Below are 72089 nucleotides of genomic sequence, written 5' to 3'. Positions count from 1 at the left end.
TTGAGTCTATTTTTGTGTGTGGTGTAAGCAAATGGTCCAGTTTCATTCTTCTGCATGTGGCTGTCCAATTTTCCCAACACCATTTGTTGAAGAGACTGTCTTTTTTCCATTGGACATTCTTTCCTGCTTTGTCAAAGATTAGTTGACCATAGAGTTGAGGGTCCATTTCTGGGCTCTCTATTCTGTTCCATTGATCTATGTCTCTCTTTTTGTGCCAGTACCACACTGTCTTGATGATGACAGCTTTGTAATAGAGCTTGAAGTCTGGAATTGTGATGCCGCCAGCTTTGCTTTTCTTTTTCAACATTCCTCTGGCTATTTGGGGTCTTTTCTGGTTCCACACAAATTTTAGGATTATTTGTTCCATTTCTTTGAAAAAAGTGGATGGTATTTTGATGGGGATTGCATTGAATGTGTAGATTGCTCTAGGTAGCATTGATATCTTCACAATATTTGTTCTTCCAATCCATGAGCATGGAACGTTTTTCCATTTCTTTGTGTCTTCCTCAATTTCTTTCATGAGTATTTTATAGTTTTCTGAGTACAGATCCTTTGCCTCTTTGGTTAGATTTATTCCTAGGTATCTTATGGTTTTGGGTGCAATTGTAAATGGGATCAACTCCTTAATTTCTCTTTCTTCTGTCTTGTTGTTGGTGTAGAGGAATGCCACTGATTTCTGTGCATTGATGTTATATCCTGACACTTTACTAAATTCCTATATGAGTTCTAGCAGTTTTGGGATGGAGTCTTTTGGGTTTTCCACATAAAGTATCATGTCCTCTGCGAAGAGTGAGAGTTTGACTTCTTCTTTGCTGATTTGGATGCCTTTTATTTCTTTTTGTTGTCTGATTGCTGTGGCTAGGACTTCTAATACTATGTTGAAAAGCAGTGGTGATAGTGGACATCCCTGCCGTGTTCCTGACCTTAGGAGGAAAGCTCTCAGTTTTTCCCCATTGAGAATGATATTTGCTGTGGGTTTTTCATAGATGTCTTTTACGATACTGAGGTATATACCCTCTATCCCTATGCTCTGAAGAGTTGTGATCAAGAAAGGATGCTGTACTTTGTCAAATGCTTTTTCTGCATCTATTGAGAGGATCCTATGGTTCTTGTTCTTTCTTTTATTAATGTGTTGTATCACACTGATTGATTTGCGGATGTTGAACCAACTTTGCAGCCCAGGATAAATCCCACTTGGTTGTGGTGAATAATCCTTTTAAAGTACTGTTGGATCCTGTTGGCTAGTATTTTGGTGAGAATTTTTGCATCCATGTTCATCAGGGATATTGGTCTGTAATTCTCCTTTTGGATGGGGTCTTTGTCTGGTTTGGGGATCAAGGTAATGGTGTCCTCATAAAATGAGTTTGGAAGTTTTCCTTCCATTTCTATTTTTTGGAACAGTTTCAGAGGAATAGGTATTAATTCTTTAAATATTTGGTAGAATTCCCCTGGGAAGCCATCTGGCCCTGGGCTTTGGTTTGTTGGGAGATTTTTGATGACTGCTTCAATTTCCTTAGTGGTTATAGGTCTGTTCAGGTTTTCTATTTCTTCCTGGTTCAGTTTTGGTAGTTTATACATCTCTAGGAATGCATCCATTTCTTCCAGATTATCTAATTTGCTGGCATATCATTGCTCATAATATGTTCTTATAATTGTTTGCATTTCTTTGGTGTTGGTTGTGATCTCTCCTCTTTCATTCATGAGTTTGTTGATTTGTCTTTTCTCTTTTGATAAGTCTGGCCAGACATTATCAATCTTATTAATTCTTTCAAAGAACCAGCTCCTAGTTTCGTTGATCTGTTCTACTGTTCTTTTGGTTTCTATTTCATTGATTTCACTCGGATCTTTATTATTTCTCTTCTCCTGCTGGGTTTAGGCTTTCTTTGCTGTTCTTTCTCCAGCTCCTTTAGGTGTAGGGTTAGGTTGTGTATTTGAGACCTTTCTTGTTTCTTGAGAATGGCTTGTATTGCTATATACTTTCCTCTTAGGACTGCCTTTGCTGTATCCCAAAGATTTTGAACAGTTGTGTTTTCATTTTCATTGGTTTCCATGAATTTTTTAAATTCTTCTTTAATTTCCTGGTTAACCCATTCATTCTTTAGTAGGATGCACTTTAGCCTCCATGTATTTGAGTTCTTTCTGACTTTCCTCTTGTGATTGAGTTCTAGTTTCAAAGCACTGTGGTCTGAAAATATGCAGGGAATGATCCCAATCTTTTGGTACCAGTTGAGACCTGATTTGTGACCTAGGATGTGATCTATTCTGGAGAATGTTCCATGGGCACTAGAGAAGAATGTATTCTGTTGCTTTGGGATGGAATGTTCTGAATATATCTGTGAAGTCCATTTGGTCCAGTGTGTCACCTAAAGTCTTTATTTCCTTGTTGATCTTTTGCTTAGATGATCTGTCCATTTCAGTGAGGGGGATGTTAAAGTCCCCCACTGTCATTGTATTGTTGTCGATGTGTTTCTTTGCTTTTGTTATTAATTGCCTTATATAATTGGCTGCTCCTATGTGAGGGGCATAGATATTTACAATTGTTAGATCTTCTTGGTGCATAGACTCTTTAAGTAGGATATAGTGTCCTTCCTCATCTCTTATTACAGTCTTTGCGTTTAAAATCTAATTTATCTGATATAAGGATTGCCACCCCAGCTTTCTTTTGGTGTCCATTAGCATGGTAAATGGTTTTCCACCCCCTCACTTACAATCTGGGGTGTCTTTGGGTCTAAATGAGTCTCTTGCAGACAGCATATCGATGGGTCTTATTTTTTATCCAATCTGATAGCCTGTGTCTTTTGATTGGGGCATTTAGCCCATTTACATTCAGGGTAACTATTGAAAGATGAATTTAGTGCCATTAAATTGCCTGTAAGGTGACTGTTGCTGTATATTGTCTGTGTTCCTTTCTGGTCTATGTTGATTTTAGGCTCTCTCTTTGCCTAGAGGACCCCTTTCAATATTTCTTGTAGGGCTGGTTTTGTGTTTCCAAATACCTTTAGTTTTTGTTTGTCCTGGAAGCTTTTTATCTCTCCTTCTATTTTCAATGACAGCCTAGCTGGATATAGTATTCTTGGCTGCATATTTTTCTCATTTAGTGCTCTGAATAGATCATGCCAGTCCTTTTTGGCCCCCAGGTCTCTGTGGATAAGTCTGTTGCAAATCTAATGTTTCTACCATTGTTGGTTACAGTTCTCTTGTCCCAAGCTCCTTTCAGGTTTTTCTCTTTGTCTCTGAGACTCATAAGTTTTACTATTAGATGTCAGTGTGTTGACCTATTTTTATTGATTTGAGGGGGGTTCTCTGTGCCTCCTGGATTTTGATGCCTGTTTCCTTCCCCAAATTAGGGAAGTTCTCTGGTATAATTTGCTCCAGTATACCTTCTGCCCCTCTCTCTCTTTGTTCTTCTTCTGGGATCCCAATTATTCTAATGTTGTTTTGTCTTATGGTATCGCTTATCTCTTGAATTCTGCCCTCGTGATCCAGTAGTTGTTTATCTCTCTTTTTCTCAGCTTCTTTATTTTCCATCATTTGGTCTTCTATATCACTCATTCTCTCTTCTGCCTCATTTATCCTAGCAGTTAGAGCCTCCATTTTTGATTGCACCTCATCAATAGCCTTTTTGATTTTGACTTGGTTAGATTTTAGTTCTTTTATTTCTCCAGAAAGGGTTTCTCTAATAACTTCCATGCTTTTTTCAAGCCCAGCTAGTATCTTTAAAATCATCATTCTGAACTCTAGTTCTGACATCTTACTAATGTCTGTATTGCTTAGGTCCCTGGCAGTTGGTACTACCTCTTGTTCTTTTTTTTGAAGTGATTTTTTCCTTCTTGTCATTTTGTCCAGAGGAGAATAGATGAACGAGAGAACAACATGCTAACAGGGTAACAATGTCCCCAGAAAATATGCAGTAAACAAATCAGAAGAGACCTGAAACCGGGGGAAAAGAAAAGGAAAGAAAGAAAAAATAAAAAGAAAAAAAAAGAAAAAGAAAAAGATAAAACAAACAAAAACAAAACAAAGCAAAACAAAAAACCAGAATATGATCAAATATGATTAGGCTGGTGCATAGATCAGTGCCACACACTAGATTTTGGGTGTATTTTGGTCTGTTAGAAGAAAGTGCCTCCCAAAATTTTAAAGAAAGAAAAACGTATATGTGTACAAAAATACGGGTTAATACGCTGAAGGGATGGAATATGACTGTAAAGATGAAAATTATAAAAGATTTTATAAAAGGAATTGATAAGAAAAGAAGTTGTTTGAAAAAAGAAAGAAGAGGATTTAAAAAAAAAAAAAACAACGGGAGAGAATGTGATCAGGCAGGAGACTAGAACAAAGTCACACACTAGAGATTTATGTTGTATTTTGATCTGTTAGAAGAAACTCTATCTCAAAATTTTAAAGAGAGAACAAGTTATATATATATACCAAAAATAAGGGTAACTACTCTGAAGGGATAGAATATGACTCTAAAAATGAAAGATAGAAATATTTTTTAAAAAAGGGATTGATAAGTTGTTGGTTGAAAAAGGGAAAAAGAAAAACTCAAAAAAAAAAAAAAAAGACAGTTAAAAAAATTAACTTTGAAAGACTAAGGAATCATGGGAAAAAAGCCATGAATTCTATGTGCAGTATTCCCCTAGCACTGGAGTTTTGCTGTTCTCATTGACTGGTAAACTTGGTCTTGCTGGCTGTTCTTGCTGATCTTCTGGGGGAGGGGCCTGTTGCCATGGTTCCCAAATGTTTCGCCGGAACCGGAATTGCCTAGCCCTTGCCAGGTCTGGGCTAAGTAATCTGCTTGGGTTTGCTCCCTGGAGCTTTGTTCCCTGCAAGCTTTCCGTACAGCTTTGGAGGATGAGAGTGAAAATGGTGGCCTCCCAAACTCTGCCTTGGAGGAACCGAGAACTTGGGGCCCCACTCCTCATTTACCCCCCCAGAAAAGCAGTCAATCACTCCCATCTCCCCAGTCTCCAGCCGCACTCCGTGCTCACCCGGCCTGTGACCAAGCATTTCTATCTCTGGCACATGACCCCATGTGGAGTCTCCATACCCAGCAGATCCCTGTGGTGTGCTCCTGTGCCACTCCTCCCAGGGGAGGAAGGGGAGGCTCCCTGGGTCTGTCACTTGTTGGGTTCCAGCTGGAGGAGCAGTGGCCCAACTGTGCCACGGATCAGGGTTTATGGCAACCCCGAGCTGAGAGCCCACTCCTCGGCTTCGTCTCTGCAGCCGGCTTCCCTGCTCTGATACCTTGGAGCTCTCCCGCACTCAGGCACCCCTGGTCTTCCTGTGACCTCTTGGGTCCTGAGACCACACTGTCATAGAGAGGGTTCCACCCCCCGCTTAGCCACTGGAGCAATGTCCCTCAGCAGAGCCAACTTCTAAATGTTCCGATTTTGTGCTCAGCTGCTCTATCACTTGCCAGAAGCGGCCGATGGAGGCCCCCTCCCCCGCCATCTATCGTCCCGAATATCGCCTCGGATTCCCTTCTCCCCACGTCCTACCTTCCAGAAAGTGGTCGCTTTTCTGTTCAGAGTTGTTGCTATTCCTTTCTTCGATCTCCTGTTGAGTTCGTAGGTGTTCAGAATGGTTTGATCCCTATCCAGCTGAACTCCTGGGACCAGACGAAAACCAGGTCTCCTACTCCTCTGCCATCTTGCTCCAGCCCCCAAAATAAAGACTTTAAATGACACACTGGACCAAATGGACTTCACAGATATATTCAGGACATTCCATCCAAAGTAACAGAATACACATTCTTCTCTAGTGCCCATGGAACATTCTCCAGAATAGATCACATCCTAGGTCACAAATCAGGTCTCAACCAGTACCAAAAGATTGGGATCATTCCCTGCATATTTTCAGAGCACAATGCTTTGAAACTAGAACTCAATCACAAGAGGAAAGTCAGAAAGAACTCAAATACATGGAGGCCAGAGTGCATCCTACTAAAGAATGCATGGGTCAACCAGGAAATTAAAGAAGAATTTAAAAAATTCATGGAAACAAATGAAAATGAAAACACAACTGTTCCAAATCTTTGGGATGCAGCAAAGGCAGTCCTAAGAGGAAAGTATATAGCAATACAAGCCATTCTCAAGAAACAAGAAAGGTCTCAAATACACAACCTAACCCTACACCTAAAGGAGCTGGAGAAAGAACAGCAAAGAAAGCCTAAATCTAGCAGGGGAAGAGAAATAATAAAGATCAGAGCAAAATCAATGAAATAGAAACCAAAAGAACAGTAGAACAGATCAACGAAACTGGGAGCTGGTTCATTGAAAGAATTAATAAGATTGATAACCCCTGGCCAGACTTATCAAAAAGAAAAGAGAAAGGACCCAAATAAATAAAATCATGAATGGAAGAGGAGAGATCACAACCAACACCAAAGAAATGCAAACAATTATAAGAACATATTATGAGCAACGATATGCCAGCAAATTAGATAACCTGGAAGAAATGGATGCATTCCTAGAGATGTATAAACTACCAAAACTGAACCAGGAAGAAATAGAAAACCTGAACAGACCTATAACCACTAAGGAAATTGAAGCAGTCATCAAAAATCTCCCAACAAACCAAAGCCCAGGGCCAGATGGCTTCCCAGGGGAATTCTACCAAACATTTAAAGAAGAATTAATACCTATTCTTCTGAAACTGTTCTAAAAATTAGAAATGGAAGGAAAACTTCCAAACTCATTTTATGAGGCCACCATTACCTTGATCCCCAAACCAGACAAAGACCCCATCCAAAAGGAGAATTACAGACCAATATCCCTGATGAACATGGATGCAAAAATTCTCACCAAAATACTAGCCAACAGGATCCAACAGTACTTTAAAAGGATTACTCACCACAACCAAGTGGGATTTATCCTGGGCTGCAGTTGGTTCAACATCCGCAAATCAATCAGTGTGATACAATACATTAATAAAAGAAAGAACAAGAACCATAGGATCCTCTCAATAGATGCAGAAAAAGCATTTGACAAAGTACAGCATCCTTTCTTGATCACAACTCTTCAGAGTATAGGGATAGAGGGTACCTACCTCAGTATCATAAAAGCCATCTATGAAAAACCCACAGCGAATATCATTCTCAATGGAGAAAAACTGAGAGCTTTCCCCCTGAGGTCAGGAACACGGCAGGGATGTCCACTATCACCACTGCTTTTCAACATAGTATTAGAAGTCCTAGCCACAGCAATCAGACAACAAAAAGAAATAAAAGGCATCTGAATTGGCAAAGAAGAAGTCAAACTCTGACTCTTTGCAGATGATATGATACTTTATGTGGAAAACCCAAAACACTCCACCCCAAAACTGCTAGAACTCATACAGGAATTCAGTAAAGTGGCAGGATATATAATCAGTGCACAGAAATCAGTGGCATTCCTATACACCAACAACAAGACAGAAGAAAGAGAAATTAAGGAGTTGATCCCATTTACAACTGCACCCAAAACCATAAGATACCTAGGAATAAATCTAACCAAAGAGGCAAAGGATATGTACTCAGAAAACTATAAAATACTCATGAAAGAAATTGAGGAAGACACAAAGAAATGGAAAAACGTTCCACGCTCATGGATTGGAAGAACAAATATTGTGAAGATGTCAATTGTACCTAGAGCAATCTACACATTCAATGCAATCCCTATCAAAATACCATCCACTTTTTTCAAAGAAATGGAACAAATAATCCTAAAATTAGTATGGAACCAGAAAAGACCCCAAATAGCCAGAGGAATGTTGAAAAAGAAAAGCAAAGCTGACGGCATCACAATTCCGGACTTCAAGCTCTATTACAAAGCTGTCATCATCAAGACAGTGTGGTACTGGCACAAAAAGAGAGACATAGATCAATGGAACAGAATAGAGAGCCCAGAAATGGTCCCTCAACTCTATGGTCAACTAATCTTTGACAAAGCAGGAAAGAATGTCCAATGGCAAAAAGACAGTCTCTTCAACAAATGGTGTTGGGAAAATTGGACAGCCACATGCAGAAGAATGAAACTGGACCATTTCCTTACACCACACAGAAAAATAGACTCAAAATGGATGAAAGACCTAAATATGATACAAGAGTCCATCAAAATCCTAAAGGAGAATATAGGCAGCAACCTCTTTGACCTCAGGCATGCAACTTCTTCTTAGAAACATCACCAAAGGCAAGGGAAGCAAGGGCAAAAATGAACTATTGGGGCTTCATACAGATAAAGAGCTTTTGCACAGGAAAAGAAACAGTCAACAAAACCAAAAGACAACTGAAAGAATGGGAGAAGATATTTGCAATAACATATGAGATAAAGGGCTAGTATCCAAAATCTATAAAGAACTTATCAAACTCGGGCGCCTGGGTGGCTCAGTTGGTTAAGCGACTGCCTTCGGCTCAGGTCATGATCCTGGAGTCCCGGGATCGAGTCCCGCATCGGGCTCCCTGCTCAGCGGGGAGTCTGCTTCTCCCTCTGACCCTCCCCCCTCTCATGTGCTCTCTCTCTCCTCTCATCCTCTCTCAAATAAATAAATAAAATCTTTAAAAAAAAAAAAAAAGAACTTATCAAACTCAACACCCAAAGAACAGATGATCCAATCAAGAAATGGGCGGAAGACATGAACAGACATTTTTCCAAAGAGGACATCCAAATGGCCAACAGACACATGAAAAAGTGCTCAACTTCGTTCGGCATCAGGGAAATCTAAATCAAAATCTCAAAGAGATACCACCTTAGACTAGTCAGAATGGCTAAAATTAAGAAGTCATGAAATGACAGATGTTGGAGGGGATGCGGAGAAATGGGAACCCTCCTACACTGTTGATGGGAATACAAGCCACTCTGGAAAACAGTACGGAGGTTCCTCAAAAAGTTGAAAATAGAGCTACCCTACGACAGAGCAATTGCACTACTGGGTATTTACCCCAAAGATACAAATCTAGGGATCCGAAGGGGTACGTGCACCCCAATGTTTATAGCAGCAATGTCCACAACAGCCAAACTATGGAAAGAGCCATGATGTCCATTGACAGATGAATGGTAAAAGAAGATGTGCTATATATATACAATGGAATATTATGCAGCCATCAGAAGGAATGAAATCTTGCCATTTGCAACGATGTGGATGGAACTGGAGGGTATTATGCTAAGCGAAGTAAGTCAATCAGAGAAAGACATGTATCATATGACCTCACTGATATGAGGAATTCTTAATCTCAGGAAACAAACTGAGGGTTGCTGGAATGGTGGGGGGTGGGAGGGATGGGGCGGCTGGGTGATAGACATTGGGGAGGGTATGTGCTACAGTGAGCACTGTGAGTTGTGTAAAAACGCTGAATCACAGACCTGTACCTCTGAAACAAATAATACATTATTTGTTAAAAAAAAAAAAAAAAAAGAAAGAAAGAAAGAAGAAGATAGCAGGAAGGGAAAAATGAAGGGTGGGAAATTGGAGGGGGAGACGAACCATGAGAGACTATGGACTCTGAGAAGCAAACTGAGAGTTCTAGAGGGGAGGGGGTTGTGGGGATGGTTAGCCTGGTGATGGGTATTAAAGAGGGCACATACTGAATGGAGCACTGGGTGTTATATGCAGACAATGAATCATGGAACACTACATCAAAAACTAATGATGTAATGTATGGTGATTAATATAACATAATAAAAGAAAAAATAAAAAGAAAAATACCTCTGACTAAGAGAAGTTAGTAATTACCAGCACCCCTAAAGTTGTTGGCAGGATTAAATGAGTCAATACAAAGAAAACAGTAGATCTAGAATGTAGGAATTGCTGAAAAATTTTATGTTTTCTTCTACCCCCTTCTACTTTCCTTCTCTTCCTCCTCATTAGCATCATAATTACTATAAATAGTACAAATATTGTTAATATGTCTGAGTTTCTAATATTTAAAAATATTTAAGAGATATTTATATTTTATTCCCAGCCCCTTGGTGATTATATTTATTTGATTTCATGGAAATGACAAATAGAATCAAAATTTTCTAACATTCATTTCTATTACTGGATAAGAATGAAAAGTTCAGAAATCCGCACCTATCCTGACACTCTTTCCATCAAACTAAATGCCCAGTGTCTCTTCAAAGGCAAACCACTACCATTCAAAATCATAATCATTAACCCAATTGTATTACTTCATCCAAATACATTTGAATAAAACACTTGAATTTACAGAAAATTCTGAAACAATATTCAGTTGATCAAATTTATTGAGTTCAATGATTGGGAAACTTTAATATGGGAATGGAAAGAAAGGGCAAAATATAACTCTAGTAAAGGAAAGGGAGGTTTAAGAAAGTGTGAATAATAGTATTTACAAGAACTTCATTCTCTTAATGCTACTCATACTTTCATTTACTGGAGAAAAATATAAGCTTTTGGATGGTATTCTTAAAGGCTTGCTTTACTTGCTGGTTCCTCAGGGTATATATAAATGGATTCATCATAGGAGCAACAGAAGTATTTAAAATAGCCACTCCTTTGGTCAATGATGCCTTTTCTTTTGCAGATGGGTTGGCATACATGAATATGCAGCTTCCGTAAGAGATGGAAATGACAATCATGTGTGAGGAACATGTAGAAAATGCCTTTTTTCTCTGACTGGCAGAGGGCAGTTTCAGAATTGTTCTAATGATGAACATGTAGGACAGAATTATTAATGCCAAAGTGAAAAGCAGAATCACTATTGCAGAGTAAAAACCAATCACTTCTAGGAGCCGTGTGTCTGAGCAAGATAATTGCAAGAGGGGAAAATAGTCACAAGTAAAGTGATCAATGATATTGGAGCCACAGTAATCTAACTGGAGAAAAAGAATAACTGGTGGGAAGATATTTAAGAATCCTGCCAGCCAAGCACAAAAGACAAGTAAAATGCAGACTCTTTTGTTCATGATGGTTGTATAATGCAAGGGTTTACAGATGGCCACGTAGCGGTCATAGGACATGGCAGTTAGAAGATAAAATTCAGTTATTCCCATGAAGATTAAGAAAAACAACTGAGCTGTACAATTATTGTATGAAATCGTTTTGTCTCTGGTGATAATTGTGACCAGAAATCTAGGAATACCGACAGTTGTAAAAGATATTTCTAATACAGAGAAGTTCCTGAGGAAGAAATACATAGGGGTCTGTAGATGGGAGTCAACCAAGGTGAGAGTGATGATGGTCAAATTACCAGTGACACTTAATATATATGTGATGATTAAAAAGAGAAAAATCAGAATCTGAAGCTCTGGGTCATCTGATAGCCCTAGAAGAATGAATTCTGTGGGTACTGTGTGGTTTTTCATTGCCGATCCTTTCTTCCCCCCTTTAGAATGGAAAATGTATGCTCCCCTATAGGACATAAAAAAGTTAAAACAGGATTGAGGTTAGAGTATAGAATCTTAAGAATATCTATGATGATGAATAATCTATGAAATCCAAAAACGAATGTTTTCCTTCAGCAACTCTGTCCAATTTCTACTGGACCTCACATTCAAGTAATACATATTATTTGAAGTTAAATCCTGATTTCTTTTTTTAAATTAAATATTTTATTTTTTATTTTAATTTTTGTATTATGTTCAGTTAGCCAGCATATAGTACATCATAAGTTTTTGTGTAGTGTTCAACGATTCATTAGTTGTGTATAACACCCAGTGCTCATCCCAACATGTGCCCTCCTTATTACCCATCACCTGGTCACCCCATTCCCCCACCCCCCTCCCCTCTGTAACCCTCGTTTGTTTCCTGGAGTTCAGAGCCTCTCATGGTTTGTCTCCCTCTCTGATTTCTTCCCATTCAGTTTTCCCTCTCTTCCCCTGTGGTCCTCTGCTCTATTCTTTATGTTCCGTATATGAGTGAAACTATATGATAATTTATTTCTTTTTGTTGATAATACACTATCATTGGCCGTGGATAAAAAAAAAAATATCTCGTGCTAACATTTAAGCAGAAGCTATTTATTCTAATTTTTTAAAAAATTAATATTCTAATTATTCTTTAAAATATTTAGCTCCTTTTATAAAAACATGAAAATATTCTAATTGTATTTTTCTTTTCCTCAATATTATAAAAACTGGTCTGGATTTTGGATAATCTAAATATAGCATTTGAAATCTCACGGGGGTCATTTACTTTTACCTCCACATTTTATATTTTGAGGCCCACATAGTTAAGAAAACTTTCACAAGATTAAACAATTAGTCAACACAGTAATCATCTCGGTGTAGAACGTGCATGTTTATCCACGGGAATATTTTGTTAGCATTCTCTCATAAATTACTTTCTCAAGGTTTGGTTGATGCTATCACCCTCTTATCATTTTTTTCCCCTTTCTGATGAAAAGACAGAAGGACAAGAAGGTAACCTTCTATTACTAAATTAAATAATTGTCTAGAAATAGTTTAATTCATACAATGCATAATCCTTTTCTTTTCCTTTGTTTTTTACAATACAGCTATGGAAAATGAAAAAGTAGATGGTCAAAATAATATTAACTGGGAAGCAGATATTCTTTCCAATAGGGAATTTTCAAAATAATCCTGTTTCTATAACAGAATACAATTTCAAATTAGAAAAAAATGAACAATCCAAGATTTATTTCTGTGTTCCTGCTTTAGGATTTCATTAATAGTTTCTTGGTAGTAAGCAATTATTTAATTTTTAGTATTGAAAGGGTTGTAAATCCATAAACATATATACAAACACTTCTTTTTAAAACATTTAAGTAAAATGAGGAATATATATTGAAGAATAAAAAATTTACTTACTTCCTGATTCTTCTTGATTTAGTCTCAAATTTCATCATCTGATTTGCTTAAACATTTACACAATTTCAGAGCTGGTAAATCGAGTTAGCAAAATATTTGGTTTCCATTGTGCTTTCAAAACAAGTGTGTTGATTTAACTTTTTCATGGTTCTTAGGAAGCATAATTCTCTTTGACTCTCAATGCCCTTCATTCCTGATACTATAAAATGCTGAGAGCATTTTATTATAATACAACTCTTTCTTGCTTTTCATCTCTCACTCAAACTCCATGTACAAATTCAGTTACACCTGGGTTGACTGGTACTCTTCCATTAGCCTCTTTTCATGTAATACAAAACACTTATTTATTAAATCATTTTTCTTTCTATTCATGCAATCATTTAAAATCAGTATTTTGTAATTCTATGATTATACATCTATAAAACCTAAGTAGTATTTTCACTAGGTTCCGGGACTGCTATATTTTCCTGCAAATGCTGTTGTGAAAATCAGTATTTTGTAATTCTATGATTATACATTAATAAAATCTAAGTAGTATTTTCCTTAGGTTCAGGGACTGCTATATTTTCCTGCAAACGCTGTTTTGAAAAATAGAAAATACAGGATGTTCTTCTCTATATATGCATAGAAATGGAACTGGACTTATTTTACCTGTGCCTTTTTGTTGGCCCAGGGGAACTCATTAAGTAAATAGGGTGCCAAGGAGAAGAATCATTAAAGATACAGGTGAATCATTTTTATAAATATTGATTAAAAATTATAAAAAGTAAAATGATTGAGGTAAGTAGGCAAATATACAAACAACGTGATTCTGGATGTGTGAAAGCTTGATTTAGAATTTCACTCTTCCATGATTGTATAAGGAATTCACATTTTTCTCCCAGAAACTGGACTAGTCATCAGTAGAATTAGTATGCTTATATCCTTTGAATTTTGGCAACTTAGAGAAGAATTCTTTACCAGAATGAAATGGTGGAAAACACTGCTATGGATTTCTAGTATGACTTGACTGTCTTCTGAGATGGACAATCTATTAAAGACTGATGAGAAGGTTTATACCTACATTGGCCCTTTGAATTTAGGGAAACCCTTCTGATAGCCCCTCCCTAATGTGGCTTTTATTGTCTTTTGACTATTTTCTTCACTATGTTATTTACTTGCATTAAACAGTTGTTTATATTTGTGCATATGACATCTTCTCATATTGAGAATATTTATGAATCAATAAAATAAATATCTGGAAACCTGGCATTGGGTATTTTGAATTTGTTTATTTCCACATTTCCTTCAATGAGAGATGTCATTTTTATTACTAGAAGAATAGTATGGTATAGAAATATATAAGAATACCATATGTACACATATATGTAATATAATTTTATATTTAACAATTTACCTTTATTTTCTTCACAGTTATAAATGTGGACATAAAACATGCATGCATTTTATGCCAGCAGTGCAGATTATTATTATTATTATTTCTTACATTTATTTTTATTTTATTATGTTAAGTTAATCACCATACATTACATCATTAGTTTTTTTAATTGTATCTTTTTTTATTATTATGTTATGTTAATCACCATACATTACATCATTTGTTTTTTTTGTTTTTTTTTTTTTAATTTTTTTATTGTTATGTTAATCCCCATACATTACATCATTAGTTTTAGATATAGTGTTCCATGATTCATTGTTTGCGTATAACACCCAGTGCTCCATTCAGTACATGCCCTCTTTAATACCCATCACCAGGCTAACCCATCCCCCCACCCCCTCCCCTCTAGAACTCTCAGTTTGTTTCTCAGAGTCCATAGTCACTCATGGTTCATCTCCCCCTCCGATTTCCTCCCCTTAATTTTCCCCTTCCTACTATCTTCTGCATTTTTTAAAACATATAATGTATTATTTGTTTCAGAGGTACAGGTCTGTGATTCAACAGTCTTACACAATTCACAGCGCTCACCATAGCACATACCCTCCCCAATGTCTATCACCCAGCCGCCCCATCCCTCCCACCCCCACCACTCCAGGAACCCTCAGTTTGTTTCCTGAGATTAAGAATTCCTCATATCAGTGAGGTCATATGATACATGTCTTTCTCTGATTGACTAATTTCGCTTAGCATAATACCCTCCAGTTCCATCCACATCGATGCAAATGGCAAGATTTCATTCCTTTTGATGGCTGCATGATATTCCATTGTATATATACACCACATCTTCTTTATCCATTCATCTGTTGATGGAAATCTTGGCTCTTCCCACAGTTTGGCTATTGTGGACATTGCTGCTATAGACATCAGGGTGCACGTACCCCTTTGGAACCTTACATTTGTATCTTTGGGGTAAATACCCAGTACTGCAATTGCTGGATCGTATGGTAGCTCTATTTTCAACCTTTTTTTTTTTTTTTAATATTTTATTTATTTATTTATTTATTTGACAGAGAGAGAGACAGCAAGAGATGGGAAAACAAGCAGGGGGGCTGGAGGGGGAGAAGGAGGCTCCCCGCTGAGCAGGGAGCCTGATGCGGGGCTCAATCCCAGGACCCTGAGATCATGACCTGAGCTGAAGGCAGACGCTTAATGACTGAGCCACCCAGGCGCCCCTATTTTCAACTTTTTGAGGAACCTCCATACTGTTTTCCAGAGTGGCTGCACCAGCTTGCATTCCCACCAACAGTGTAAGAGGGTTCCCCTTTCCCCGCATCCCCGCCAACATCTGTCCTTTCCTGACTTGTTAATTTTAGTCCTTCTGACTGGTGTGAGGTGGTATCTCATTGAGGTTTTGATTTGGATTTCCCTGATGCCGAGCGATGTTGAGCACTTTTTCATGTGTCTGTTGGCCATTTGGATGTCTTCTTTGGAAAAATGTCTGTTCATGTCTTCTGTTCATTTCTCGATTGGATCATTTGTTCTTTGGATGTTGAGTTTGGTAAGTTCTTTATAGATTTTGTATACTAGCCCTTTATCTCATATGTCATTGCAAATATCTTCTCCCATCTTGTTGGTTGTCTTTTGGTTTTGTTGACTGTTTCTTTTGCTGTGCAAAAGCTTTTTATCTTGATGAAGTCCAAATAGTTCATTTTTGCCCTTGCTTCCCTTGCCTTTGGAGATGTTTCTAGGAAGAAGTTGCTGCAGCTGAAGTAAAAGAGGTTGCTGCCTGTGTTCGCCTCAAGGATTTTGATGGACTCCTGTCTCACATTTAGGTCTTTCATCCATTTTGAGTCTGTTTTTGTGTGTGGTGTAAGGAAATGGTCCAGTTTCATTCTTCTGCATGTGGCTGTCCAATTTTCCCAACACCATTTGTTGAAGAGACTTTCTTTTTTCCATTGGACATTCTTTCCTGCTTTGTCAAAGATTAGTTGACCATAGAGTTGAGGGACCATTTCTGGGCTCTCTATTCTGTTCCATTGATCTATGTGTCTGTTTTTGTGCCAGTACCATACTGTCTTGATGATGACAGCTTTGTAATAGAGCTGGAAGTCCGGAATTGTGATGCCACCAGCTTTGCTTTTCTTTTTCAACATTCCTCTGGCTATTTGGGGTCTTTTCTGGTTCCATACTAATTTTAGGATTATTTGTTCCATTTCTTTGAAAAAAGTGGATGGTATTTTGATAGGGATTGCATTGAATGTGTAGATTGCTCTAGGTACAATTGACATCTTCACAATATTTGTTCTTCCAATCCATGAGCATGGAACGTTTTTCCATTTCTTTGTGTCTTCCTCAATTTCTTTCATGAGTATTTTATAGTTTTCTGAGTACAGATTCTTTACCTCTTTGGTTAGATTTATTCCTAGGTATCTTATGGTTTTGGGTGCAGTTGTAAATGGGATCGACTCCTTAATTTCTCTTTCTTCTGTCTTGTTGTTGGTGTATAGGAATGCCACTGATTTCTGTGCACTGATTTTATATCCTGCCACTTTACTGAATTCCTGTATGAGTTCTAGCAGTTTTGGGATGGAGTCTTTCGGGTTTTCCACATAAAGTATCATATCATCTGCAAAGAGTGAGAGTTTGACTTCTTTGCCAATTCAGATGCCTTTTATTTCTTTTTGTTGTCTGATTGCTGTGGCTAGAACTTCTAATACTATGTTGAATAGCAGTGGTGATAGAGGACATCCCTGCTGTGTTCCTGACCTTAGGGGGAAAGCTCTCAGTTTTTCCCCATTGAGAATAATATTCACTTGGGTTTTTCATAGATGGCTTTTATGATATTGAGGTACGTACCCTCTATCCCTATATTCTGAAGAGTTTTGATCAAGAAAGGATGCTGTACTTTGTCAAATGCTTTTTCTGCATCTATTGAGAGGATCCTATGGTTCTTGTTCTTTCTTTTATTAATGTATTGTATCACATTGATTGATTTGTGGATGTTGAACCAACTTTGCAGCCCAGGATAAATCCCATTTGGTTGTGGTGAATAATCCTTTTAATGTACTGTTGGATCCTATTGGCTAGTATTTTGGTGAGAATTTTTGCATCCATGTTCATCAGGGATATTGGTCTATAATTCTCCTTCTGGTTGGGGTCTTTGTCTGGTTTTGGGATCAAGGTAATGGTGTCCTCATAAAATGAGTTTGGAAGTTTTCCTTCCATTTCTAATTTTTAGAACAGTTTCAGAAGAATAGGTATTAATTCTTCTTTAAATGTTTGGTAGAATTCCCCTGGGAAGCCATCTGGCCCTGGGCTTTGGTTTGTTGGGAGATTTTTGATGACTGCTTCAATTTCCTTAGTGGTTATAGGTCTGTTCAGGTTTTCTATTTCTTCCTGGTTCAGTTTTGGTAGTTTATACATCTCTAGGAATGCATCCATTTCTTCCAGGTTATCTAATTTGTTGGCATATCATTGCTCAAAATATGTTCTTATAATTGTTTGCATTTCTTTGGTGTTGGTTGTGATCTCTCCTCTTCCATTCATGATTTTATTTATTTGGGTCCTTTCTCTTTTCTTTTTGATAAGTCTGGCCAGGCATTATCAATCTTATTAATTCTTTCAATGAACCAGCTCCTAGTTTCGTTGATCTGTTCTACTGTTCTTTTGGTTTCTATTTCATTGATTTCTGCTCTGATCTTTATTATTTCTCTTCTCCTGCTAGGTTTAGGCTTTCTTTGCTGTTCTTTCTCCAGCTCCTTTAGGTGTAGGGTTAGTTTGTGTATTTGAGACCTTTCTTGTTTCTTGTGAAAGGCTTGTATTGCTATATACTTTCCTCTTAAGACTGCTTTTGCTGCATCCCAAAGATTTGGAACAGTTGTGTTTTCATTTTCATTTGTTTCCATGAATTTTTAAATTCTTCTTTAATTTCCTGGTTGACCCATGCATTCTTTAGTAGGATGCACTCTGGCCTCCATGTATTTGAGTTCTTTCTGACTTTCCTCTTGTGATTGAGTTCTAGTTTCAAAGCATTGTGCTCTGAAAATATGCAGGGAATGATCCCAATCTTTTGGTACTGGTTGAGACCTGATTTGTGACCTAGGATGTGATCTATTCTGGAGAATGTTCCATGGGCACTAGAGAAGAATGTGTATTCTGTCCTTTGGGATGGAATGTTCTGAATATATCTGTGAATTCCACCTAGTCCAGTGTGTGATTTGAGGGGGGTTCTCTGTGCCTCCTGGATTTTGATGCTGATTTCCTTCCCCAAATTAGGGAAGTTCTCTGCTACCATTTGCTCCAATATAACTTCTGCCCCTCTCTTTCTTTCTTCTTCTTCTGGGATCCCAATTATTCTAATGTTTCATCTTATGGTATCATTTATCTCTCAAGTTCTGCCCTCGTGATCCAGTAGTTTTTTATTTCTCTTTTTCTCAGCTTCTTTATTTTCCATCATTTGGTCTTCTATATTGCTAATTCTCTCTTCTGCCTCATTTATCCTAGCAGTTAGAGCCTCCATTTTTTATTGCACCTCATTAATAGCCTTTTTGAGTTTGACTTGATTAGATTTTAGTCTTTTTATTTCTCCAGAGAGGGTTTCTTTAATATCTTCCATGCTTTTTTCAAGCCCAGCTAGTATCTTTAAAATCATCATTCTGAACTCTAGTTCTGAGATCTCACTAATGTCCGTATTGATTAGGTCCCTGGCAGTCGGTACTGCCTCTTGTTCTTTTTTTTGAGGTGATTTTTTCCTTCTCGTCATTTTGTCCAGAGGAGAATAGATGAATGAGAGAACAAAATGCTAACAGGGTAACAACAACCCCAGAAAAATATACACTAAACAAATCAGAAGAGACCTCTGAACACTAGGAAGGTCCTTCGTTGTCTCTGGACCTCAGTTCTCTATTATTAATTTTTTTAGTGCAGATTGATTATGATTGAAAGATGAGAGTATTTGAAAGTAAGACAAAAAGAAGAAGTGGGAAAGGATGAATGAACCACTAGCTCACAAAGAGGACAATACATAAACACTAAGATGTATTGAATTTATAACTGATATACATTGAAATAGGCATTGAAAATGTTTATTCAAGATATTTCAGTAAAGATAGTGAAACTCATTTTCTACTTATGAAAATTCTATTCCTTTGCCTTTATTTTTGTATCCAAATAGTGAGTCTTTTCATATTTTATTCAGAGCTTTTATTGATTACCAGGCACTGACCATAAAATTATCTCATTTTTCAAATAAGCAGACAATACAAGCCCTCTGAGGTCAGTGCTATTATTATTCAGGTAAAGAAAGAGTCTGAAGCAGAAAGAAGTTAAAGTGTCTGGTGTCCACCACTTGTGTATTTGTGAGCAACGCAATCTTTAGTGACTTACAGGAAAAGGAAATAAATTTCTATCTCACAAAGCACTGCACTTCATGAAATATCCTATTAGACATGTTTCTTCTTCATATCTTTTCTCAAATTCCTAGATGCTGGATTGTCTCTCTCTTTCCTCCTTGAGCACTCTCTCACTCTCTAACTTTCTACCTTTACTGTTTTATTCCTAGTTCCAAATTGCTCTCTAGCTTTTCTTTAGGCCTCCTAATAATTTACTTTTAATGAACACTGATTACACTTGTTACCTTCCTATCCACAAGCTAGTAGGACATCTGCCTTTTAATAATGTGTCAATTACCTCCATGTATTCTGAGGTTGATGAGTGACTATATTGTAGGTCAATGAAACATCGTTCAAGCTACCAGGTTTTCCTCTCCTCAGAGAGTGGAGGATGGATTTTAATTACAAATAATGGTTTGCTGTAACATGTTCAAAATCAAAAAATAAAAGTTGTTAAATCAAATGGTTAAGGGATCCAAATGTTTTAAGACTTTCTCTAAGACCTGAACTGGCATCAGATTACCGAATAATTCCAGTATGTATTACTAATTATTTTCAGTGATATATTATCATCCTTTATAAGTAAGCCCCTCCACAAGATGTCTGGTTGGCTTCCCATTAACTGACTACCATCATTCAATTGAGCTATTTTTCTCTTAGTTGAATTTTTAATCTCCCAAAGTGTATTGACTGACAGATGATGCTGGACCTCATATTTTACGAGGTGTAACCCAAATAGTTATAAGAATTTTTTTGTGTGAAAAAAAAATAAGGGTTTGCATCATGGGAATTCTCACCATTAGAAAGCTCCATATGCAAACCTTAGTAAGAAGTGTTCTCATTAACTTCACGAAAATCAATACACATCAAATAAATTGAGTTTTACATAGTTGTCAAAAGGCCTAATGTAAAATAAAAGAGGAAAATGAACACCAAATGCCTTAGAAAATATTCAATTAGTTATTTCTTTTTCATACAAAATGTCTAGTTATGATAAAATGCACATTTTATCTGAACACTGTTTTAAAAGCTAACTCAGTGTTATGTACCTTATTATATGTGTTTAAGTTGGGTAAAATATTTAGTCAGTGCTCTGATTGCTAGGACACTGGAACCATTCTAAATTATTCAAGCGTATTTATTTATTCAAAAAATATTTATCGAATACCCACTACATGGCAGATGCAGGTTCTAAATGAGGAGGATAGTGACTTCTGGTCAATGTCTAACAACTGCCTCTCGGGGTGGAGGTGAGGGCTGCTCTGTAGAGTTGATCCTGTTCTAAGATGGGAAGTCCCTCCCATGGCAGGTTGCAAGCTACAGATGTGGGCTTTCTGAATGCAGAATTGAGAAGACACAAGCACAGCTGGCTCTTGGGAAGTGTATAGGCAGGCCCTGTACCCTGCTGCTGGGACCACAGCATTTGTGGGCAGAGGAGACAGAGATCCCTGCTCTCCTGGGGTGAGGGATGCTAGAGAATACAGACAATGAGCAATAAGCATGATTGATTTGTAAACTATAAGGTCTTTTATAAATTAATAACTATTTTGTAAAGGAAGAGAAAACTGAAAAACCTTGGAAGTGTGGAGCTACCATAATTTTATGTAGTGTCATCGGGGGAGGCCTTATTGAGGTGACATGTGGATATCTGGGAGAGGAGTGTATCTGGTTTAAGAACCACCTAGTGTAAATGCACTAAGGCCTTAGCAGGAAAATCACGTTATTTGTAAAGAAAGACTTACTTGTTTCTTCCTTTCCAATGCTCCTAAATGTATTTGTGTTTGTTCTGCTAGTGCCCTGGATAGAACCTCCAGTATAGTAGTGAATAAACGCAATGATGGCGAGCTTGTAACTGATTTTTGTTAAAATGATTTTTCAATGAACAAAGTATATTATGAAACAAATAAGGTTTTGCATCATTTGCACTGAAGTGAATTGTATGTGTAAGCTATTATATCAAAATTGCCGGAAAAAGTAAGAGTGTTATAACTCTTAGCCATGACTATATTTATGGTCTTTGTATAGTAAATTAAAAATGTTAAACATGACTTAATATTTTCTGAATTTCTAGAAAGTGTGTTTCCTGATGAAGTCATAAAACAGTTTCTCTCTTATGCTTTTGTTCTTTTTCTGTCTCTTAATTTTATAAGAATCATTGTGGAAAAATTGGAATTTAAAAATATTTAAAAGAAGGAAATGAGGTCAGTCTCATAGTTACAGAGTGGAAAGACTAGCTAAAGGAAGGGAAATGCATGAGAAAGGGATTGGAATTTAAATGGAAGAAATATATATATATTCAAATATCCTCAGTATACTGCTGGCAATAAAAATATAAGCAATGAAATAAAACTCTAGTGAGACTATGTGGATATTCATAGACTTTCGAGGGGCCCTGGTTTTTGTTTACTTGTTCTTCATTATGCCTCTAATTTATGACAACACTTTTATTTTTTCATTTGCTTGAGAAAAATACAATCTTCCTTGCCCTGTCCATGAAGGCTCGCTTGACTTGCTGGTTCCTTAAGCTGTAGATAAAGGGGTTCAGCATGGGGGCTACTGAGGTGTTTAGCACAGCAACTCCCTTGCTCAGAGACACTCTGTCTTTTGCTGCTGGATTAATGTACATGAAAATGCAGCTGCCATAGGAGATGGAGATGACAATCATGTGGGATGAACAGGTGGAAAAGGCCTTTGTCCTCCGACTAGCAGAAGGAATCCTCAAAATTGTTCTGATGATATATATGTAGGACAGGATTATTAATGCCAAAGTGAACATTAAAGTAAACACAGCACAGGAAAAACCCATTGTCTCTAGGAATTTTGTGTCTGAGCAAGAAAGTTGCAGCAGGGGAAAATAATCACACGTGAAATGGTCTATAACATTGGACTTACAGTAATCAAGCTGTATGAACAGCATGAGTAATGGGAATATGATTAAGAATGAAGCCAACCAAGAAGCAAAGACAAGGAGTGTGCAGACTCTGGGATTCATGATGGTCATGTAATGCAGAGGTTTGCAGATGGCAATGTAACGGTCATAGGACATGGCAGCCAGGAGGTAAAATTCAGTGACTCCCAACAGAATGAAAAAAAATAACTGAACCATACAATCATTAAAGGAAATGGTTTTATCGCCTGTAATCAGGGTGCCCAGGAACTTGGGTATGCTGACAGTTGTGAATGAAACCTCTAGCAAGGAGAAATTTCTGAGGAAGAAATACATGGGGGTCTGGAGGTGGGAATCCAGCAGGGTAAGGGTGATAATGGTCAGATTCCCAGTGATGCTGAGCATGTAGGTGATGAGCAGAAAGACAAAGATGACCCCCTGAAGCTGTGGGTCATCTGACAATCCCAGGAGGATAAACTCTGTTAGTTCTGTGTGGTTTCTCATTTTTTTTTCTCTTGTGTAAACTAGAGGAGAAAACACAAACGGAAGGATTAGAGAAAGGGGATTACATATGGGTAGTGCTGGAATTTATCTCTGGAAGTAAACTAATTTAATTTAATTTAATTTAATTAATTTGCGAGATCTTTAAGACAACTTAATAAAAGTAGGTAACATGTTTAAAGTAAGTTTTTACCATGTGCCACACTCTGTGTTTTACATAGAATGTTTCTTCATAAAATCCTCATTTCTCAGATTGGGAACTGAATCTAAAAATATTTTTAAAAATCTTATCCACATTACGTACCCTCAATGAGAAGAACAGGAATTTTAACCTAGGTTTTTCTGAATGTTTGATAACTGGAATAGAAATGCTGCCTGTTGACTCTTAAGAGTAATTCCCTGAAGGGTTCCCTTCCCATTGGGAAAATCTTTGTCCTTCTTCCAACTAGAAATTGTCTCATTTCCTCATTCTGTCACATAATTCCCTGTATTATTCCTTAGTAGTATAACATAGAAAAGATGATGTGTTTGGAGAAAGGTCACTTAAATGGGGATGTGACCAAAATTTGAGTCACTGAAGTTCAATTTTCAACATTATGACAAAATTCCCAAGTTTTCTCTCTGGTTCACATTCTTCTTTTCCAACCTCCTATGCCTCACCTGAAGCCACAGTTAATGAATTCTTTGACACAATGTCCTCAGACTTTAAAGAGTACAGAGTTGAGAGAAGGCAGGGTAGAAATTTAGTAGACTGCATCTACATATTCATGGGCTAAGGAAACCAATGTATTTGTATCTAAAATTATTTTACCGAACATTTTTTCCTTCAGAGTTTCTTCTATCTAAATGTTGTTAGTATTACTCTTTATATATGAATTCTGCTTTCAATCCCATATTATAGTTTTATATTTTTCCTTTTATCTACATGAGCATTCAGTTATAGAAGCTTTATTTTGTCAACACCTTGGAGTATATGATGAAACAGCACATGAAATCCCTTTATATTTTTTCCTGAATAATAATAACAATAATAATATAATGTATTTTAAAGTGAAGCTGAATTTTCCTCAATAAATCAAACCAGTCCATTATCATATCCCTCATTCTGTGCATTCTCATTAAATGGTAAAGTGTTCAATTTAGTGTCATGAGAGAAGTTTTGCAATAGGATATTTAGTTTCAAGATGTAGAATTGTTGATTATTGGTATATAATGCATCATAATACTGTGAAATTTCTTGCTCTTTTTTTCCCTTACTTGCCTGAGTTCTCTTTTCACTTCACTGTTTAGCAACAAATATTGCTGTTGATTATTTAAGGCAAATTCCAGCTGAGATGGATAGTGCCTACTGGGAAAGCATGTGAGAGTCACAAGAAATGAACATCTCTTTTGCTATTTCTCAGGGACTGGAGGAAACAGGCTGAAGAACACTTACAAGAGAAACAGACATCACAATGACATATTTTGTAAACAAACTTATGGCAATTCAAGTGTATGATGGATATTTCAATCATAAAAGTCATTGTTCTCAATGAACAATCCTCTATAATTAACACTGTGTGTACACTCTTTGATCTGTAAATTATTTCTGTGATGTTTTTGGTAGAGTGATGAAAAATATATCCAAGACTCTAAAACATCATTTCAAGCTTTCCTTCCTAACTATTTATCCATGTTTCTTTTACCTAGTCACACGTAACTTATGTTCACAAGTTTTGTAGTCCCATTTGTCCCTTTCTTTTCGATGAATTCTACTCTGTCCTGGATATCTAATTGTTGAATCACGTGTGTCATTCATTGAAAGTAAAAATTAACATATTCTATAAAGAGGTACTTACTATTGTGTTAAATAAAATAACTGGAAATGATTTTTAGGACACTTCTGCCATTCCATATGAATTTTGAAAAAAGAACAATATCATTCCCCAGATTGTCTAATTTAAAGAAACAACAATTTTTAGAGGCCTACTAAAGATGAAGAGATTGTTTTCCTTATTTTTGTAATAATTAAAAGAAGTAGTAAAAAGCCCCATGGTTCAACAATATAATTGGAAACTAATATTATCATTCTGCATTCTCTCTTCCTAATTTAAAGAGAGAGAATTCTTTAATTCTGTGTGCTAAATTCTCTCTTCTTAAGTTAAAACTCCTTAAAGAAAGTTGTGAACACATATATTCGAGGAAATTTGCACCCATAAATTAGTACACAGTTTTCCAATTCTCTATCTTTCTCTCTCACTTGACACTCTTTTTCTTGGTTTCTAGGTTTATATGTTAGGCTAATTTGTCAAAGAAGAGAACAGAACAGAATATTGGTTTAATGTGATATTTTGAGTAACAGTTCGGTTTTGTAACAGCCACTAATTTTTTTTCTGGAATGATTCACTCCATTCCTGACTATGTTTGTTGACAACTAATGTCATGCAAGAACTTCATGGTGACTGAATACAAAAAAATCTCATGAAGAACCAATTTAGGTTTTTTTTTCAGATATTACTTTAGTAATGCCTCAGAGTGTTTCTAAAATTGGTTCAGAATCTTGTTTCCCTGAGTCCCTGGAAAAAAAAATTACCTTGTTTTTTTCCTAATAAAAAGGGGGAGTTTGAATTCCAAGTCAGATCAAAGCACCAACCAGTAAGAACAGGAATAATGAAGGAAAAGCAGTAATCATGTAAATTACTCTCAAAATCTGTAGGTTTTCATAGAGATATTCTACTTATATCCTGATTATCTCAGTTTGTTAATTAGGTATCTATATTTGAGGATAATTTTTAACTTAAAAAGGAAAGGAATTCTTAAAAAACATATGACATCAGGACTTAATATTTATTTATAATGAATGATATTGGGGCAACTTGTGGGCTTTGCTTTCAAAGAGAAATGGATTAAAAATGCAACTCAGTCACATTATAGTATTGTGACTTTGGACAAGTTACTTAATGTCTCTGAATTTTAGCTTTTCTTTCATTTAAAAAATGGGAATAATATTTCATGGAATAATCATGAGTGTTAATTAAAAAAAAAGTAAAATTAAATTATACAAAATTTGTATAAAATGTACTCCCAGACAGTGGTTTTTATTATCTTTATTCATTTTATTTTCCCCCAATAAAATCAATGAACACGTTTGAGGAATACAGCCCCACTTTAAATTAAGCACCAAAAACCATTTTTGAGGGTACTCATTTAAGAGACAAAGAAAGACTGTATGCACTTATCTCATTTACTAGGTATGAGTTATCTATGTTAATATGAAGAAACTGACAATGAAAGAGATTATCATAAACTAGATCAGACATCATAAGTTAGTTCATAGTAGAATTGGAATTCCTAACTCTTTCTGCCTGAAACCAGAGCATGTACTACTTATTAAACCTGTATTCAATGAGGAAGATCAAATTCAGAGACAATAATTTTCTGAAAATTAATAGAGGAATAAATTATTATGACAAACAGGAAATGTAACATGCTCATTTTTCATAATCCTTGATAAATACAGATAACATAACAAACCCAGATTATTCTATGTATTCCGATGAAAAGTTGAGTTAAGCATTAATGAGTGCTAAGATTTTTCATTGGCTTCAACTTTACAATCTTACCTCTATTTGTCACACAAATGACTGCATCAGCTGGTTGAGATGATAAAAAAAAGCAAATTGACAACTATTTCAGTTTTAGGTGAAGAGATTCAGTATTTTTAAAATCAGTCTTTCCCAATACATTGGAGTTACTTTATTTCTGTAGCTAATATTCTTTTACACATTTTCCTTTGCAGCTATGGGAGCCAAAATAGTGAAGAGAAGTTAGATTTGGAGTTACTTTGGGCCTTTCTGGACAAAGATTCTATATGGATTTTCCCCTGCATAAGGCATATGTTTTATTTACCATACATGCCCATGTCTCACAGCAAATACTCCAGTGAATCAAATGTACCAACAAGGGCCTAGAGGAAAATACACTAAGGATTATAAGTGTTATCCACAGTTGCACCAAATTTGGAATGAGAAACTTTTGGGATAATGCCCAAAGAGATAGAAAGGGCATAAGAAGTAAGCCAGAAGCATATGGAATATTTTGCATATGATCTAAATGAGAAAATAACTAAATATACAAAGCTTTTGGGAGAGGTTTCCTGAATTTCCTGTCAGGATTTCTCTCAAGAATAGAGGCTCCCACTTCCTCTTTTGCTGAGTAAAATACTGGGACAATTTAATCTTATATGAAAACATTACATTTTTATCATATACTAAAATGTCTCCATAAAAGTGGCTCTCCAAGCTGGTAGGTATCAAATAAGTTATTCAGAAACACTGAATATAGAACAATAAAAAGAATGGGATAGAGCTCAGTGCTCAGTGATTTCCCATTGAAAGGCAAGAAAAACTATGGATTAAATATTCATTGAACTATTCAATCTTTTCCAAGAATCACTTGAAGTCATTCTCCTATCATACTAATGGTGTTAATTCTGGAGAAGCATCTACTACCCAGAAAGTCCCCTTTCCATTTGAAAGATGTGCTAGGTTTAACCCCATAATTAATGGAAACATAAATTCTAGGAACTTGGCAGGATTTTACAATTCTGATTTCTTTCTGTTTCATTTTAGAAATGACAAAAAAAGCAGTCTGTTGAATCAATCACTATTTTTTTCCTTCAACAAATATCTTTTGAGGATCTGTTATCTTTAACTAGTATACAAAGACTGTGGATAAAATGGAATCAAAATAGATAAGATTTCCATTGCTACACGATTACAAAAAATCAAGGTCAAGCAAATGAGAGAAAATATGCTGAAAGTTATAAATAAAGTAACCTGTCTCTCAGTTCAGACCTTTTTTAGTACACAAAGCCATTTTTTAATCAGCAAATTTACTCCATTATACCAAGTAATATAGACTATTGATCCATTATTTTTCAGTCATTTTTTGAATATGAAATTATACAAAAGTGTACTTTCAACTTTTTCTGACTTTTCTGTTAAGTCACATGTTCACCAAAAGCTGCCCCAAAATGGTGATTCTTTGTTTGTTAAATATTCTAAATTATTCTGATTCAACCACAGTATTTAATAAATTATGTGATCAAAGTAATTTGAGGGTGATGATCTAATTGTTCATATCACAGCTAATCAGTATAACCAGCATATCTATAAAAAGAGCTATTTTAACAGATATCTTTGATTTCTATTAAAATTTTCATATATGCATAAGTTTGTTACTTTCAGGGCTTAAAACATCCAAAAAAATTTTTAGTTTGATATATAAGTGCCTATAATATACAAGAATATCAATGGGAGGCAGTATACCACAAGGATTTTTTTTAATGGAGTTTTAGATCCAAGAGAGATAGGTTCAAATTCAAGCTTTGTTATCTATTCACGTTGTCAGATTAGAAAATTGTTAAAGGCCTTTCTTTCTTCATTCCTAAAATGGGTTTAACAATGCAAATTTTTAACAAATTAAATAAAATATAATATGTGGAACTCTCTGTTTCTGTAAGAAGGAGTAGCTTGAGACAGATCAATGTTAATGCAACGAACATATAGAAATGTGAGATTAAACAGAAAAATAATGTGTTCTAAGACATATGACACCTTCAATTTGCAGTTCTTCATATAAGAGGTCGCAAGTCACCACTTGGGTCTAACAATAAGAAAAAAGATGAACAGCCTTGTTTTAGATCCTTAGAGCAGGCAAATCACTGCCCTCAAGATTGAAAATCAGACAGATAAACCCAAGAAGTGAAGGTTTCAGGGAGCAGAGGCTCATGAGCAGAAACTGCCATGGGGTCCAGTGCTAGAGTAGGAAAACCTGAAGTATAACTGACTATTTGTGGAGGCTCAGTGAGGAAACTCACAGAATTAAAAGCTCTGGGGGGACCAAGATATATGAGACCTCCACCGTATTGTGAGATTTACTTCCAAGAGCTCAACCAGATTCAGACGGGCAATGTCAGAAAAATCACCTCGTGCTTCAGGGGAAGAGGAAAGGGACCATTTTGAAATCCATGGGAGTGCTGTGTTCTTAAGAGAGCCAGCCCTCACAGAAATATAGCTGACCAGAGCCTAATCTGCTGGGACACTATAGAGCTTAACTGACCCCGGACAAGGCAATACCCAGCTAGACTATCCTCTAGCCTTCCATGTGGGAGAAGGGAAATACCCAACTCCAGCCCACTCTAACCCTCCTGTTCTACTTAACTGGGGATAAAAAGCTGAGAAACATATATGAAGTTCACAGCCCAGAGGCCTCGGCTCACTAAGAGACTGAGCCCTGACCATAGGACTATAGAAAGCTTCCCTCTCCCTATGCCTGACCATCACATTTCTAAAGGTCTACTTGCTCTGTTCTTCTTACCCAGTGCATCCTGTCTGGGTGTCAAGAAAACAGTACAAGCAAAACAAAGGCAAAACATTTTTTTTGAAGAGGCAGAGAATGATTTAGAACCAGACATGGCAGAGGTGTTAGAATGATAAGACTGGAAATCTGAAACAACTGTGACTAATATGATAAGGGCTCTAGTGGATTAAGTAGATGGAATACAAGAACAGAAGGGAAAGATAAGCACAGTTACAATCCAAAAAAACCCAAGCAAACAAACAAAAAACCAAACACCACCATCACCACCAACGAAAACAATCCTGGAGGAAATAAAGAATTCTTTGGACAAACAGAAATTAAATGTATGTGTTGTCAGTGTCAAGGCTTGAAGGAATTGTTAAAAGAAATGCTTTAAAAAGAAGGAAAATAATGTAGTTCACAAAGTCAGATCTACATAAAGTAAGGAAGAGCATTACAGAAGGAATAGTGAAGGTAAAATAAAAACATTTGTTTGTTATCTTAAGGCACTTGACATATTCTAGGTGATTGTGGGCTACTGAGAACAAAAAGGATCTGGATGGCAAGATGTTACCTGAAGGACCTGAGTTAACACAGACAGAAACAGAGCGAGCAAGAGATTACAAACTCCATCAAAATAAGAAAATGGGCAAAATCTTCTAATTGGGAATATCCCCATGGAAGTCTGAGAAGACACATCCTTGGAAAAGGTTTGAGAGGCCCCCAAAATTTTGTGGACTGAAGCTGGACTGAAGGGTGATGGTCTTCCTCTGCACAAATCCAGGTTTACAAGATTGTGAGAGACGGTTGTTTTTTCAAATGTGTACCTATCAGCAAAAGGTACTAGGAACATGAAGAAACAGAGAAAAATGCTCCAATCAAGAAACAAAATCCTCCTTAGCAGTCTAGAGAAATATAGGCACATCTGACAAATTATTCAAAATAACTGTAATAAGATGCTCAATGAATCAGGAAAGTGGCATGTATTTTAGTTTTATTGTATTTGTTTCAAATCTTTAACAAGTATAAATATATTTTTTAAAGATTTATTTATTTGACAGAGAGAGTGACAGAGAGAGAGAGCACAAGTAGGCAGAGCGGTAGTCAGACGGAGAGGGATAAGCAGGCTCTCTGCTGAGCAGGGAACCCGATGCGGGACTTGATCCCAGGACCTGGGATCATGACCTGAACCGAAGGCAGACGCTTAACTGACTGAGTCACCCAGGCACCCCAAATATAAATATTTTTAAAAAAATGATAGAGAACATGGAAATTCTATAAATAGTACTCAGTATCATGATCAATATTTACCTTGTAATATGCACTAAATTTCACAAAATATAAAGCTCTACATTTAAAGTGCAAATCGCAACTACTTATTATTTCTAAGAACTGAATTTAATATACAATGGTATAGGAAGTGTAGATTTTTAAAATGTTAAGAGGTCACCAATGAACCTTTTGAAAACACACAAGAAATCACACACTAATTTTGAAACTATCTTTTAGGGAATTTATTATCAGAATTAAATGTATTTTCCACATTGTGCTATAGAGTATGTCTTATAGAAATACCTTTCATTCCCACAAAATTTTGCAGGAGAAATAAAGTTTACCACATTTTAAAATAAGTCAGTTAACAATGCATTGGAGAAACTTGGGTATAGAATTGGAAGAAATGAGCATGGAAAATATTTAATTAACTATAATGTGGCATATAAGAGACTATAAGAAGAAGCATACCGATATAAATATTTAGGAATTTCAGGATTTTACTCTTTAGAGTGTCCTTTTTTTTTCCCCCGGAAGAAATATTTCATTTACTTGAAGAAAATACTACTTTATGGACCACATCTTTGAAGGCTTGTTTTACTTGCTGGTTTCTCAGAGTGTAAATGAAGGGGTTGAGCATGGGGGCAACAGAGGTATTGAGAATAGCTACTCCTTTTGTCAATGATGCCCTTTCTTTTGCAGAGGGATTAGCATACATAAATATACAGCTTCCATAAGAAATGGAAATGACAATCATATGAGAGGAACATGTGGAGAAAGCCTTTTTTCTCTGACAGGCAGATGGGATTCTCAAAATCGTTCTGATAATATACATATAAGATAAAATCACCAATGCCAAAGTGAATAGCAAAGCAACCAAAGCAAAGTAAAAGCCAATTACTTCTAGGAGCCATGTATCTGAACACGACAGTTGTAGAAGGGGAAAATAGTCACATGCAAAGTGATCGATGACATTGGAAGCACAGTAATCCAGCTGGAGCAGAAGCGTAAGGGGTGGGAAAATGGTCAGGAACCCACCCAGCCACGCGCAGAGCACAAGCAGGGTGCAGAGCTTCCTGTTCATGATGGTGGTGTAATGAAGGGGCTTGCAGATGGCAACGTAGCGGTCATAAGACATGGCAGTTAGAATGTAAAATTCTGTCACCCCCAGGAAAATAAAGAAAAAGAGTTGGGCTGCACAGTTGTTATAGGCAATAGTCTTATCCCTGGTGATAATTGCCCCCAGAAATCTAGGAATACACACAGTTGTAAATGAGATTTCTAAGAAAGAGAAGTTTCGGAGGAAGAAATACATTGGTGTCTGTAGATGAGGGTCCACCAAGGTTAGGATGATGATCGTCAGGTTTCCAGTGACGCTTAATAAGTATGTGATAAATAAGAAGAGGAAAATCACAATCTGAAGATCGGGATCATCAGAAAGGCCTAGCAGGACAAACTTTGTGATCGCTGTGTGGTTCATTTCTCTCTCTCCTTTTCTTCTTTTAAAGGTATTTAGGTGGCAAGAGAATTAAAGGGAGGACATGAAAGGTGTAATTCATGATGATCAATATCACCATCATTGATACAATTCTAAAATATATTCTATAGTCCATGCTGATCTTATTTTCCTTTAATCCTCTTGTTTGCATTTGGTTGTAGTACATATTTGTGAGCTTTGCTTTATTTACCAGTTTTCTTATTTGAAATGTAGCAGGAAAAGTTTGTTAATCTTCATACAATAACTCACATTATTGAGAAATGATAAAGTCAGTACTTCTTGCTTTGTCCAACTTACGTAAATCATTACATAATGTTTGAAAAATTTTAAAAATATGCCTTTTTCTTTCTTTTGTTAAGTATTTACTAGTTATACCACCACCTAAAAACAGAAATGAATGCTTTTGATTCCATCACAAGGTAAAAGTGAAAGACAGCTAAAGTAACAACTTTTATACATCTTATGACATAAGAAATCAATTAATGATTTTCTTAGCAAATAAATTACTATCAATTATTTATTAATTTTATTTTATACATTAATATTTGGGGCGTAGTTTTAAAATAGTATGAGAATGTTATATACATATTATATAGTAGTATATTATGTATATATTTACTGTATGAGAGAGTTAATAGCCTTATTATTTTTTTAATAGAGAACATATTCATTTACTCGCTTATTGTTTTTTCTTGTAATTCCATCAAAATCATTAATGTTTGATATCTTCTGTGACTTGCTAGAAATGTACATACAAAAATATTTTTATTTTTGAGCCTAAAGGGACATGCATCTTTTTTTTATTTTACACTGAAGCACAAATTGGGAAAGTAACTACTTGCCTCAGATATTAGCAGCTCTGTCACCCAGATTGCTGTCCAGTGCATTTCCCTTTTGAACATTCTTCTTTCTGAGCTATTAGCTTTATGAAAAAAAAAATTGATTCTCCTGTAATTCTGCCTCACACTTATCTTTTATATGAGAATAGTGATCCATAAGGACATTTCAGAAACATACAAGAAAATGTCGTCTATTTGTACTAACATATTCAGGTAATTCCCGGCTGTGCTGGATATCCTGTGCTGTCGATTTTGATTGTTAAATTTATGACAGTTACCTTGTTTATATTTTAAACAGTCAAATTTGTGCTGTGAAGAATAAAATGCAAATCATCGCTTCTCTGCCAGGCTCCAGCAAAGTTCACTCTAATCAAATTCGATTTGATGAGATTAGATTTCCTTTGATGACTCAAAGGAAAACAGTTCAGGAAATAAAAATGAAATGCCAGAAACCTTAAAAAATGTGGAAATAATATGATAGTCCTATTCAATAATGTTGATCTAAAAATTTAAGAAAGCACTATTTAAAGAGAGGACTGAGAGGGATATAACATCATTGGGGTATGAGTGCAGATTCTTAAACTAGAATGGCTTTCCTCTGCTTGGGCTTATAGCTGAAATTTTCTAAGTCTACTTGTTTTGACCTCAAAAGAAAGTTGTTCATTGATCTCCTGGGAACAAGGCCAAGTCCAGGCCCGATCTGTGCTATATTATAGACCATGAGGGATTTCTGGAAGCCATCCTTGCATTTCTCAGTAGCCTTTTAACTCTTCTCTATAGTGAATCTCCCTTGAGAATGGTTGTGTTCATCTTTGTATCCCACAGAGGACCTAAAATGTTGACTTCTACAAGATGATTACTTCCATTAATCATAATTCCTTAATATTTTATGAGTAATAAAAAACTATTGTGAAACCTACTTTCTTATAAAAATAAACTCACAATCTAATTTATATTTAATCATCTGGAAATATAAATTTTTCTAAATATATCCTTTTTGTTATTTACCCTTAAGCTTTGTTGGTGTTGAAGCATTGAGAAGCAAGGTTATTTCATAATTCTAAGTTAAATAATAACTATTACAAAGCACATATTGTCACATTTAAAAAAAATACCAATACACACGTTAATTTAACCCTCATTACAATAGCAATATTTAATTGCATTGTCAATTTGCCCATCTTATTTTTCAACTTGGCCTTTATATTTATTTGTCATATCTTTAATGTTCTAATGAGAAATATCACCAAATACTAATATTTTGTTTATTTGAAATTCTGGATAGTGAATTATTATTATTATTATTATTTTTTAAAGATTTTATTTATTTATTTGAGAGAGAGAATGAGATAGAGAGAGAGAGCATGAGATGGGGGAGGGTCAGAGAGAAGCAGACTCCCTGCTGAGCAGGGAGCCCGACGTGGGACTCGATCCCTGGACTCCAGGATCATGACCTGAGCCGAAGGCAGTCGCTTAACCAACTGAGCCACCCAGGCGCCCTATTATTATTTTTTAATGTAATTCTTTATGTTTCCCAAATATTTTGATAATAAAAATTATATTACATGTAATCAGTTAAAATAAGGCTTTTTGTTATGTAATTTGTTATTTGTTATATAATTTGTTATATAATTATATAAACTAATATTTGTTATATAATTACATAAACTAATAATACATATTATATCATAACTAGTTAATATTAAATAAGTGTTATATATCTAAATAAAATAACAAGATATACATTTAACATAAAAAATATAATTGTCAGTTTGTATAATCAGATAATGACATAGTTACCAATACAGAAGTAAATCACAATTGGAATGCAAGATTTTTTGGAAATTACTTACTGGAAGAGGGGAATTAGAATAGAGTGGGGAGAAAAATGGAAGAAACTCAAATTTATGACAGTATATACTGTGTTTATTTAACCTAGTAAAGGAACACTCAGTAGAGGAACATTTTGATTGATGTGGCTCTATATTATAGGGAGTGATACCCTTGTCCACTTCATTTATATTTTTTTCAGCTTTATTGAGATATAATTGACATATAACATTGTGTAAATTTGAAGAGATATAACATCATCGGGGTATGAGTGCAGATTGATTTTATACACTTGTGTATTGTGAAATGATTACCATGATAGGGTTAGTTAACACATCTATCACTTATATATTTACCCTTTCTTTTTTGTAGTGAGAACATTTAAGATTTACCCTCTCAGCAATTTTAAGTATATAATATGGTAGTCTTGTAGATCAGTTTCGTTGCAAGAATGAAATGGTGTCATGGTTTTACCCTAAAAGCCCAATTAATAGGCAATAAGAAACTCTCTTATATTCATGGAGGGCACGTGTGCAGTAATGCTCACTTGACTGCATGCTCATTCCCATGATTTCCTGTAATTGTTGTTTAGATTCAGGGGCTTAATCCACGTTTATGTTTGGGAACTTTTTTTGCAAAAATTTAAGTTTGGGAATTTTTTTGCAACTTTCAATAGGAGATACATGTTTAGTTGTCTTCTATTTTTATTCTTCGCTACCATTGTTGATCAATGGCTGGATCCTTTAATTCATTACGTGCTGCAAAATGGTTATGTTCTTAATCTGTCGTTTACCATTTGCTTATTCATTGTTACAGTTTATACGAAAAAGCGCAGATGAACGCCTACTTTATTTTTATTCAGTAGTCAGAGTTGGTTCCCTAGTATATTTTTGTTGGTATCTTTAGGAATACATAGCTCTATAAATTATATATTTGTTGTAGGTCACATTAGTGATTGACATAAATATTTCAAAAGAGATTGAAATTGGCATCACTCTCTCTTTGGAGTACTTTAGCCCTGGGGTAGACCCTTCTCTCTTGGACTGTACACTTTTCCTCTTGATTGTTTCCTTCCCATCTTGTAGGACGAGGGTTTCTAGGCTCATGCTACACTTTTCTGTATTAGAACTGGACTGAGTCATTTCTCCAAAGAAGCCTTCTTACATTGGTTAGGAAATGGTGAATCAAGGTAAGAAACTGAGCACTAGCTGTGATAAATACTATGAGTTTGATCATCCTTTCTAGGTATTTTCAGTGGACAGGACCAGCAAACACATATTTTTTTTTTTTCAAGTAAAATATCTATGAGTGCAATTTCAATGTATCATTCAAATTTGGGACTACAGTATTTTTATGAAACCCCCTTTACCTTTTATACATTTATATTTTCTTTATCTCATGATGAGAGCCCTATGAATAGAATTAGATAAGATTGTAATATAACATTAATCCTCATTTGCTTCTTTTCCTCACACTGCACATACAACAGCATTAGAATAACAGTGACAGCAATACCATCCATGATATTCCTACCTAGGAACAATTAAAAAATTTTTAAGCTATTCTTTTTGCCCTTAGGTTAAATTTCACTTGGATATACCATTCAATTACAGCATTTAAGATCTCAGAATAATTCTGCTTCATTTGGTTATCTCACCGACTAAATATATATTTAATTATATTTATTCCAGTTCAGTGTAATGGCTTATGCTACTAAGATACACATTTCCTTCCACTCCTTTCAAACAATTAATTCTGATTTGCCTTCTAAGGATTCCTGAGACAGATTCACTGAGTCATTTAAAATTGAAATTAAAAAATAATACTGAACAGTGGCTAAATAAGAAAGCCAGAAAACATCTTCAGGGCTTTTGTTTTTAAAACATGTTGATGTCCTACCCTTCTAAAATCTTTACTATCAAGTAAATATTAACAGTGATCTTCTGATAAACTAGTCATTGGAAATTTCATTGATGCTCGAGGTTAGAACAAGGACTCTATTTAAAAAAGTACATAGGCTCTGTTCCTTTGACAATCTGAGAGGGGACCTTTTGACTGTTCCACTTCATTTCAGGTGTTTTAAATTAAAAAAAATTTAAAATAATGATAGATATCATTTTGCTGGGTGGAAGTCTCCCTTAGTAATGCATTGATTTTGAAAGTCTAGTTTTTTAATCTTATTTATTTACTGATTTAGCTATTCTTTAGTTAAACCTTATTACAAGTCATTTAAAAAATATGTTCAGAGAGTATCTCCAAAGCAATTTGCTTTTCTGATCATGTTACCCTGTTTCTTTTTCCTTTATTAAAATGTTTAGTAAAGTTACTCATGCTTAACAATATATTAGAGAAAAGGAAAATAATTTAATTAATGTTATGGGCAACATCTAGCTCAGTTTCATAATTGCATTGGAATACACTTCGGGCACTGCTTATTCATTCTTGACAAATTAACTAGAGCTTGTGTGAAACTTTCCCTCTGCTTGCATGAGACAAAATCTCCAAGGTTGATCCCACTGAGTGGTTGGAAGAATTGTTTTTTTTGGAATTGTCTTTTACTCTTCTTCATAATTATTTTAGATGACTATTTACCTGAATCAATCTGAATTTTTTATATTTCTTCATTTCAATGAAGATAAGCAGATTCAGTTTTTTGAAATTCATACAATTGCATATAGAAACAAATCAAGGAAAAAAGAGATCACCAAATCACATTTAATAGTATTTTCAGAAATAGTAACACACATATATGTAGGGGTTTATGCTGAATATCAACTGTCAAAACCTCATGCTCTATAATTTATGTGGCACTTACTTGGACATACGAATAGCTGTTTTATTTATTTTACTTTTCTTTTAGTTGGAATTAATTCCTAACTTTGGGAAGGATGTTCACTGTTGTTGTGGTTTAACAAAATCATTATTTATTTCAGTGATATTTAAGGACTTTTTATTTATCTCATTTAGTTCTTATAACAGAGTTAGTAGACTTTATCTTTGCTCCCAAATGAAGAACTGAGGCTCAGAGCAGCTATGTACCTTACATAAATTCATATAGCTAGCAAGTGTCAAATATAATGTGAAATTAAAGTCTGTTCTCTTAAACAGAATACCACATAGCCTATTGGAAACACACAGATAGAGACATAGTTACTTTCTCTCTTTAACTGCAAATGACTACATTGATATAATAAAAAAAATACTATCCTATTTTTATACTTTTTGATATAAACAGTTGCAAATTATAACCCCAATACATTCCATTTAAGGTGATTAAAAGTTGAGCTAAATAATGAACCAATGATAAGGTTTGAGAGACTTTCAATACCTTCTATATGCCTAACTTAATTCTGCTTTTCATAGAGGTTCGCAAACACAGAATGGCTGGAATAGTAAAATATTAGCAAATTCCATCGTTGTCATCTAGAGGAGCCAGCATTTCTGATAGCCTTCCTTTGCCATTGAACAAGTATATATTCTATTATTGACATTTTGTCTTATCTTTCCCATTTTTTTCTCACGGGGAATATAGTTATTTAACTGTAGAGAGTAAGAAAGAACCAAATATATAAAAGAGAGAAAAATATCAAAAAGTGTTTTAAAATTCTTTGGCATGGTTTCTACACAGATTTAACTTGTACAAGTACTTAATACTATGTCTATACTCTCTGCCACTCACTCAAGGGGATTAATTCAGTGAATCAAAATTGTCAGAATAGGAATATACATAAACTACTAACATATAAAACATCGACATAAGGAAATCCTGGGGGCAGTGTCCAGTGTGACATGAAAAGGAAAACTCCAACAAGGAAACAACCACACTAAGTTTGAAGTTTGTTTTCCTTGACATTATTTTTCAGACAGAGATGAGCAACCAAATATCTTAATTCCTAATGTAGATCTTGACTAAATGCATCTCTACACCATGACATTTTTTAAAACTGGTAATCTACCACATTGTACTAAGTCCATTCCTTGATTACATTATTATTAATCTGCCTCCTAGTGAGAAAATTTTGGTACCATAATACTGTTAGTACATTACACATAATACTGTTTTTCCTGTTTACTTTATTGCTTACCAGCAATGGCAGTTGAAGAGTTTCTTGTTTTGATTGATTAAAGTTCTAATTTATATGCCAAGTATTATATTAAGAGTTAGTACCCTTCTTGACTAGACTATAATAATATAACTATGTGCAGATAAGATAAGGTGAGTAAAAACACCAGTAAAATTGTTCTTATTATAGTAAAAGCTATGCAAAATTTGCAAGTCCTTACAGAGTTTCAAATATACATTTGACCTCAGCCGCAGCAACTTCTTCCTAGAAACATCGCCAAAGGCAAGGGAAGCAAGGGCAAAAATGAACTATTGGGACTTCATCAAGATAAAAAGCTTTTGCACAGCAAAGGAAACAGTCAACAAAACCAAAAGGCAACCGACAGAATGGGAGAAGATATTTGCAAATGACATATCAGATAAAGGGCTAGTATCCAAAATCTATAAAGAACTAATCAAACTCAACACCCAAAAAACAAATGATCCAATCAAGAAATGGGGAGAAGACATGAACAGACATTTCTGCAAAGAAGACATCCAAATGGCCAATAGACACGAAAAAATGCTCAACATCATTCGGCATCAGGGAAATACAAATCAAAACCACAATGAGATACCACCTCACACCAGTCAGAATGGCTAAAATTAACAAGTCAGGAAATGACAAATGGTGAGGATTCTCAGAAAGGGGAACCCTCCTACACTGTTGGTAGGAATGCAAGCTGGTGCAGCCACTCTGGAAAACAGTATGGAGGTTCCTCAAAAAGTTGAAATACAGCTACCCTATGACCCAACAATTGCACTACTAGGTATTTACCCCAAAGATACAAAGGTAGGGATCCAAAGGGGCACCTGCACCCCAATGTTTATAGCAGCAAAGTCCACAATAGCCAAACTATGGAAAGAGCCTAGATATCCATCAACAGATGAATGGATAAAGAAGATGTGGTGTATACATATATATATATATATATATATATATATATATATATATGCATATACATATATATATAATGGAATATTAAGCAGCCATCAAAAAATGAAATCTTGCCATTTTCAATGACGTGGATGGAACTAGAAATAAATCAATCAGAGAAAGACGAGTATCATATGATCTCACTGATATGAAGAATTTGAGAAACAAGACAGAGGATCATAAGGGAAGGGAGGGGAAAATGAAACAACATGAAACCGGAGAGGGAGACAAATCATAAGAGACTCTCAAACTGAGGGATGCTGGAGTGGAGGGAGGTGGGAGGGATGGGGTGGCTGGGTGATGGACATTGGGAGGGCAGGTACTATGGTGAGCGCTGTGAATTGTGTAAGACTGATGAATCACAGACCTGTACCCCTGAAACAAATAATACATTATATGTTAATAAAATAAATAAAAATAAATAAATAAAAGAGAGCAAGCACAAGTTTTTCTTTGTTTTGCTTTGTTTTTCAAATTAGGCTATAATATTGGCTGTTATAGCTCAAGACCTTAGGCAAATCATTCAACATTTCTAAGCATCAATTTACACATTGGTAAAAAGGGATAATCATGTCTAATTTGTCATATAGCTTCAAGGTTAATTATGATATGGTATAGAACATACCTTGTTTTGCATATGACACAAAATATATGCTCTCTATATAAGAGTTATTATTTACGAAATTCCTATCAAACTTTTAGGTGGCATGAGTTAGTGGCTGCCTTGGGGTGCCTGGGTGGCTCAATCGGTTAAGTGGCCAACTCTTGATTTCGGCTTGGGTCATGATCTCAAAGTCGTGAGATCAAGCCCTGTGTCAGGCTCTGTGCCCAGAGCAGAGTCTGCTTGTCCCTCTCCCTCTGCTCCTCTCCCCACCCTCATGCGCCCTCTCTCTCTCTGTCTCTAAAATAAATAAATAAATAAATAAATAAAATCTTTAAAATCTTTATGTTACATATTTTTATAAAAAATAATGCAGAAAATAAGAAGAGTTTATACAACAAGACATAACACACGACTTCATATCTAGAAAACATAGGATACATGACCTTCAAATAGTTTGTAAGTGGTAACATATGCACCCAAGTTTATTAACTGAATGGGAAGAATTGGACCGACACTACAGATAGTATGCAAAAACAATGGTGCTATAGATATTTATTTCATGATTCAGGTAACTATTAAAAGGAAAAATAATTTTATATCAATAAGAGAAAAGAGATATTTAAAATAAATTGAAACAGTATTGACTTTAAGTCATTACAGTATAAAACGTTTTTTACTGAAGTTTAGTTGACACATAGTGTTACATTAGTTTCAGTTGTACAATGTAGCATTTCAAGATGTCCATACATTATGCTGTGCTCACTGCAAGTGCAGTTGCCATCTGTCACCATCCAGAGCTATTACAATAGCATTGACTATATTCCTTATGCTTTACCTTCTATTTATGTGACTTATTTATTCCATAATTGAAAGTCTGTACATTCCACTCCCCTTCACACATTTTGCCCATCTCCCCACCCCTTCCTTCTGGCAACCATCAGTTTGTTCTCTGTATTTATGGATCTGTTCCTGTTTTGTTTGTTTGTTTATTCATTGCTTTGTTTTGTTTTTGAGATTCCAAATATAAGTGAAATCATATGGTATCTGTCTTTCTCTGTCTGACTTATTTGATTTAGCAAAACACCCTCTAGGTCAATCCATGTTGTTGCTAATGGCAGGATTTTATCCTTTCTTATGGCTGACTAATATTCCATTATATATATGTATCTCACAACATTTTTATCCTTTCATCTATCAATGTACACTTGGATTGCTTCCATATCTTAGCTATTGTGAACAATGTGGGTTCATATATCTTTTGGAATTAGTGTTTTTGATCAAACATTTTGATTAATCAGAATAGTCAGCAAAATGATTTATCTTCCATAACTACAGGTTTTATATTCACAATCATAAATCACGGACATGGAACTTACAGATAGTTTTAAAGGAAGACACAACTCAGCCACATCCATGTTATCAAGAGTGTTTAGCAAATGAGCTCAGCATTTCTTGTAGCTGTGACATGGATATAGGAAGATAGTACAAATTAGTTTAATTTTCATTTTCTTTTATTGAATCTTCATGATAACATTCATTCATATTACCTGAAACTTTGATTTGTTTGTATGAAACAGTATTTCAAGGACCAAATCTTTGAAGGCTTGTATCCTTTCTGGTCCCTTAGGGTATACATAAAAGTGTTTAGCATGAGGGCAACAGAATTATTGAGAATAGCTACTTCTTTTGTCAATGATTTTTTTTTTTTGCAGAAGAATTAGCATATATGAAAATAGAAATGGCAACCATGTGAGTAGAACAATAGAGAAAAAAAATTTTTTTTCCCTCTGACTAGGAGATGTGATGTATATGTAGGGCAAAATCACCAATGCCAAAGTAAATAGCAAAATAACCAAAACAAAGAAAAAGCCAATTACTACTAGGAGCCATGTATCTGAATGAGACCGTTGCAAAAAGGAAAGATAGCCACATGCAAAGTGTTCAGTGACATTGGAAACACAGTAATCTAGCTGGGTGAGGAGTATAAGGGGTGGGAAAATGGTCAGAAACATGCCCAGCAATGCACATAGCATAAACAGGTTACGGAGTTTCCTGTTCATGATGGTTGGATAATGAAGGGGCTTGCAAATGGCAACATAATGATCAAAGGACATGGCAATTAGAATTTGAAATTCATACCCCCATGAAAATAAAGAAAAGTTGGGCTGCACAACTGTTATAGGAAATGATATTATCCCTGGTGATAATTAACCCCAGAAATCAAAGACTACATATAATTGTAAATGAGATTTCTAATAAAGAGAAGTTCTAACTAAGAAATATGTAGGTGTCTATAGATGAAAGCCCACCCAAGTTAGGGTGATGATAATCAGGTTTCCATTGCCACATAACATGTATGTGATAAATAGGAAGAGTAAAATCACAATCAGAAGTCAGGATCATCAGGATCAAGGCTCAGCAGGACAAACTCTGATCATTATGTGGTTCTTTATTTCTTTCTCTTCCATTTTTATTTCTTTTAAAGATATGAGACAATATTGATGAATCTGGAGGACATTACCCTAAGTGAAACAAGTGGAAAGACAAAAAAATGCATGATTCCACTTATGTGAGATGTTAAAAAAGTCTATCTCATGGAAATGGAGAATAGAACGGTGGCTGTCTTGGGATGGAGCAAGGTGGGCAATGGGGAGTTGCTGTTAGCTGGTACAAAGTTCAGTTCTGTAAGATGAGTAAGTTCTCAAGATGTTGAAGATGAATATTATTGAAGAACATTGCTGTACTACATTTGCCTACAGTTAACAATACTGTATTGAGCCCTTAAAAATACAAGTGGGTAGATCTCGAGTTAGGTGTTCTCACCACTTTATAAATATAATTTGTACTTATTCACAATTATTGCAGTTACATATAGAGACCAATATTAATAATAATCACTACTATTTATTGATAGCTAATTATGCTATGGGCTTGATAGATTCATTTTCATCCCTATGGTATGTTATATATGCCAGAGGTACCCGACGCCTGATTTACCAGTGGGGAGGTATATGTTGAGAGGTTATAGAAACCCTAACTTTGTCACCTATTTGCCTTCTTTCACATACAGATTATACTTCAGATAGGATGAAATTGAGAAACCATTCACAAGTTTTCTCTTACATTTTGAGTCCCTTTCAATTTTCTATTACTTACTTTTTTCTCATCAATTCTTGTGCTATATTTCTCAGTTGAACATATTGCATAGAAATCATTAGGAATGTTGCACCACTAATTAGGATTATAGTATATTTCTATTACTAAAAAATGGTTTGTATTATTTAGAATACTTTATCGTATCCATAATCTTCTTTCATTTTCTCTCTCTCACACACACACATACATACACATACATCTTTCCAAAATACTTTAGGCACTTAATACCTTAAGTAGAATGGGTGGAAGAGTATTTTAACCTGTGTAATTCTAATTTTATATGAAATGGAAAATTTTACTCTGTTTTGAAGCTTTTATTTTCTACAAAACTTAAATGATTTTACTGTTTAGGCATCAAATAATTTAGACACATGCCCAGTTTCAAACTACTCCAAAACTAGGAAAGGAGCTATACATAAATATTTCAGCATAGTCAGAAAGTGGAGCTTACATTCCATGGAATTAGAGAAATTGAACTTATTCTACATATCGAAGCCACTATTTCATCACTACTTTCTACAGTATGTGTATACATATGTATGTACGTATGCATTTACTTGTATATCTACCTATGTCATACCTATACCTAGTGAGTCCTAGCTGGATTTGGAAAGACGGAGATGTATTTAGCACCATGCCTACAAAAGCATATGTGTTAAATATCTACGCTTTTTATTTTATTATTTTTTTAATTCTTTTTTTTTTTTTTTAGATTTTTATTTATTTAACAGAGATAGAGAGAGAGCACAAGTAGGCAGAGCGGCAGACAGAGGGAGAGGGAGAAGCAGGCTCTCCACCGAGCAGGGAGCCCGATGTGGGGCTCGATCCCAGGACCCTGGGATCATGACCTGAGCTGAAGGCAGCGGCTTAACCGACTGAGCTACCCAGGCACCCCATTATATCTACGCTTTTTAAACCAATTGATAAATTATATGAACACACCTTATTTAGTGAGCAATGTTTCTTGGTTTTTAAATGAAAACATTCACATTTTTCAATAAATCATATGGCATTTGAAGAATTTTTTTTCCTAGAGAAATTGCAAGATGGTGAAGGGATTTCTGACAAAGATCAATGAAAATCACAAAATTATATTTTCTGTATAGAGTAAGGAAAATATCATATCAATATTTACAGTGTATCCTCCATTCTGGGGGATAATTGTTTTCCTAAACAAGACTCAAAGTACAACTTTCTGAATTACGATAATTATTGTTCAAGAAGTTGCAACTAACAATGGGTTCAGAAGAACAGGAACCAGAAGGGCATATGAAGTTATTTCAATTGAATGGGAAATATATTAAATGTGCTTATAAGCTGTTAGAAAGATGTAATGAATAAGGTTGACAGGAAGGCCACCGCGATTTGAAGAAGTTGCTCAAATTTCATGTTTGTATATTTTAAATTGCCCTGCATTATGAGTGTCTAATTCGTGACACCTCAGCATTTCATTTGCTTGAGAAAAATAGAATCTTCCTTACCCTGTCCATGAAGGCTCGCTTGACTTGCTGGTTCCTTAGGCTATAAATAAAGGGGTTCAGCATGGGGGCTACTGAGGTGTTTAGCACAGCAACTCCTTTGCTCAGAGACACTCTGTCTTTTGCTGAGGGTTTAATATACATGAAAATGCAGCTGCCATAGGAGATGGAGATGACAATCATGTGGGATGAACAGGTGGAAAAGGCCTTTGTCCTCTGACTAGCAGAAGGAATCTTCAAAATTGTTCTGATGATATATATGTAGGACAGAATTATGATTACCAAAGTGAACATTAAAGTAAACAGAGACCAGGAAAACCCCATTATCTCTAGGAATTTTGTGTCTGAACAAGAAAGTTGCAGCAGGGGAAAATAATCACAGGTGAAATGGTCAATAATATTAGATCTATAGTAATTAAGGTTTAAGAGCAACATGAGTGCAGGGAGTACGATTAAGAATGAAATCAACCAAGAAGCAAAGACAAGGAGTGTGCAGACTCTGGGATTCATGATGGTCATGTAATGCAGAGGTTTGCAGATGGCAATGTAACGGTCATAGGACATGGCAGCCAGGAGGTAAAATTCAGTGACTCCCAACAGAATGAAAAAAAATAACTGAGCAATGCAATTATCAAAAGAAATAGTTTTATCTCCTGTAATCAGGGTGCCCAGGAACTTGGGTACGCTGACAGTCGTGAATGAAACCTCTAGCAAGGAGAAGTTTCTGGGGAAGAAAGGAGATGAGGATCCAGCAGGGTGAGGGTGATAATGGTCAGGTTCCCAGTGATGCTGAGCATGTAGGTGATGAGCAGAAAGACAAAGATCACCCCCTGAAGCTGTGGGTCATCTGACAATCCCAGGAGGATAAACTCTGTTAGTTCTGTGTGGTTTCTCATTCTTCAGTCACTTATTTGTTGTTCTACCAGACCTCTAGGAGAAAACACAAGGAACAAACTCGAAGAGTGAATTAGCAAAGGTCGAAGTGTGGAGCCAGAATTTGGCTGAAATACTATGTGTTTTCATCTATAGGTGAGATTTTATGAATCTTCAACAGATTCTTCCTGGCCCACCACACATCTGTGCTGAAATCTCCTGTGAACTACTCCACTACATTGTGCGTGTGTGAAAGTTAGGACAGAGTCTGAACTTCAAAGCCTTTGCAACACAGTCCAGTGCCTGGAAGTGTCATAGGAGGCTTAAAATAAACACTTGTCTAATTAATTAATTAAGTCATGCTGAGTTTGTTCTTGCATCACAAACACCCATCAGGTGACGTTCTCTATTGTATGCCCAATTCCTGGCTGCATATTATGTAGGTTGTGTCTTTGTTTTACAAGATGTGTTTTCCTACTTTATCTACTTTTCAATATGTATTTATTTGCTGGGCCTAAATTCTCCATATGGAGTAAATTTATAAGAAAGGACATGTAAAAGAAGCCCAAATTTTTCTGATACATAATTTTAAAAAAAACTTCATAAAACATTATTTCAAAATTGGTTTCATTAAATTTCTTTAGAATGCATTTAATTAACTTTACTCCTGCTCAGTAACAATACTGTGTCTTCATCAGGGTTTGCTTTTCCTAGGAAACAGTTTTTCACAACACCTGGAAGCCTCAATATGCATTCTCATCAAATAGACAATATTTGGTTTCATTTGAATTGAAATTCAATTCAATCCCCAAATTGAAATTTTTGCACTAAATTTACTGGCTTAGGAGATCCTGGTTTAAAAATGTATATTATTACTCTTCCATAGGTAATAACGTGTCAATGCACCACATTTTTAACCTTATTTCAACTTTTTTTGCATATCCCTTATTTTCTTAACTTTCCTACCAATTTTAACACTTCCTGAAAAATAATAACTTGACTGAATTACACATTTTGGCTACTGATTAAACCTTTGAGGGAATGTATGAAGAGCTATGAAGGAAGATATTAATATATATAGAAAGGTTCATGTGAGCATCACTGAAAAGGAGTACTTAAAGGCCAATTTTCAAGGATTGGTAAATACAAGCCTAAAGAAAGTCTACCAAGAGATGATCCAATATCACAGACTGGGGGAGGTATACTACACTATTTATGTAAAAATGTTAATGAAAATTCAATGGACTGTATTCATTTACCAACATCAGTTAAGCCTGATGGATGTTATTCATTCATTCATTCAGCAGCCTTTGGGGAGAAAAGACAAGACAATGTTAACAAGGTGCATATGATTCCTCAAGCCTGAAGCCATCCCAAGGATGTACTCATGCAGAGTATGAAGGATATCTCTAAGCATTTAGCTCATCTTTTTATTTCTGAATGCAGGTCCATATTTCCCCTGCAAGAACATGGTTTAGGTTTACCTTAAATTATCTTCCATTCATTTTTGTCAAAATCAAGAATCCCTTCTAAGAACCCCTGAGATATACTCTTTGAGCTATTCAAAATGAAAGTTAACAATAATACTTCATATTTGTTCAATAAGATGGCCACAAAGTACCTTCAAAGTTTCATTCTGAAAACACCACTGTTCTGTTCCTTATTCAGTCATCAATAATCAAAGAAAAAAGGAAAAGTACATAAATTCATAATAAGATCATGGTATCAAAATACTATTAATTTCTTACTTACGACACTCTCAGGTAAATTGCTACTGCAGAAAGTATATGGGCTCTGCAGTTAGAGAAACATGGGTTAAAAATCCAAATGGGCAGCTTAATGGATTTGTGATTTTGAATGGTACTTAATTTCCTTAAGAGTCAGTTTTCTCTGTTTACCATGGACATGAAATTTCAAGGGCGTTTTGGGAATTAACTGAAATTATAAGTGAAAGTGCTGTATAAACCATGTGGCACTAAATATGCTTTAAGAAGAGCTGGTTTATTTATGTTCTTTTAGTTGGAATTGTTTTTCAACTTTGGGCAGATTATTCATAGTTACTGTGATTAAGGAAAGGCATTATTTATTCCAAGGACATACTAAGGATTTATATATTCTATCTCATTTAGCTTTTATGACACACTGATGGAACTTTATCTTTATTCCCAAATGAAGCACAAGGGTAGTGTAGTTTTTACCTTAGATATATTTGTATATCTAACAAGTGTTCAATATAATCAGAGACTACCTAAAATTAAAGTCTGTTCTCTTAAAGAAAGTACTACATAACCAATATTCAATTAGAAACACGGCATAGAGATGGTAATTTCCTGCTTTTCATTTAATGGAGAATGAATAAATTGATATAATAAAACAAAACATACTAACATCCCTTTACATTTTTAAAAATAAATCCAGTTGGAAAATGAAATTCTAATATATCCTGTTTAATCTGATTAAAAGTTGAGCTGATAAGTAATGAAGCAATGATACAGTTTGGGAGACTCCATTGCCTTCCATATGTCTGACTTACCTCTGATTTTCATGCAGGCTGACTAACATGTAGAATGGCCATAACATAAAATGTATTAGCAGTTGCCATTGTTGTAATGCAGGGAAAGCAGCATTCCTGAACACATTTCCTCTTAATGAACCCCTTCGCTTTCTACTGTTAATGTTTTTGTCCTAAATTTCCCATTATTTCTTGAGTACAGAGAGTGAGACAGGAGCAAATATATGAAAGAGAGAAAATATCAGAAGGTGTTTTAAAACTGTCTGATATGTCTACACAGATTTTATGTAGCATGAGCTTTGTAATGTTTTATCTGTTCTCTCTGCCGATGGCTCACGGGGAATAATTCAGTGAATCAAAATTGCCAGAACCGGACTGCACACAAAACACTAAGGAATATAAAACATAATACACACTAGAACTGAAATTTGACAAGGAAGCTTAGGGGACAGTGTCCAATGAGACAGAAAAAATAACAATGAGCAAACAACCATTCTAAGTGTGATTTGTTTCTCTTGAGAAACAAACAGACCAACAGAGATTATTTTTCAGACAGAGTTACCAACTAAATATCTCAGTTCATACTTCAAAACTCTACCAAAGTTGTCTTTACACCATGTCATTTTTAAAAACTGGTAATCTACCACATTGTACTAAGTCATTCATTGTCTCCATTAACTTTAATCTGCCTTCCAAGAAGAATGTTTGGTACTATAATACTGCTAGTACTTTATGCTTCTTTTCCTTCTCACTCTGTTGCTCACCAGCAATGGCATTTGAAGAGGTTCTTGTTTTGATTGATTAACGTCCCAGTGTATATTCCAAGTATAATATTAGGAATTGGCACCTTCCCTGACTAGACTATAATAATGCAGTCATGCCCAAATGATATAATGTGAGTGTAAAATACCAATAAAATTGTGCAAATCCTTAGTAAAAGCTAAGCAAAATATGCTGGTCCTTAAGAGTTCGGAAAATGTATAAAATAAAGCAAACACAAGTTTTTAGTCATTTTTTTGTTTCATTTTTCAAATCAGTTCATCATATTAGCTGTTATAGCTCAAGACCTCAGGCAAATTACTCAACCTTTCAATTTACACATTTATAAAAGAGAGATAATCACTCTAATTTGCCATATAGCTGTGAAAACTAAATATGATATGATTTAGGACATACCTAGTTGAGTATATGGCATAGAATAAATGCTTTATACAGAAGAGATATTATTATTTGTGAAATTCCTATTAGACTTCCAGTTGGCATGAGTGTAATGGTGACTGCCTAAATATTCGTCTATATCATATTTTTAAATATAATACAGATAAACAAGGAGAGTATATAAAATAAGACATAACATATACCTTAAGCCTAACTATAAAACAGAAGACATATGACCTTCAAATAATTTACAAGCAGTAAAATAAACAAACCTATAGCTGAGAGGGAGGACTTGGACAAATACTGCAGATAGTATGCAAAAAATATGGCTGTTACAGATAATATATTTCATTTCTTATAACTTTAAGAAAGAAACTGTGATATCAGTGACAAAATAAAATTTAAGAGTAAGTTGATCAAAACTGTTTACTCCTTTTGCTATTACCGTTTACAATATCTTTATTATTCAGAACAATCAGTAAAATGATGTATGCTTTATAGCCACTGGCTTTCTATTTAGAATTGTAAGCCAATGAGGAAATGGAATCTATAGATGGTTTGAAAGAAAGACACAACAGAGTTACTTTCAGTTTAAAAGAAAAATTAAAGTGCTCAGCCTTGCAAGTATCTGTGAGATGGATATTGGAAGAAACTCTAGAAGTTGAAATTTTATTTGTCCTTTATTGGATCTTCACAATGACATCCATTCATGTTAATACATCCTTTCATTTGTTTCTAGAAAACAGTACTTTCTGAAGCAAGTTTTTGAAAGCTTGTTTTACTTGCTGGTTCCTCAGGGTATAAATAAAAGGGTTCAACATGGGCGCAATCGAGGTGTTGAGAATAGCTACTCCTTTGGTCAGTGATGCTCTTTCTTTTGCTGAAGGCTTGACATACATGAATATACAGCTCCCATAAGAGATGGAAATGACAATCAAGTGAGAGGAACATGTGGAGAAAGCCTTTTTCCTCTGACTAGCAGATGGGATTCTCAGGATGGTGCTAAGGATGCACAGGTAGGAAAGCATCACTAATGCCAAAGTGAAGAGCAGAGTAACAAAAGCAAAGTAAAAACCAATCATCTCTAAAAGCCCTGTATCTGAGCATGAGAGTTGTAAAATGGGGAAATAGTCACAAGAGAAATGATCAATTACATTGGAAGCACAGAAATCTAGCTGGAGGATGAGCATGAGTGGTGGGAAAATGGTAAGAAATCCTCCTAGCCAAGACCCAAAGACAAGCAGGGTACAGATTTTTTTGTTCATGATGATGGTGTAATGAAGAGGCTTGCAGATGGCAACATAACGATCAAAAGACATGGCAGTGAGAAGAAAAAATTCAGAAACTCCCATGAAGATGAAGAAAAATAGTTGAGCTAAGCAATTGTTATAGGAAATGGTCTTGACATTCGTAATGATTGCCCTCAAAAATCTGGGAATAGAGACACTGGTGAATGTAATTTCTAAGAAGGAGAAATTCTGTAGGAAGTAATACATAGGAGTCTTGAGATGACAGTCTATCCAGGTGAGGATGATGATGGTTAGGTTTCCAGTGACACTTAACACATAAGCCATAAATAAAAAGATAAAGATTACAACCTGGAGCTGTGGGTCGTCTGAGATGCCCAAGAGAACAAACTCTGTAATCATTGTATGGTTTCTCATACTGCTTTTTATTTTCTTTAAGCAAAATCTGTTGAGAAACAAAACAGAAAGAAAGAGTATGTGAATAGTAAAGGAATTGAAGATTTAAAGATTTAAATGTTCATATTATTATCTCCATTGAAATGAAGCATGGAACTTTTTTCCTGTGTACAATTTTGGCACAAATATTTCACACATTCTCTCTTAAAAAGGAAAACCCATATTCACAGGTCTATGTTAAAAGTCCCCTCATGAGTGACTTTATATAACTCCTGTAGGAATTATATAAATTGTCTATATATGAAATATATTTCTTAATTTTTACTTATTTATTTTTATTTTATTTTAATTCCAGTATTGGTAACACACATTGTTATATTCATTTCAGTTGTACAATATAGTGATTCAACAATTGCATACATCACCCAGTGCTCATCAGGACATGTGCACTCCTTAATCCCCATCCCCTATCTCCCCCATTCTCCCACCCACCTCCCCTCTGGTAATCATCAGTTTGTTCTCTATAGCTAAGAGTTTGTTTCTTGGTTCCATAAAGGAGGAAAGAATATCCAATGGGAAAAAGACAGTCTCTTCAACAAATGGTGTTGGGTAAACTGGTCAGCTATATGCAGAAGAATGAAACTACACTACTCTCTTACACCATACACAAAACTAAACTCAAAATGGATTAAAGACCTACCTGTGAAACCTGAATGCATAAAAATCCTAGAAGAGAGCACAGGCAGTAATTTCTCTGAAATTGGACATAGCAAAATTTTTCTAGATATGTCTCTAGAGGCAAGGGAAATTCATTTCTGCTATAATAGTTATCACATCTGTAATTTAGATATTGAGACATTGTTTTCCAGTTTCCAAGATTGTGTGCCCTTAGGACTGAAATGCCTAATTCTGAGTTTTAACTTTGATGCCATTTGCAAACTTCATTGTCTTCTTTTTTTTTTTTTCAAACTTCATTGTCTTCTAAGATTTTGGTGGAAGCTGATGACCCAGTCACAATTCCTGAACTTATTAAGAGCTACGATTATTGTTATTCTTAATATATATTCTTTTAAATGTGACCAGAAGAAATAAATGTGTTTCCTATCTTAGAAATATAAACCTAGAATTGCCTTGGTTGTAAATGAGAGTAAAGTTCTTTATTTGTGGGAAATAAAACAGAAGCCAGAGATATAATTTAACACATAGATGAAGCCATATAAATAACATACTTTTTACAACATACTGATCCACTTATATCATCTTCATGTTCCTTATTTAAATTAACAATTGACTTAGTTTTCTGGTTCTTTTTTCTTTTCAAACTATGTTCACTTTGTCTTTTTACTCTCAAATTTGTCTGAGGGCAAGAGGATTGCATAAGGGAATTTTTTGATCACAAAATATCTCATTGTCTTCTTTCCAGAAGACTAAATAAGTAGAATCAATAAAATTTTCTGTAAAATTTACTTTATAGAAACCACAAATTATTAAAATGTAATCTTTGTGGCTAACTGAACGTAATAATAAAAAAATTAAAAATTGTAAAAAAAAATGAAGCTCATTCTGTTTCAATTAAAAAAAAGCAGTTAACTAAAATAAATAGGTTTCTTTTTTAGTAAATTCAGTGAATTTGGTTTTGGAGAAATTTTCAATGCTGAAAGATATAAAATATTTTTGTGATTAAAAAAATGTAATCTATATGACTTTTATCCATCATGTTCTGTCTTTATTCTTAGCAACCAGATTTTATCTCTGCTATAAGTTCTCAATAATATTTGCTGTATTATTTTCTTCCTGTGGGGATAAGTGTCAAGCTTACATTGTGCCTTTTCTTCTTTTATTTTTTCCTGACAATCAATATTCTCTTCTTTTAGGAATAGACACATATTTATTATAACATACCAGCAAAATTGGCAGATCAAAATTCAGAGATTGTTACTGTATTTTGAACAATGACTGAAATATTAAATTACAAAATTAGTAATTGTAAATATACTGATGTGATAACTTGGGGATCCCTGCAATTTATTTCAACAAAATAACCTCTGGAATGAGAGATAAACACATTCATTGACAAGTTTGGAACATACTTACTTTTTGATATGTCTAATGATTCAAGTCATAAACATAACCCCAGATTTTCTTAATTTACTTAAAATGTGAGAGGCAGTGCATTCATAATCTACTTCAGGAGGCTTTTGTCATGAGTTTACCCTTGTTTTTGTAATGTAAAAGCCTCTCACACTGAGAAAATGCAGGATTGCATGCAAGCTTTCTATAGCCTCTGCTCTAAGTAAAGGAATTTCTTTTTATCACTTTTATCTTTCTGTATAACCATAAACATTGTTTTGACCTGAACTTCAAGAAGTACTCTTGTAACCCTGTGAGTTCTTTAAGAGATTTCCAGGGAATAACGAAGGTAAAATATTTCACAGCTCCCTGGATAAGAGGAAGATTAAATGAATACTATCCAAAACCAAAACAATTTTACCTTGTCTGGTCATTGTATAAATCCTTGAGAGACCAGAGTGAAGAAAGGAAAAGGTGCAAAGAGGTAAACTCAAGAAGTACAGTGATGCCATGACATGCATCTTCCCAGAAAGCTAGCAAAATAGTGACATAAAAGCAAAAGTGTACCTACCAGCAACCCAATCAGCCTGGTTTCCCTTTGTCTGTACTTAGTTTTCCTGATATGCCCATGGAACTCAATCTACACTCAGGAGATAATTTATTCCCAGTTCCTTTAGGACTGGTTAAATACAGGACTGAGCTGCACAGTAGTGGACCTTTCAGTGAAGGTAGCACCAGGCTTTTTAAATTTATACATCTCCACCTTTATAAAATAGAATGAATAAACAATTTATTTTTGTTGTGTATTTTTATTATTAACTTTAAAGTGAAAATAGAGCTTTGAAATGAAAATGTCCCAGTTACCAAATTTGTTGTAAAAAAAAAAAAAAAAAAGAACAAAAAACTAAAAAAACATTTTCCGACTTCAGTGTTAAGCTATTGTCCACCTTCTTCCAAAAACCATTCAGGATTAAATCCTCTGCCAGATCTAAAAGCCTCTCTAGAAATCCTTTATCTTGTCAGCCCTCAGCCCCAACCTGCTTACTTACTCCATGGGACCAATTCTGGATCTCATTATTCCCTTGAAAATGCCTGCTCTGTGCTCAACAAACTTACCTATGTTTTCTTTTTAAAGTTATTAATTTTTTTAAAAAATGTGAGTATAGTTGACACACAATGTCATGTTAGTTTCAGGTGTACAACTTAGTGATTTGACAAGTTTATACATTATGCTCTGTTCACCACAAGTGTAGCTGCCATCTGTCCCATTACACTGGTATTACAATATCGATTGGATATCTTCTTTTGTGTGTTTTACTCCCATGACTTACTCATTCCATAACTGAAAGCCTGTTTCCCGCTCCCCTTCACCCATTTTACCCAACTCCCCACCCACCTCTCCTCTGGCAACTATCAGTTTGTTCTCCATATTTACAGGTTTGATTCTGCTTTTTGTTTGTTTGTTTGTTTGTTTATCGGAACATTTTATTTATTTATTTGAGAGAGAGAAAGATAGCAAGAGAGAGCATGAGCAGGGACGGGGGAGAGGGAGAAGCAGGCTCCCCGCTGAGCAGGGAGCCCCATGCAAGGCTTGATCCCAGGACCCCAAGATCATGACCTGAGCCAAAGGCAGACACCTAACTGACCGAGCCACTCAGGCACCCTGTTTATTCATTTTTTTAAAAAAGTCTTTATGAGGAGAATCATATGGTATTTGTCTTTCTCAGTCTGGGCTATTTCACTTATGATAATACCCTCTATGTCCGTCCATGTTGTCTCAAATGCAGGATCTCACCCTTTTATATGGCTGCATATTATTCCATTATATACATTATATATATACACATATGTATATACATATGTACATACACACAGACACACAATATACACACACTATATATATCACCTCATTTTATATACACACACACACACTGATAATATATATCACTTCTTCCATATCCATTTATCTATTGACAGACACTTAGGTTGTCCCATATCTTGGCTATTATAAATAATGTTGCAATAAACATAGGGGTGTGTATATTATTGAAATTGGTGGTTTTTTGTGGGGTGATAAATACCCAATAATAAAATCATTGGGTCATAAGGTATTTCTATTCTTAATTTTCCGAGGAACCTCCATAATGTTTCCCACAGTGGGTATAACAATTTACATTCTCACCAACAGTGCAAGTGGGGTCCTTTTTCTCCACATCTTCTCAATGTGTTACTGTTTGTCATTTTGATTTTAGCCATTCTAACTGGTGTAAGGTAACATCTCAGTGTGGTTTTGATTTGCATTTCCCTGTTGATACATGATTCATGATGTTGAGCTTCTTTCCATGTGACTGTTGGCTATCTATATGTCTTTGGGGAAATGTCTATTCAGGTCCTCTGACCATTTTTTTAAACAGATTATTTGCTTTTGGTGTACAGTTGCGTAAGTTCTTTAAGTATTTTGGAATTAACCCCTTATCAGATATATCGTTTGCAAGTATTTTTTCCCATTCAGTAGGTAGACTTATTGTTTTGTTGATAGTTTCATTTGTTGTGCAACAACTTTTTATTTTGCTGCAGTCCCAATAGTTTATTTTTGCTTTTGTTTCCCTTGTCCGAGGGGACAGATCTAGAAAAGTGTTGCTACAGTTGATGTCCGAGAAATTACTGCCTGTGATTTCTTCTAGGATTATTTATGGTTCCAGGTCTCACATTTAGGTTTTTTATCCATTTTGAGTTTATTTTTTTGAGATTTTTTTTTTTCAATTTGAGTACATGGTGTTGGAAAGTGGCCAGTTTCATTCTTTTACATGTAACTTCCAGCACTGTTTATTGAAAATACTGTTCTTTCCCCATTGTATATTCTTATCTCCATTGTCATAGAGTAATTGACAATAAGATCATAGGTTTATTTCTTGGGTCTGTAGTCTGTTGTATTGACCTATTGATCTATGTCTCTACTTTTGTACCACACTGTTTTGATTACTATACCTTTGTAGTATATATGGAAATCTGGGATAGGGATACCTCCAGCTTTGTTCTTTCTCAGGATTGCTTTGGCTATTGGGGTATTCTGTGAGTCCCTACACATTTTAGGATTATCTGTTCTTGTGAAAAATGTTATTGGTATTTTGATAGGGATTGCTCACTGAGGTCTCAGGCCACTGGACACGGATCCTAGTCCAGTATGGGCTTTTAGGGTAGATGGGATGGGAGACATTGTCCCTGTAGCTCTTTGGTTTTTTTTAAGCTACAGCTATTTTTTTTTTTCCTACCCAAGGACAGAGGAATCTATTTCTAGTCCCTCAGTACCATCCCTCCCACTTATGTTCCCAGTAGGGGGTGGCGGCTCCCTTTGTTACTGTGTCTCCCTGTTTATTTTGTGCTCTTGCCTTTGTCCTTGTCTTTGGGCATTCAGAAGCTGTTCAGTCAGCCCTCAGTTCTTCTTGAGGAGGAATTGTACTACTATTAGGCATAATTTGGTGTGTTCTGTGGAGGAGGTGTGTCCAGGGTCTTCCACCACGCCACGCCATCTTCTCCCTTCAAAGAAGCATTTTAATATCTTGAAAACTCAGAAGAGTGTTTGGAACTTTAACTTTTCATTTTTAAATATAAGAGTAAATTGCATAGAATACCAGAGAAGACTTGCATATAATTTAGCAGGTTCGTTGTTGGTTAAGTTTTAGGAAATCAAGTTGCTACCAGTATCACTTCATTAGCTACAATGTTAAGTCTATTTGTGTGCTTTCTTTTTCATATATACAAGTACTGGTAGAACATACATTTGAGTACTAAATTTTGATAGATATTTCAAAATTTCCCTCCCACAGACTAGAATAAACACCATTGCAAGCTAAGCATCACAGATATTAGAAATCATTTACACATTGTACAAATGGAAAGACGAAATGAAGCCACAATACACTAAATAATGACAGTCATGTAAAGAGCAGATCGCAGTGCCCAGATGTTGAGGTTAAAGAGACCCAATATCTTTGCAAACTTGCAAAACTTATTTAACCTTTCTTTTTTTTTTTTTTAAAGATTTTATTTATTTGACAGAGAGAGACACAGCGAGAGAGGGAACACAAGCAGGGGGAGTGGGAGAGGGAGAAGCAGGCTTCCCGCTGAGCAGGGAGCCCGACGCGGGGCTCAATCCCAGGACCCTGGGATCATGACCTGAGCCGAAGGCAGACGCTTAACGACTGAGCCACCCAGGCGCCCCTTATTTAACCTTTCTGAGCATCAATTATTCTACTCATAAAATGAGAAGACTAATAGTCTTAACTACTAGGATAACCTAAAGATTAAAGGAGATAATTAGTGAAAGTGCTACAGACTAGTTAGGATACAGGAAGTACTCAGTAGATAAATGTTTACTCTTTTAATTTTATATTCCCCAATTATTAGAGAGGTTGAACTTTTTTTTTTTTTTTTAAAGATTTTATGAGACAGAGATAGTGAGAGAGAGCACCAGTGGGGAAGAGAGGGAGAAGCAGACTCCCACAGAGCAGGGAGCTGAACATGGAGATCTATCCCAGGACCCTGGGATCATGACTGAGCTGAAAGCAGACACTTAACTGACTGAGCCACCCAAGCACCCGCGAGGTTGAACATTTTTTTGTACCTAATAGTTTTAGTGAGTTAAGCATGGGGCTATTCCATATGCTCCTACATATATGTTTACAAACACATACATTTTAATGAAAGAAGATTTTTCTTGAAAGATGGATCAAACATAGTGTCATTTCAATGAATTAAGCATAAGGCAATCTCCATATGCTTCTACACTTAAGTCTACAGACACTTATATCTTAATGAAAGACATATTACTTGAAAGAATGATTATATACAGTGTAGTTTCAATGACTCAAGCACAGGGCTATTCCCATATGTGTCTACACTTAAGTTTATAGACACTTAGAGCATAATAAAAAGAAGATGTTGCTTGAAAGAAAGATTATAAACAGTGGAGTTTCAATGACTAAAGTACAGCAAAATTTCCATATATTTCTATACTTACTTTTATAATCACATCTTTTTTTTAACTTTCTATTTAAATTCCAGTTAGTTAACATACAGTGTAGTGTTAGTTTCAGGTGTACACTATAGTGACTCAAAACTTCCCTACAACACCTGGTGCTCATTCCAAGGACTATTCTCCTTCATCTGCATTACCTATTTCACCCATTCTCTGACATACTTCTCCTTTAGTAACTATCAGTTTGTTCTCTATAGTTTAAGAGTCTCTTTCTTGGTTTGTCTCTCTCTCTTTTGTTTCCTTTTGCACATTTGTTTTGTTTCTTAAATTTCACTTATGATTTGAAATCATATGGTATTTTTCTTTCTCTGACACCCTTATTTCAGTTAGCATAATACTTTAGAGAGATTGAACATTTTAAAAGATTTTATTTTCCAACCATGAATTGTCTATTCCTAACTCATGTTCACTTTTTGGGGGTTATGTCTTATTTACTAGTAGGAGATATTTATTTCTTGACTATAAACATGGTGAATTTCTTTTGTTGCACCAAGTTTTCAGAACCTCTCTGCCGGAGTCCAGCTCCAGCCGGGGTGGGTCTCTCGTAGGAAAGGACGGCGTCGGCGAATGAGGAGACACAGACACAGGATCAGGTTACAAGCATCTCCTCCTGACAGCCTCGGAGGAACTTTATTTATATGTTACGATATTTTTGTTTTTCCATACTTTCGTAACATGTGATTATGTTTTTTTACAATTTATCGAGATAATCTTAGATCATTTTCTGGATTACAGCCATAGCCTTCTTTTATTTTTCCTTTGTAATGATTAACATGACCTTTATTGATTTCCGCTTATTGACTTTCGCTAAAACTAAAAAACAGTACGCAAAGAGAAAGGTGCTAGACAGAGCGTGACCATCTTGTTATTTTGTTCTATAGAAACTAATTCTTCGTGGAATTAGTTTCATTATGATTGCTTAGATAGGCGTAACTAAGATGAGTAGTCACTTTATCATGAAACCCCAGAAATATTCCCACAATTATAAAGATTGCCATAAACAAAATGAAAGAGAATAGCAGGAGCCAGCTGTGGAGTCTCCTGTTTTCAGGATCGTCCCCCATACTTGGACCTTGTCAAACAGCATGAGTATCTTGGCTCGCGCCATCTCCCCCTTTTTTATTTTTGGCCTTCAGTTGCAAAGTCTTCAATTCCAAATGAATTTGTTTTATTTCTCTACTTAGTAATTTGACGAAGACTGGAAAGAGAAACAAAAGGGAGATAATAATTAGTGCTGATATACCTAGATTGATGAGGGATGGAAACCAGGCAGTAGTGGAGGTGTATTTCTGCACCTCTCCTTAACTTATTTATGAGGTGCTTCTACTAAAAAATATTGTATCCAGAATTCTTGGTGACCTAGTTTTCTTAGAGCACCTTTCCACACATACTTCAAAATCATGTAAATATTCATTTATGCTCACTATTTCTATGGTTTCGCTCTTCCCATTTGCTTCCTAATCCAACCAGAATTTATTCTTATGTAAGATATAAATCTGTTTTTGTTGTTTATTAAATAAATGATCAACTGCTCTAATATCATTAGGTTGGAGACAACATGAGAATTTGGACAGTGAGTCACTTAGTGCACCAATGCCATGTTATCCCCAGCAAGTAATGTTTCTAGCTCAGAGAACATGGGTCTGAGAAATTCATACTTCTCATTTTTCAGGAAAAATTAAAAAAGTTTCTTAGTACCCTCAATGTGTCTAATTTTATCAGGGCCAAGACACAGTAATATTTGACCCATTTTTGCAATTTCAGATTCATTTTACCCCATCCACCCTCACTTTTTCCACTCCAGGATACCTGTGGTTTTATTTCCTTGTTTTAATAATCTTACTTTTTCTTCTCCTTTAGTGCATGCAGAGTCACATATGGTCTTTTCCCTTTGACACCTCAATTCACTTCTACTCATTCATCGATGATACTTTGTTTGTTTGTTTGTTTGTTTTTACTGTGTATTGCTGACACACAATGTTACATTAGTTTCAGCTGTAGGACATTGCTATTCAGTTAAGTCTATACATCGTGCTATGCTCACCATAAGAGTAGCTACCATCTGTCACCATACAACAGGATTTCAATAGCATTGACTACATTCCCTCTGCTGTACCTTTTATTCCTGTGATTTATTCATTCCATAAGTAGAAGCCTGTACCTCCCACTCCTCTTCACCCATTGTGCCCATTGCCCCAACACCTCCCTTCTGGCATTTGTGATTTTGTCCTAATGTACGTTCTCTGTTTTATTCTCTGTATTGATGGGTCTGTTTCTGCTTTGTTTGCTGGTTTACTTGTTCATTTTGCTTTTTAGATTCTACATATTAGTGAAAGCATATGGTATTTGTCTTTCTCTATATGGCATATTTCACTTGGCATAGTACCCTCTGTGCCCATTGATGCTGTAAATGACAAGATCTTATCCTTTCTTTATAGCTGAGTAATATTCCATTGTGTGTGTGTGTGTGTGTGTGTGTGTGTATTCATCTGTTAACATACACTTAGGCTGCTTCCATATTTTGAATAATGCTGTAAAAAATGTGGGGGGTATATATCTTTTGGAATTAGTGTTTTTGATAAAATATTTTTATTATTTATACTACTAAGGAAAATGATTTATGTTCCATAACCACTGGTTTTGTATTCACAATTATAAATCACTTACATGGAACCTACAGATACTTTAAATGAGGATACAACTCAGCCACTTTCATGATATAATAATGTTTAGCAAATGAGCTCAGCATTTCCTGTAGCTGTGACATGGATGTAGGAAGACAGCAGATTAGAAGTTTAAAATTTCATTTTTCTCTTGTTAAATCTTCATGATAATGTTAGTTCATACTAATCAGAACTTTGATTTCTTTGTATGAGACAATACTTTAAGGAGCAAACCTTTGAAGGTTTGTGTCTTTCTGATTCCTTAGGGGGTAAATGAAGGAGTTCAACATGGGGGCAACAGAGTTATTGAGAATAGCTACTTTAGTCAATGAAGTCTTTTTCCCCCCTGCTGAGTAATTAGCATATATGGAAATGGAAATGGCAATCATGTGAGAAATATAAGTGGAGTCAAACTTTTTTCTCTCACTGGCAGATGTGATGTATGTTAGGACAAAATCACAAATGCCAAAGTACAAAGTAACCCAAACAAAGTAAAAACCAATTACTTCTAGGAACCATATATCTGAGAAGATAGCTGTACAAGCAAAAGATAGGCACAGGCAAAGTTATCCATGACATTATCCAGCTGGAGCAGAAGCATAAGGCATGGGGAAGTGGTCAGGAACCTGCCCACCCATGCATAGAGCACAAACAAGATGCATAGTTTCCTGTTTATGATGGTGGTGTAATGAAGGGGTCATTAAGAGTGGCAAAAGAGTGGTCAAGGGACCTGGCAATTAGAGTGGGAAATTCATTGACCTCCATGAAAATATGGAAAAATTGTTGGACTATACAATTGTTATGAGAAACGATTTTATCCTTGGTGATGATTGTCCCCAGAAATCTATGAATATATACATTTGTAAATGAGATTTCTAAGATAAAGAAGTTTTAGCTAAGAAACACATAGGCATCTGTAGATGGAAGTCTACCAAGGCTAGAGCAATGATAACCAGGTTGCCAGTGACACATAACATGTATGTGATAAATAAAAAAGGTAAAATCAAAACCAGAAGATCAGGATCATCAGAAAGGCTCAGCAGGACAAACTCTGATCATTGTGTGGTTGTTCATTTCCCTCTCTCTCCTTTTTCTTTTTTTGAAGATATGTGACAGCATTGATGAGTCTGGGGGACTTTAGGTTAAGTGAAATAAGTCAGTCACAGAAGACCAAAAATTGAATAATTCCACTTATATGAGGTGTTAAAATTAGTCTAACTCATAGAAATGGAGAGTAGAAAAGTGGCTGCCTTAGGATGGAGCAGGGTGGGCAATGGGGAATTGCTGTTAGCTGGTAGGAGTTCAGTTCTGTATGATAAATAAGTTAAATAAGTTCTGAAGTTCTGAAGTTGTTGAAGATGAACATTGTTTTCTGCACTACATTTTGCCTACTGTTAACAGTACTGTATTGTAGATAGCCCAAGATGGTGGAGGAGTAGGTGACCTTAGTTGTGTCTGGTCCCAGGAATTGAGCTAGATAGCTATTAAATCATTCTGAACACCTGTGAATTCAATTGGAGATCTAAGAAAAGAATAGCTGCAACTCTGCAAATAGAAAAGTGGCTGATTTCTGCAAGGTAGGAGGTGCAGAGAAGTGAATCTGAAGCGATCTATAGGAAGATAAACCACAGGGGGAAGGAGCCTTTGTCAGCTGGCTATTGGAAAGCGATATAGAAGCAGAGCACAAGTTCAGAACTTGTAGAAGTTTGCCCCATTGAGGGACGTCCCTGCCTGAAAGGTGCTCGGGTGGTGATAGGGGGAGAAATCCTAGGTGGGACAGTGTGGTCTCAGTGTCCCTGGTGTCACAGGAAGACCTGGGGTGCTTGATTGAGGCAGAGTTCCCAGGCATTGGAGCAGGGAAGCTGGCTGCAATCAGTGAGTGCAGGAGTGGGCTGTCAGCTTGGGGTTGTTTTTATACCATGAACTGCAGCATAGTCACCAACTGCTCTCCAAGCAGGGGCCCAGGAAGTGGCAGAACTGAGGTGAGATCTGCCTTCCTCCCCCAGAAGGACTGTGTGTGTGTGAGCTGCAGGAGTCTGTGGGGTTTGGAGACTCAAAACAGGGTTGTGTGTCAGAGATAGAAATGCTCAGTCAAGGGCTGGGTGAGCACGGATGGATACCAGGGAGACAGGAGTGATTGACTGCTTTTCCTTTAGGACACACTGAGGAGTGGGGCCCTATGCTTTCGGCTCTGGGGCTGGAGACAGAGAGGCTGCCATTTTCATTCTCATCCTCTAGAGCAGCAGGGAAAGTGTTCAGAAAACAAAAGCCACATAGAGGAATCCAGAGCAGATTACTTAGCCTGGCCCCCTGGCAAGCGCCCTGCAGTTGAGACCGGGGCAAAGACACCAGAGAATCAGTGCAACAGGTCCCTCCTCCCTGGAAGATCAGCAAGAACATCCAGCTAAGACCAAGTTTACAGATCATAGAGAACTGCAAAACTCCAGTGCTAGGGGAAAACAGTATATAGAATTTATGGGTTTTTTTCCCCCCATAGTTCTTTAGTCTTTCAATTTTAATTTTTTTCCTCTCCTTCCTTTTTCAACCAATTTCTTATTTTATCAAGTTTTTTAAAAAATCTTTTTAAATTTTCAATTTTACACATAGATTCTATCCTTTTATTGTATTTAATTTTATTTTTGTATATATAGTTTTTCTTTCCTTACAATTTTAAAATGTAGTTTATTCTAACAGACCAAAATACACTCAGGATATAGTGTATAGCTCTGTTCTGTTCACCTGTTTGTTTATATTGCTTCTTTTTTTGTCTTTAAATTTTCATTTTTATAATTACAATCTATCCTTTCAATGTATTTAATTTTATTTTTCTACATATATGTTTTTCTTTCTTTACAATTTTAGAATCTAGTTTTCTAATAAACAAGACTAAAATATACACAAGACCCAGTGTATTGCTCTGTTCTGTTCACCTGTCTGATTAAATTCTCTTTTTTTGTTGTTGTTGTTTGTTTGTTTGTTTTTTAATTTTTTATTTAAAATTTTTTTTATTATTTCATTTTTTTCAGTTTTGGGTCTCTTCTGATTTGTTTAGTGTATATTTCTCTGGGGTTGTTGTCATTTTTGTATTTTGTTGTCTCATTCATCTATTTTTCTCTGCATAGAATGACAGGACAGAAAAACTCACCTCAAAAAAGAGAACAAGAGGCAGGGACAAAATTAGTATGGATATAAGTAAGATGTCAGAACTAGAGTTCACAATAATGACTATATAGATACTAACTGAGCTTGAAAAATGCATAAAAGACACTAGAGAATCCCATTCTGGAGAAATAAAAGAACTAAAATATGATCAAGTTGAAATAAAGAAAGCTATTAATGAGATGGAATAAAATGGAGACTCTAACTGCTAGGATAAATGAACAGAAGAAATAGTGATGTAGAAGACAAAAATATGGAGAATAAAGAAGCTGAAAAAGAGAGATAAACAACTACTGAATCATGAGGGGAGAATTTGAGAGCTAAGTGGTCCCATAAGTGAAACAATAATAGAATAACTGGGATCCCAGAAGAAACGAAGAGAGAGGGGCAGAATGTATATGGAGCAAATTATAGCAGAGAACTTCCTTATTCTGGAGAAGGAAACAGACATTCAAGTCCAGGAGGCACAGAGAACCCCTCTCAAAATCAATAAAAATAGGTCAACACCTCAACATATAATAGTGAAATCTGCAAATCTCAGAGACAAAGAGAAAATCCTGAAAGCAGCTTGGGACAAGAGGTCCATAACCTACAAAGGTAGAAACATTAGACTGGCAGAAGACCTATCCACAGAGACCTGGCAGGCCAGAAAGACTGGCATGATGTATTTAGGGTGCTAAATGAGAAAAATATGCAGCCAAGAATACTTTATCTAACAAGGATGTCATTCAAAATAGGAGAGAAAATCTTCAAGGACAAACAGAAACTAAAAGAATTTGTGCTCACTAAACAGCCCTGTAAGAAATATTAAAGGGGATCCTATAAGCGAAGAGAGAGCCCAAAAGTAACATAGACCAGGAAGGAACAGAGACAATATTCAGAAACAGTGACTTTATTACAATGGCACTAATTTCATATCTTTCAATAGTTACTCAAAATGTAAATGGGCTAAATGCCCCAATCAAAAGACACAGGCTATCAGATTGGATAAAAAACCAAGACCCATCGATATGCTGTCTGCAAGAGATTCATTTTAGACTCAAAGACACCTCCAGATTGAAAGTGAGGGGGTGGAAAACCATTTGTCATGCTAATGGACATCAAGAGAAAGCTGGGATAGCACTCCTTATATCTGATAAATTAGATTTTAATCCAAAGACTGTAATAAGAGATGAGGAAGGACATCATATCATACTTAAAGGGTCTATCCAACAAGAAGATCTAACAGTTGTAAATATTTTGCCCTGAACATGAGATCAGCCAAGTATATAAACTAATTAATAACCAAAGTAAAGAAACATATTGATAATAATACAATAATATTAGGGGATTTTAACACCCCACTCACTACAATGGACAGATCATCTAGCAGAAGATCAACAAGGAAACAAGGGCTTTGAATGACACACTGGACCAGATGGACTTCACAGATATATTTAGAGCATTCCATCCTAAAGCAACAGAATACACATTCTTCTCAAGTGCACATGGAACATTCTCCAGAATAGACCACATACTGGGTCACAAATCAGGTCTCAACCGCTACCAAAAAATTGGGATCACTCCCTGTGTATTTTCAGACAACAATGCTTTGAAACTTTAACTCAATCACAAGGGGAAATTTGGAAAGAACTCAAATACATGGAGGCCAAAGAGCAGCCTAATAAAGAATGAATGGGTCAATGAAGAAATTAAAGAATTCAAAAATTTATGGAAACTATGAAAATGAAAACACAACTGTTCAAAACCTTTGGGATGCAGCAAAGGAGGTCCTAAGAAGAAAGTATATAGCAATACAAGCTTTTTCAAAAAACAAGAAAGGTCTCAAATATACAACCAAACCTTACACCTAAAGGAGCTGGGGAAGAACAACAAATAAAGCCTAAACCCAGGAAGAGCAGAGAATTAATAAGGATTACAACAGAAATCAATGAAATAGAAACCAAAAGAACAGTAGAACAGATCAACGAAACTAGGAGCTGGTTCTTTGAAAGAAATTAATAAGATTGATAAACCCCTGTTGAGCCTTACCAAAAGAAAAGAGAAAGGACCCAAAGAAATAAAATCATGAATGGAAGAGGAGAGATCACAACCAACACCGAAGAAATACAAACAATTATAAGAACATATTATGAACAACTCTATTCCAACACATTAGGCAACCTGGAAGAAATGGATGCATTCCTAGAAATGTATAAACTACCAAAACTGAAACAGGTAGAAACAGAAAACATGAACAGACCCATAACCAGCAAGGAAATTGAAGCAATAATAAAAAATCTCCCAAAAAACAAGAGTTTAGGGCCAGATGGCTTCCCAGGGGAATTCTACCAAACATTTAGGAAGAATTAATACCTATTCTACTGAAGCTGTTTCAGAAAATCAAAATGGAAGGGAAACTTCCAAACTCTTTCTATGAGGCCAGCATTACCTCAATCCCAAAAGTAAAGACCAAAAAGAGAATTACAGACAAATATCCCTGATGAATATGGATTCAATAATTCTCGCCAAGATCCAACAGTACATTAGGATCCAACCAATAGGATCTGCCAGAATAATCCAACAGTACATTAAAAGGATAAATCACTATGACTAAGTGAGATTTATTACTGGGCTGCAAGGTGGTTCAACATCCACAAATCAATCAACATGATACACTATATTAATAAAAGAAAGGACAAGAACTATATGATCCTTTTAATAGATGCAGAAAAAGCATTTGACAAAGTTCAGCATCCTTTCTTGATTAAAACTCTTCACAGTGTAGCAATAGAGGGAACATATCTCAATATCATAAAAGCCATATATGAAAAACCCAGACAAATATCATTCTCAATGGGGAAAAACTGAGAGCTATTCTCCTAGGGTCAGGAACATGGCAGGAATATCCACTCTCACCACTGTTGTTCAACATAGTACTAGAAGTAGTGGCCTCAGCAATCAGACAACAAAAAGAAATAAAGGGCATCTGAATCAGCAAAGAAGAAATCAAACTCTCACTCTTCGAAGATGACATGATATTCTATGTAGAAAACCCAAAAGACTCCACACCCAAATTACTAGAACTCAAACAGGAATTGAGCAAAGTGGCAGGATATAAAATCAATACACAGAAGTCAGTTACATTTCTGTACACCAACAATGAGACAGAAGAAAGAGAAATTAAGGAAACAATCCCATTTACAATTGCACCAAGAACCATAAGATACAGAGGAATAAACCTAACCAAACAGTCAAAGGATCTGTACTCAGAGAACTATAGAACACTCATGAAAGAAATTGAGGAGGACACAAGGATATGGAAAAATGCTCTGTGCTCATGGAATGGAAGAACAAACATTGTTAAAATGTCTATGCTACCTAGAGCAATCTATACATTCAATGTAATCCTTATCAAAATACCATCAACTTTTTTCACAGAGCTGGAACAAATAATCCTAAAACTTGTATGGAACAAGAAAAGTCCCTGAATAGCCAAAGGAATGTTGAAAAAGAATAGCAAAGCTGGTGGCATCACAATCCCGGACTTCAAGCTCTATTACAAAGCTGTAATCATCAAGACAGTATGGTACTGGCATAAAAACAGACACATAGATCAATGGAACAGAATAGAGAACCCAGCAATGGACCCTCAACTCTATGGTCAACTAATCTTCGACAAAGTAGGAAAGAATATCCGTGGCAAAAAGACAGTCTCTTTAACAAATAGTGTTGGGAAAATTGGGCAGCCACATGCAGAAGAATGAAACTGGACCATTTCCTTATACCATACACAAACATAGACTTAAAATGGATGAAAGATCTAAATGTGAGACAGGAATCCATCAAAATCCTAGAGGAGAACACAGGCAGCTACCTCTGTGACCTTGGCCACAACAACTTCTTGCTAGACATATCTTCAAAGGCAAGGAAAACAAAGGCAAAAATGAACTATTGGGACTTCATCAAGATAAAAAGCTTTTGCACAGCAAAGGAAACAGTCAACAAAACCAAAAGACAACCGACCAAATGGGAGAAGATATTTGCAAATGACATATCAGATAAAGGGCTAGTATCCAAAATCTATAAAGAACTTATCAAACTCAACACCCAAAGAACAAATAATCCAATTAAGAAATGGGAAGAAGACATGAACAGATTACTTCTCCAAAGAAGACATCCAAATGGCCACAGACACGAAAAATGCTCAACATCACTTGGCATCAGGAAAATACAAATGAAAACCACAATACGATACCACTTACACTGGTCAGAATGGCTAAATTAACCACTTGGAAAGGACAGTTGTTGGTGAGGTTGTGGCGAAAGGGGAACCCTCTTACACTGTTGGTGGGAATGCAAGCTGGTGTAGCCACTCTGGAAAACAGTATGGAGGTTCCTCAAAAAGTGAAAAATAGATCTACCCTACAACCTAGCAACTGCACTGCTATGCATTTACCCCAAAGATACAAATGTAATGATCTGAAGGGGCTCCTCATTCCAATGTTTATAGCAGCAATGTCCACAATAGCCAAACTATGTTAAGAGCTCAGATGTCCATCGACAGATCATTGGGTAAAGAAGATGTGGTACATACATACCATGGAATAATACTCAGCGATCAAAAAATTGCGATCTTGTCATTTGCAATGACATGGATGGAACTAGAGAGTACTATGCTAAGCAAAACAGGTCAATCAGAGAAAGACAATTATCATAAGATTTCACTCATATATGGAATTTAAGAAACAAAACAGAGGAGCATAAAGGAAGGGAAGGAAAAATATAATTTGTATTTATTCACAACCATGGCAGTTGGCTATAGAGACCAATATTAATAAAAATCACTACTATTTATTGATAACTAATTACAGTATGTGCTTGACAGATTCATTTCCATCCCTATAGTACATTACATATGTAGATTTTCTGACACCTGATTTGCCAATGGGGAAGTATATGTTGAGAGGTTATAAAAACCCTGTTTGTCAACTATTTGCCTTCTTTAACATACCAATTATACCTCAGATAGGATGAAATTGAGAAACCATTCATAAGTTTTCTCTTACATTTCGAGTCCCCTTCAATTTTCTATCACTTACTTTATTTTTTTTCTCAATAACTCCTGTGCTGTATATCTCAGTTGAATATACTGTATAAAGATCATTAGGAATGGTGCAACACTAATTAGGATTATAGTATATTTTCTGTTACTAAAAAAATGGTACATATTATTTAGAATACTTTATTATGTAATCTTGTACTTTCTCACACACACACACGTACATACACATGCACACACACACACATCATCCAAAATACTTTAGGGACTTAATATCTTAAGTTGAATGGGTGGAAGAGTATTTTAACAAGTGAAATTGTAATTTTATATGAAATGGAAAATTTTGCTCTATTATGAAGTTTTTATTTTCTACCAAACTTAAATGATTTTGCTGTTTTGGCATTAAATAATTTAGATACATGCCCAGTTTCAAACTAGTCCAAAACTAGAGAAGGAACTATACATATATATTCCATTGTAGTCAGAAAGCAGAGCTTACATTCCATGGAATTAGAGAAAGTGAACTTATCCTACACATTTAAAACAGCTATTTCTTCACTATTTTCTACAGTATGTGTGTATGTATGTATGTATGTATGCAGGTGTCTACCCTGTATGTCTATCTGTGAGTCACTATGGGATTTGAAAATATGGAGGTCTATTTATGTTCTTAAAGATCTATGCTTTTTTTTTTTTGCAATAGGTAAATTATATGGACATATTCTATTAAGTGAGCAATGTTTCTTGGTTTTTAAATGAAAGCATTCACATCTTTCAAAAAATCATATGGCATTTGAAGAATTTTTTTTCTTAGAGGAACTACAAGATGGTGAAGGGATTTCTGACAAAGATCAATGAAAATCACAAAATTATATTGTCTGTGTAGAATAAGAAAAATATCACATCAATATTTATACAATGTCCCCTCCATTCTGGGTGATAACTGTTTTCCTAAACAAAACTCAAAGTACAACTTCCTGTATTACGATAATTATTGTTCAAGAAGTTGCAACTAACAATGGGTTCAGAAGAACAGGAACCAGAAGGGCATATGAAGTTATTTCAATTGAATGGGAAATATATTAAATGTGCTTATAAGCTGTTAGAAAGATGTAATGAATAAGGTTGACAGGAAGGCCACTGTGATTTGAAGAAGTTGCTCAAATTTCATGTTTGTATATTTTAAATTGCCCTGCACCGTGAGTATCTAATTCGTGACACCTCAGCATTTCATTTGCTTGAGAAAAATACAATCTTCCTTGCCCTGTCCATGAAGGCTCGCTTGACTTGCTGGTTCCTTAGACTGTAAATAAAGGGGTTCAGCATGGGGGCTACTGAGGTGTTTAGCACAGCAACTCCCTTGCTCAGAGACACTCTGTCTTTTGCTGAGGGTTTAATGTACACGAAAATGCAGCTGCCATAGGAGATGGAGATGACAATCATGTGGGATGAACAGGTGGAAAAGGCCTTTGTCCTCTGACTAGTAGAAGGAATTCTCAAAATTGTTCTGATGATATATATGTAGGACAGAATTATTAATGCCAAGGTGAACATTAAAGTAAACACAGCACAGGAAAAACCCATTATCTCTAGGAATTTTGTGTCTGAGCAAGAAAGTTGCAGCAGGGGAAAATAATCACAAGTGAAATGGTCAATAATATTAGACCTACAGTAATTAAGGTTTAAGAGGAACATGAGTGCGGGGAATATGATTAAGAATGAAATCAACCATGAAGAGAAGACAAGGAGTGTGCAGACTCTGGGATTCATGATGGTCATGTAATGCAGAGGTTTGCAGATGGCAATGTAACGGTCATAGGACATGGCAGCCAGGAGGTAAAATTCAGTGACCCCCAACAGAATGAAAAAAAATAACTGAGCAATGCAATCATCAAAAGAAATAGTTTTATCTCCTGTAATCAGGGTGCCCAGGAACTTGGGTATGCTGACAGTCGTGAATGAAACCTCTAGCAAGGAGAAATTTCTGAGGAAGAAATACATGGGGGTCTGGAGGTGGGAATCCAGCAGGGTAAGGATGATAATGGTCAGATTCCCAGTGATGCTGAGCATGTAGGTGATGAGCAGAAAGACAAAGATCACCCCCTGAAGCTGTGGGTCATCTGACAATCCCAGGAGGATAAACTCTGTTAGTTCTGTGTGGTTTCTCATTCTTCAGTCACTTATTTGTTGTTCCCCTACCAGACCTCTAGGAGAAAACACAAGGAACAAACTTGAAGAGAGGATTAGCAAAGGTCGAAGAGTGGAGCCAGAATTTGGCTGAAATACCATGTGTTTTCATCTATAGGCGAGAATTTACGTTAACTGATAAGAACAATAATCCCTTAATTTCCTCTCTTCTACAGGTGAAATCTCCAGTTATGGCAAGTTTGAAAACATTCAATATCACAGAGCTTGCAGGGCTAGAGCAGGGATCTTTCCCAGGCTTTTCTGACACCAAATAACGTGTTAACTTTCAAAGATGTGCGCATGAGGTTTCTTCCCAGTGAAGACCACCTTTGTGCTCTTGCTCCAATTGTTTACTAGTTTCCCATTCTCTGTAAGTTAAAGCTTAATTACATTGAGAATCCTCAGAAATGGGAAAGATCCTGAATTTTTTAATGACGTGTGAGTGTTCTGTCCTTAGCCATTGATCAACTTTTGCTAACACTCAGCTTTTTCAACTCCTCCTATTACCTCATGGGTCAGATATACTAGAGTCATTGCCACCAGCAACCTTTGATGTTAGAGATAGAGGGGAGAAAGAGGCAAGAAATAATTTAAGCTGGAGAGCTTAGAACTGAGTTTGATCCTATCTGAATCCCTGGCCATAATTTATGATGTTTCAGCCTATATGTAATTATTATGACTTGTATTCCTGTACAAATGACTTCTCTTTCTATTTAAAATAACAATTATTACTATTATTATTGAAGAATTTCCCTCAGTTA

The 72089-nt window shown here is 35.6% G+C and overlaps 5 protein-coding genes and 2 pseudogenes across 6 annotated transcripts; all 7 read right to left on the bottom strand.

Annotated features, from left to right (window-relative positions):
• Positions 1–10367: 10367 nt before the first annotated feature.
• LOC118540677 (olfactory receptor 6C3-like) lies at positions 10368–11306 on the bottom strand. The gene has a single exon (XM_036099950.1). It carries the CDS (start codon positions 11304–11306, stop codon positions 10368–10370), a length of 939 nt encoding a protein of 312 aa, XP_035955843.1.
• Positions 11307–21990: 10684 nt separating this feature from the next.
• On the bottom strand, positions 21991–22929 carry LOC118540678 (olfactory receptor 6C1-like). The gene has a single exon (XM_036099951.2). It carries the CDS (start codon positions 22927–22929, stop codon positions 21991–21993), a length of 939 nt encoding a protein of 312 aa, XP_035955844.1.
• Positions 22930–31084: 8155 nt separating this feature from the next.
• LOC118540679 (olfactory receptor 6C3) lies at positions 31085–34019 on the bottom strand. Of its 2 annotated transcripts, XM_078074113.1 has the most exons (2): positions 34001–34019; positions 31085–32007 (listed from the first exon to the last, which is right to left on the bottom strand). In XM_078074113.1, exons 1-2 carry the CDS (start codon positions 34017–34019, stop codon positions 31085–31087), a joined length of 942 nt encoding a protein of 313 aa, XP_077930239.1. The 2 variants fall into 2 exon arrangements, with proteins under 2 accessions (XP_077930239.1, XP_035955845.1); XM_036099952.1 differs by lacking the exon at positions 34001–34019 and having other exon boundaries at positions 31085–32020.
• Positions 34020–41888: 7869 nt separating this feature from the next.
• LOC118540670 (olfactory receptor 6C3-like) lies at positions 41889–42743 on the bottom strand (annotated as a pseudogene).
• A 2211-nt stretch (positions 42744–44954) lies between these two features.
• LOC118540680 (olfactory receptor 6C1-like) lies at positions 44955–45880 on the bottom strand (annotated as a pseudogene).
• Positions 45881–50252: 4372 nt separating this feature from the next.
• On the bottom strand, positions 50253–51198 carry LOC118538139 (olfactory receptor 6C3-like). The gene has a single exon (XM_036095969.2). The coding sequence runs from the start codon at positions 51189–51191 to the stop codon at positions 50253–50255; it is 939 nt and encodes a 312-aa protein (XP_035951862.1). The 5' UTR covers positions 51192–51198.
• A 19173-nt stretch (positions 51199–70371) lies between these two features.
• On the bottom strand, positions 70372–71310 carry LOC118538140 (olfactory receptor 6C1). The gene has a single exon (XM_036095970.2). The coding sequence runs from the start codon at positions 71308–71310 to the stop codon at positions 70372–70374; it is 939 nt and encodes a 312-aa protein (XP_035951863.1).
• Positions 71311–72089: the final 779 nt, after the last annotated feature.

The sequence above is a fragment of the Halichoerus grypus genome, chromosome 6, assembly GCF_964656455.1.
Source record: "Halichoerus grypus chromosome 6, mHalGry1.hap1.1, whole genome shotgun sequence".
NCBI lineage: Eukaryota > Metazoa > Chordata > Mammalia > Carnivora > Phocidae > Halichoerus > Halichoerus grypus.
This window is presented reverse-complemented; position numbering and strand designations above follow the sequence as displayed.

Bases quoted from the DNA above. Each gene is read 5' to 3' on its own strand.
- LOC118540677 (XM_036099950.1), bottom strand. From the start codon at position 11,306: ATGAAAAACCACACAGTACCCACAGAATTCATTCTTCTAGGGCTATCA.
- LOC118540678 (XM_036099951.2), bottom strand. From the start codon at position 22,929: ATGAGAAACCACACAGAACTAACAGAGTTTATCCTCCTGGGATTGTCA.
- LOC118538139 (XM_036095969.2), bottom strand. From the start codon at position 51,191: ATGAGAAACCATACAATGATTACAGAGTTTGTTCTCTTGGGCATCTCA.
- LOC118538140 (XM_036095970.2), bottom strand. From the start codon at position 71,310: ATGAGAAACCACACAGAACTAACAGAGTTTATCCTCCTGGGATTGTCA.